The following is a 72,089-nucleotide window of genomic DNA, read 5'->3' as shown; positions in this document are numbered from 1 at the left end:
TTCAATTCCTAAAATGCTTGGCGCTGAAAAATTAAAGCCAGAAATACAGGATAGTAAAGCAATGCCTATAGAAAAGTATGGACTGCATACTATTTCAATTGGCTATTTTATCGATAAAGATCGTGCAGCAATATGGCGCGGACCTATGATTACAAAAGCACTTTATAGTCTGCTAATGGGAACAAAATGGTCCGATATAGAGTATTTGATAATTGATACACCACCTGGAACTGGCGATGTGCATTTAAGTCTTATGGAAAATTTTAACTTAACTGGGGCGATAATAGTTTCAACTCCACAGGAGCTCTCTTTAATCGATGCTCGCAAAATTTATGATATGTTTACAAAGCTCAGCGTACCGGTTATTGGCATTGTAGAAAATATGAGTTATTTCATTCAAAGCGGCTCAAAAATATACATATTTGGAAAAGACGGTGCAAAAAAAATGTCTGAGGAGCTGGGCATCAAACTTCTAGGCAGAGTTCCTCTAGATCCACAAATATGCCATGCTTCTGATTGCGGAAATCCTTTAATGTTAAGTGAGGATTTGGCAGAGATTTATGAAGACATTGCTCAAAGTATAGTTAAACAATAGAATAAGCGTGAGAAACATGCGAATCAAAGTCCTCTTTTGTTAGTTACAAAATAGACTGCTTGCATAACCATTATTTACATGAAAAATTAGCAGCTTTTGTCATTCCAGCGCGTGACGCTGGAATCCAGAAAAAAAGAAGAATGGATCCCAGTGGGCTTTGTTGCATCGCTAGCTATGATGGATTAAAGATAAAAAAGGTGGAGAATATCAGTAGCTTATTATTCTGGTATTTATAACAAGAACGGTCAGTGAATACCTAAATTTGAGTAAAAGAAATTTCACTACCACTCACTAATCTGGCTAAAATTCAAGAATTTCAATGCTTTAGCTATTTTCAATAGAATTAAATTTATTAATATAAATAACAAATTACTATTCTTAAATTTGATCAGATTGATTGCAAAAAAACAAGATTTTCAATAAGTTGCTTATAATCCTAATTATAGTTAGCCTTTCATAAGTAGCGATGCAACAAAGCCATCCCAGTGTCAAGCACTGGGATGACACCTTTATGTTTGAGGCAAAACCGGCCATAGCATTTAACACACTGCCTTCGCAAAATGTTCGTACAGTTGTTCGTTACGTGCTGGAATGACAAGGTGGAGTGTCTTTAGATGTCATCCAAGTAGCTGACACTGGGATCTAAAAAATTTAATTTATATATAAAGTTTGTTTAAACTATTTTCAAAACAGATAAAATATAATTTTACAATTAGCGTAAATAAAATGAATTATGATGTAATCATTTCAGGTGGTGGGTTACTTGGTCTTATTACTGCCATTGGCCTCAGTTGTGACTCTGTGTCTGTAGCTGTGATTGAAAAAAATAGTCTACCACGTGTAGTAGATGATAATCGAGCATTTGCTATTTCTCAAGGCTCGAAAAAAATATTGGAAAAGTTAGGGATTTGGCAGTTTGTGGAAAGTGAAGCTGAGCCAATACTTGATATATGCATATTAGATGCGGTTACTGTGCATTACAATCATAAAATGGTTAGCGAAGAGCCAATGGGTTATGTTATCAACAATGCTACTATATGGAATGCAATCAACAATAATTTTCTAAATAAACTGAATATATACTCTCCACATTCCTATAAAACAATTGTTTGTGATTCAGGATATGTGGAAGTGATTCTTGATAATAACCAGGAATTAATATCATCGCTACTTATCTGTGCTGAAGGCAAAAACTCTAAATTACCAGAGTTATTTTCTATACCGACAGTGAAATTTGACTATAAACAAAGTAGCATAGTATTTAATGTAAAGCATGAACTGCATCACCAAAACTTAGCTGTGGAGCGTTTTTTCCCTGGCGGTCCATTTGCAATTCTACCGATGAAGGGTGGCTATACTTCTTCGATAGTTTGGACAGAAAAATCTGAAATTTCAAAAATGCTAATGGATCTGTCTGAAGAAGAATTTATTATAGAGCTTAAAAAAAGATTTGGTTCTTATTTAGGAGAGATAAAATTAGAGGGTGAAAGAAAACTTTATCCTTTAAGTTTTGCTTTCGCAAAAAAGTTATATAAGGGTAGAGTTTTGCTTATCGGCGATGCAGCACATTCAATTCATCCAGTTGCAGGTCAAGGGCTTAATCTTGGAATTAGAGATGTAGAAAGTGTTATAAAGCACGTAGTTGCTGCAAAAGCGGCTGGTACTGATGTTGGCAGTAGTTATTTATTAAAGAAAATTTCACGTAACAGATACTTTGATAATTTTACAATGGCGCTTGCAACTGATGGATTAAATAGGATGCTTTCCAACAGAATATTTTGCGCTAAAGCACTAAGAAATCTTGGCTTGATTGCAGTTGAAAATTCAAATTTCCTCAAAAAACGCTTTATTCGGCATGCTATGGGATTTATATAAATCACTATTTTATAGTTAATGCAAGTCAGGTTTCCCACGTCATACCGCCGCGGTATCTTGGCCGCTAACACGTAGCGGGATGACGAATGTATCTGTTTAGCAGTTGTGTTAAAAGTCAATAGAAAAATTGATGTAGCTGTGGATAAGTACTTTTATCTGTATAAACGTGCTTATCCACAGCTATACTGGCTCTTAGATAGAAACAGACAGAGAGTTATATTCCTCAGTAAAAACCCTGTCATCTCTGACTAAAGAGTTAGCAAGAATAAGCAATTTCCTCATGGCAGCAGTGGAAGCAATTTTATATGGCTTTTTATATTGACTATATAATCTAGTAAAGAAAGGTTTGATATAGGAATTAGGGGGGGAGGGGGGGATGTATGGTCCCAGAGTGTGATGGTATGATAAAATATGAGAAAACAATACCATCAAAGGAGGAATTATGGGACAAATATTACATGGGTGCGCCAAAACAACAGAGACAATTCGTAGAGCAATACAAAATAGTAAAGAGAGCATAGCAAAACTCTCCAGGTACTATAACCTTAATCCAAAAACTATCATTAAATGGAGAAAACGGTCTTTTGCCAAAGACGCTGATATGGGTCCGAAGCATGCAAGATCAACTGTTTTAACTTTAGAAGAGGAGGCTGTAATTGTTGCATTTCGTAAGCATACTCTATTGCCATTAGATGATTGTCTCTACGCTTTGCAAACCTCAATCCCACACTTGACTCGCTCTAGTCTACATCGTTGCTTACAGAGGCACAGCATTAGCAGACTACCAGATGTTGATGGCGAAGTTAAACCAAAAAAGAAATTCAAACAATATCCTATAGGCTATTTCCATATTGATATTGCAGAAGTCAGAACAGAAGAAGGAAAGTTATATTTGTTTGTTGCAATAGATAGAACATCCAAATTTACGTATGTTGAGTTGCATAAAAGTGCTACAAAACCTATAGCTGCTGAGTTTCTACGTAATTTGATTAAAATTTTACCATATAAAATCCACACTATTTTGACAGATAACAGTGTACAATTTACCAACCAAAAACGCCATAAATACGCTTTTCAACATATATTTGATAGAGCTTGTGAAGAAAATGACATTGAACACCGTCTAACAAAAGTTAGCCATCCTTGGACAAATGGGCAAGTTGAGCGTATGAACAAAACTTTAAAGAATGCCACTGTTAAGAAGTATTACTATCAGTCTCACCAGCAACTCAAAGAGCATCTTTATGACTTTGTTATGGCCTACAATTATGCTAAAAGACTCAAAACTCTTAAGGGTCTTACACCTTTTGAGTTTATATCTTTACAGTGGACAAAATCTCCTGAATTGTTCATACTAAATCCACACCATCACACTCTGGGACCATACACTCCCTGTGTTTCGTAATATTATACAATCAAATTGATAAAAGCTGTATTATCTCCTTGCAGCATTAAGTGTATATTTTTTGCTATTTTTTCCACTAAGGGAGTAACATTATCAAAATTTGAAAATTTTGATAACACATAATCTGCTAAGCTTCTTTGATCTTCAGGTCTACCCACTCCAAATCTCAAGCGCCAATAATCGTTGCCAATAAAACTATCTATGGATTTAAGTCCATTATGTCCAGCAGAGCTACCACCTTTCTTTACTTTTATTCTTCCAAGTTCCAAATCAGCGTCATCGTGTATGACAACGATATTATCTAGCGATAATTTGTAAAAGTTTCGTATTTTTGCAACAGGGATGCCTGAATTATTCATAAATGAATAAGGCTTTATTAACATGATTTTATTATCATTAATCATGCCAGAGGTTATCAGATAATCGGCTTTTTTAGAGAACAACTGAAAACCCCAATATTTGCAGATTGCATCAACGGTGATGAAGCCGATATTATGATGAGTTAACTCATATTGACTACCAGGGTTACCAAGCCCAACTATCAGGTGCACTATTCCTCTGTTTCTGCTTGAGGTTCTTCAACGTCACTATCGGCAGCAGAAATTGTAACAATGGTAAAATTTTCTTCTTCATGAGCTACAAACTTAACACCTTCTGGTAATTTTACATCATTGATATGTATAGATTGGCCAATCATTTTACCGGATAAATCAACTTCAATAACCTGAGGTATTTTATCAGGAGAGCATTTAACAGCAATAGAACGACACAAAACATTAAGCACTCCACCTAATTTGATTCCTGGAGCTTTACTTTCATTCACAAATGATAGAGGTATGTCTATTTTAATTTCACTGCCTTTATCAACAAACTGAAAATCAACATGTTGCACAGTATCCTTTACTACATGCAATTGGATATCGCGAACAAGAGCATATTCCTTTTTGCCCGAAATATTCAGCTCTATCAAATGTGCAGAAAGAGAACCTGATTTATATTGCTTCGTGAATTCCTTTGCAGACAATGTCAAATTTACATTATCATGGCCCTTTCCATATATTATTCCAGGGATGTTTCCTTTCTTCCTTAGAGAATGCATCGCTTTTGTTTTTGTTATATCACGTAACTCTGCATTAATTGTTACTATTTCCTGTTGCGTCATCGATTACTCCTATTCAGCTAATCCTTTTAATATAATTTAATAATAATATAACATAAAAATATTTATTTCAAACTTCATTCTTTCATACTAATTGTTTGTGAAAGGATTTATTTAGATATATATTTAAACTTATTTAACAAGAACTATGGGCATTGACGATAAAGTAATTTTTAGGATTTATAAACCAACAAGAACTGCAACACAATCTGGTTTAGGTAATACAAATTTCTGGCACCTAAAAATTGAATCTGGCTCTTACTACATTGAACCTTTGATGGGGTGGGTTGGCTCAAAAGATCCAAAAAAACAGATTGTATTAAAGTTTGATTCTCTTGAAAAAGCAGTATTCTACGCAAAAAAACGCAACGTTAAATACATAATTGAAATGCCAAAAAATGTTAAGAGGCTGCCAAAATCTTACGCAAGCAATTTCATACTAAAGTAAGTTGCACAACAAATGGTGTTATGCAAGTAGCTGACACTGCTCTCCTTTGTCATCCCAGTGCCCAGACACTGGGATCCAGGAATTTTATTAAGTTGGTAAGCATAAAAATAGCTGTTTTACGTTAAAATACAATGTTTTGATGATTATGGAAAGGCTGGATCCCAGTGTCAAGCACTGGGATGACACCATTTGTTGTAAACTCACTTTTACTCTATGGTCTTGCCGCTATCCTGAACGGATACAAAGTAAGTTTTATTGTGATGTGCTCATCTGTAAAAAATAAGACTTAATCTCACTGTTGATCATGGATTTTAAGTTGTGCTAGCACACTGCGGCCATTTAGAGAGTCAAGATTTTTAACCTGGCTAGCCAGTATTAAAGAGTTATTTTTCAGGTATTTCTTTACAAGGCTTGCAAGTCTTTTTGGATTATTCAAATAGCTCCATTCTGCTTGTAAAACTTTTATATCACTTTGTACTAAATTAATTTCACTTTTTATTTTTATTAGCTCTCTATTTAACGACTGAACATGTAATTTTACCTTAAATAGTCCTACAATGCTAAGAAAAAACATAACTATTGAGATGATGCAGAAAGTTCTCACGACAACCTCTGTATAGCTCTTAGTTTTGCTGAGCGTGAACGCGGATTTGCACTTACTTCTTCTATACTTGCTTCGATCACTTTTTTATTTAGCAGAGAGAATGTCTTGCAATCAGTAGCACATAAATCTTTAAAAAAAGTTTTGACTATACGATCTTCTAAGGAATGAAAGGTGACGACAATTAATTTGCCATTCTCACTTAAAATCTCAGATGCAGCTTTAATACCCTTTTCAAGTTCTCCCAGCTCATCGTTTACCCATATTCTGATTGCCTGAAATGTTCTGGTTGCAGGATCAATTTTGCTTTTTCCACGAAATACCACGGAACGTACAATATCCGCAAGCTCAAATGTAGTTTTGATAGTTTTCTTCTTCCGTGCATTTACTATTGCTCTTGCGATTTTGCGAGAATGACGTTCGCCTCCGTAGTTATATATAGTATTTGCGATTTCTTCTTCGCGTAAAGCGTTAACAAACGTTGAAGCGTTTATATAAGAAGAGTTATCCATACTCATATCGAGTGGACCATCATGTAAAAATGAGAACCCTCTATCCCCGTTATCAAGCTGCATAGATGAAACTCCGATGTCAAAAACTATTCCATCGATACCTTCAATATTGTTGCTATCTAATAAATTTTTAATATTACTAAACTTCTCAATGAATAGTTTTATTCTATCTGGATATCTAACGCTTAAATCATCATAAAACTTAGTTACCGTTTCATCTCTATCAATTGCATATACTTTGCAATCAGCTGACTCCAATATTGCTTTGCTATACCCTCCAGCTCCAAATGTGGCGTCCACGTATATGCCACCATCCTGCGGTGATAGTAGTGATAGCATCTCTTTTAACAAAACTGGAGTGTGTGTCATATCAAAAAATTTAAGTACAGTTGGTGTAGATATCCTACTCTACTCTACTCTTCACATCAATTTTATTTATGTACATAGATTTTCTTGCCAAAATATGGTATCTTATCGGAATATATGAGCAATAATATTAAAATCAAGGTTTAATATTGTTAATATAATATTCACATAACGTTCACATTTTTTTTTATATATAAGGTCAAACAGGCTATAGGGAAATTATGCAGCAAATAACAAAAGTAATATTTTCAAGTTTGATTTGTAACACTTTATTGTGGTATGACCACATGCTTTTTGGCCACTTAATAAACATAATAGGTGGTGTGTTTTTTCCATCGGATGATCAACTAACCAGCGTATTGAAGGCTTTTGGAGTGTTTGCAGTGGGTTTCTTAATGAGACCAGTCGGTGCTGCTATATTTGGTCACATTGGTGATAAACATGGCAGAAGAGTTGCCTTATTGCTCTCGATTATATTAATGACTTTATCAACCGTATTAATTGCTTTTGTTCCAGGTTATCAAAGCATTGGAATACTAGCGTCAATGCTGGTAGTGTGTTTAAGATTATTGCAGGGTATATCTCTTGGAGGAGAAGCAGGAAATGCGCCATTTTTAATAGAACATGCTCCTAAAAACAAAAAAGGATTTTTTGGCAGCATTGAAGTATTAAGCGCAATTTTTGGTTCAGTATTAAGCTTGATAGCGGTACTCATATGCAAAAAAGTATCTGATTTTGAATCTTGGGGGTGGAGATTACCTTTCATTTTCAGTTTAGCAATGGGATTAATCAGCATATATATGAGATATATACTTGATGAAAGCCCAGAGTATAAAAGACAAAAAAATCCGTCTAAATTGCCATTAAAAGAGTTATTAAACAATTACAAAAAGCCTGTTCTAATATCAATAGGTATTGACTTGGTTGAAAATGCGTCTCTCTATATATATTTGGTCTTTTTCAATGTGCTTACGAATAAAATATTAACAGTAAATACTCATTTTAATCATATAGTGGAAATACTGAGTCAAATTGCACTTGGAGGATTGACAATATTGTTTGCAATACTTTCTGATAAGGTAGGAAGAGAAAAAGTTATGAAGTTTGCATTTATAGCTTTTGTAATAGTGAGTTATCCAGTTTTTTCAATGTTATGTAGTGGCAATTACTTGCTGGCACACATTCTTTTTATAATTCCAATAGCTGCATCGCTTGGTCCTGTCAGTGCACTTATGTGCGAATTATTTCCAACAAAGGTTCGGTACAGTGGATTTGGTTTATCAAGAAATATAGCTGCTGGATTTTTTGGCGGCCTTGCACCATTTATATGCACAACAATTATCAAGGTTACAGGACAAGAGACTTCAGCTAGTTTTTACATGATTTTCTGTGCATTAATTGGGCTAGTTGCTATATCGCAAATTAAGGGTGAGCTTTCTTCAAAATCACCTAAAGTAAACCAAGTATAATTGCAGTATAGCAGAATTTAAAAAAATCTAATTATAAGGTGGGAAATGCCAATTCTTAGGTGATAATGTGAATATTTCAGCACCATCTTTTGTTACTCCAATCGTATGCTCAAATTGAGCAGAAAGTGAAAGATCGCGTGTTGTTACTGTCCAGTCATCGAGTTTACTGAGCAGAGTCTCATGTTTTCCAGCATTAATCATTGGCTCTATTGTAAAAAACATACCTTCCTTCAAGACGAGATTTTCATCTTGATCATAGAAATGCACTACATTTGGTGGAGCATGAAAGACTTTTCCTATACCATGTCCGCAGTAGCTGCGTACGATAGAATATCCAAAATCTCTAATATATTTCTCTATAGCAAGCCCTATTTCATTTAACTTATTGCCGGGCTTAACTTGTTTGATTGCTTCCATCAATGCATGATAAGTAGCGTCACACAAGCGTTTTGCTTTTATTGATGGCTTGCCAACCCAAAACATGCGACTTGTATCACCATGCCAGCCATTTAAAATCACCGTGACATCAATATTTAAAATATCTCCATCTTTAAGTGGTTTATTATCGGGAACACCATGGCACACAACTGCATTTTTTGAAGTGCAAATCGATTTTGGATACCCCCTATAGTTTAGTGGTGCTGGAATTGCACCTGCATTAATTATAAAATCATGACATAGATCATTTAACTCATTAGTTGTCACCCCTACCTTTACGTACGGTGCAATGAAATCAAGAGTTTTAGCAGCAAGCCTGCCAGCCTTGCGCATAAATTCAAAATCTTCTTGTGAGTGTATAGTTATGTTCATATTTTCCATGTCTTATTGTAATTGGTACGCTTACTCGCAAGTACATAAACATAATAATTTTACATATTATAAAAATAAGTCCTATGGATCCTAGTGTCAAGTCATTTGTATGAAAGGTGGTAAAACAGAAATCTAGACTGTAACTTTTGATTTAACCCAATTATACAATTTACTCATTTTACCATCCTGACCTAAAATACCAGAATTATTTTTGTAAAAAGTGTCAACTATTAGCTTTATAGAGCCTATAGCAGCAGAAAATACAGGATTTTTATCATATTCGCCATCAAGGCCACTGAGAGATTCAGGGGACCCAATTCGAACTTGTTTATTGAATATATAGCCTGCAATTTCCTTCATGCTTGTAAGTTGACTAGTTCCACCTGTGATCACTACTTTATTAATTGGATCTTTCTGCTCTTGAAATTGCTCTCTTACCATTTCAAGTATTTCTTCAACTCTTGGTCTTATGATGTTAATAAGCTCAGATTTGAATACTTGAGTAGGTTCATCATTTTCACTATTTTGGACTGTAATATATTCGTTCTCATCTATTGAAGTTACGATAGTGCTACCATACAGTATTTTTATATACTCTGCACGTTCTATGCTTGTGCATAGCCCGTAAGCAATATCTCGAGTGATATGAACGCCACCAATTGGAACGCTGCTTGCATACACAAGTTTCCCTCTTTTGAAAATTCCAATTGCAGTGCACCCACCGCCTATATCAACAATAGCAGTCCCGAGCTCTTTTTCATCTCCACTCAGACAGGCAAGACCTGCAGAATATGCAGAAGCAATACAACCTGCCATATTTAATCCACCATTATTGGTAATACAGTTTTCAATATTGGTAAGCGCTGGACGCGAAGCAGTGACAACATTAACATCAGCAGATAGTCTTTTTCCGTACAATCCACCAACTTCTTTTATGTCAGTCATGTCATCTAAGTGATATTTCAGTGGTATATTGTGAATGATAACATTTTCTTCAATATATTTCTCAAACGTCTGAAAAACTACGCGTTTTATATCCCGGTCAGAAATTTCATGATTAGCTGCAATAATTTCATTATGTACATTGAAAGATGAGATGCTACATCCAGCAATGTTCACATATATCTGGTCTATGGTTTCTTCTGACACTTGCTCAGCTAAACCTATAGTTGATGAGATGGAGTAATTTGCGTGTTTTACATTAGTTATTGATCCACCGTTTACACCTTCTGCAATCTTATAACCCGTTCCTGTTACTTTATAGCTGAAGTTGCCATTTATCTTAACGATTAGACAAATAATCTTTGTTGTACCTATGTCTAAAACAGCAAAAACATTTCTCTTTGGTTTTGCTATTACTGCAGAGTACATTAGTTAACCTTATTACGCAATTTCATTTAAATTGTAGCTTTCTTTAATAATTTATATTTCTATTATAGATATAGCAACATTTTAATATACACTAAATTCTGGACAAAAGGAAAAGCAAAACATAGAATTATAATTTTTATGTCCATATTACCAATTGTAATTGCCCCTGATGAAAGACTAATCACACGTGCCAGTGAAGTAACAGATATAAACGATAAAATTAAAGAATTAGTAAACGACATGTTCGAAACTATGTACGATGCAGAAGGTCTTGGCCTTGCTGCAGTGCAAGTTGGAGTGTTAAAGAGAATTTTTGTTGTGGATGTTCAGCTAGAAACAATTGAAAATGAGCCAGCAGGATATGGCTCAACTGGCAAATTTTACATGATTAATCCTGAGATTACAGAATTATCCGATGAACAAGTAATTCTCAAGGAAGGATGCCTTTCAATTCCAGAGCAAAGTCATGAAATTAAGCGTCCAAAGTATCTAACTGTGAAATATAAAGACTTAGATAATGAAGAACAAACACTAAAAGCTAGTGGTTGGCTTGCAAGGTGTATTCAGCATGAATTAGATCACTTAAACGGCATATTATATATTAGACATCTATCTAAATTAAAGTATGATATGGCGATAACAAAAGCACAGAAGATTAAAAAGCAACATGAGCAATGAAGACCTAGAATTATTAAAATTTTACCATGAAGTGGGCGTTGATTGCACACTAATGGAGGGTGAAGAGGAAAAAAAGTTGGAGAGCAAAGAACCCTCTGTTATCCAAACTGGGACCCAGAAGAAAGATGCAGATACGCGCTGGGGTGACACTAAAGATGGAAAAGACATGTTTCCAAGTGATTGGATAATTGAAGCAAGGAAACTTGCAGGTAAATGTGGTAGTGTGGATGAATTAAGAAGTGCAGTAAAGTCATTTGAAGGTTGTGAGATAAAAAAAACTGCAACTAATACTGTCTTTTCCGATGGTAATCCAAACGCAAAAATTATGCTCGTTGGTGAAGCTCCAGGGGCAAATGAAGACCTTCAAGGCATACCATTTTGTGGTGCAAGTGGAATGTTGCTCGATAAAATGTTAAATGCAATCAATCTTGATCGCACCAAAGTTTATATAAGCAATACCGTATTTTGGCGCCCACCTGGCAATAGAAAGCCAACCGACCTAGAGCTTGATATGTGCAGACCATTTGTTGAGAAGCATATTGCACTAGTTTCACCGCAAATTTTAATTTTGGTCGGGGGAATCGCATGTTATAGCCTTCTTGACAGCACAAAAACTATATCGAATTTGCGTGGTAGATTTCATACGTACACTAACCAATATTTGTCCAATTCAATCACCACAGCCGCTATATTTCATCCAGCTTACCTACTTCGCCAACCGGCACAAAAACGTTTAGCCTGGGAGGATTCGAAGAAGATTAGGGAGTATCTTGATAACACCAATAACTGTACGAATACTTAACACCACTGGTGTCGGAAAGTAGCCTGCAGAAACGAAAAAACTTGCTTGACAAACTCCGCCAGCGCCCTTATCATGAAACTGAAGCTATTGTATTTGCTTTCGCCAATCTGCAGATTAAAAGGTAAGGATTACTTAATGTATCGGCGTCTTATGTTCAATTTTTTGCAGTATATAGATACTGTATGTCTTTACAAAACTTCATCTACATCTAGATTTTTATCTAAATAAGCTGAACGCGCTTATAAAGCGTTACAAGACATCAAAAAATGCCAATACTCGACAGAGATAGTAAAAGACTAGCTAACTCGGGGATTCTTTGTCTTTTTTTCTGCTTAGTAAACTTCTTAAACATTTGCAGCGTAAGTTAGTTGCAATTAAAAGCAGCTTAATCTTGCTTGTCAAGCGTTTAAAACATAAAAAACGCCAATATTTTAAAGCGGATAATAACCCCAGGGCTTCTTTTGCCTTTTTTTTCGTTTGGTAAATTTCTTAATGTTTATAGCTAAACGACAATCGTCATCCCGCTGCTTGTTAGCGGGATCTATGCTTTGAGATACCGCGAATAAATCGCGGTATGACGTAGAGCTCGCGTTAGCTACACTTTTATGCTTACCAACTCAGTATCCAATCAAAACCTGGATTTCAGTGTCAAGCACTGAAATAACACCGAAAGGGCTACTGCTGTCTTGGATGGAAACCAGTGTCAGCTACTTGAATCTGCCACGCAAATTGCCTGCAAATTGCAATGTTCGTACAGCTGTGCGTCATGCGCTGGAATGGCATCAAGGGGTAACTTTTTATTTAAACAATGATTGTAAAATGATTATAATAAGAGATCTATTGAAATTTTAAAGTTATTAAATATTGACGCTATATACTTAAGTGTTAAAATAGAATGAAAAGTTTTTAGGAGTTTATATGGCAGCAGGTGGGAAAGCAAAGACAGCTAGTAAAAATAACCCTACTCAGCGTAAGAAAGCTGAGCAAAAAATGTATAAAGATAAACCGGTAAAACCTGTTAGATATATAGATCGTGATTCGCGCATGAATTATATGTCTGCTCAATATGACAACGGCAATCTGGTTGAAGATGAGGTAAGCGGCAATCCTATAAAGTGGGAAGCTGTATAATAGTTGTGGTTAAAGTTACTATTAATTCTAAGGAATGTGAAGTAGAGCATGGGCTCACTATAATTCAAGCTTGTGAAGTCGTGGGCGTTGAAATTCCACGTTTTTGTTATCATGAGCGTTTAGCAATTGCTGGTAATTGCAGAATGTGTTTGGTTGAAGTGGAGGGTGGACCTCCAAAACCAGTAGCCTCTTGTGCAATGCCAGTTGCAGAAGGGATGGTTATTCACACTGATACCCCTAAGGTTAAAAAAGCACGTGAAGGTGTGCTTGAGTTTTTGCTAATTAACCACCCGCTTGATTGCCCAATTTGCGATCAAGGTGGTGAATGCGATTTGCAAGATATCACGATGGCTTATGGGAAAGGAACCAGCAGACTTGATGAGCATAAGAGGGCTGTGCCAAAAAAACACTTCGGACCACTGATTGAGACTGCGATGAATCGATGCATTCATTGCACTCGGTGTGTTAGATTTTTGTCTGATGTTGCAGGTACAAATGAACTTGGAGGAATCGGAAGGGGAGAAAATGTAGAGATTAGCACTTACATAAAAAGGCATATTAGTTCTGAATTATCTGGAAATATCATAGATCTCTGCCCGGTAGGGGCTTTAACTTCAAAGCCTTACTCCTTTACAGCGCGTCCATGGGAGCTATCACATTGTGAGACTATAGATGTGCTAGATGCTGTGGGTAGCGCAATTAGAGTTGATTATCGTGGCCCGGAGGTTATGAGGATATTACCAAGGCTGAGCGAAGAGGTAAATGAAGAATGGATATCAGATAAAACCCGCTTTGCCTATGATGGACTAAAAGTTCAGCGTCTTGATCAACCTTATATAAAAAAAGATGGTAAATTAGCCCCAGTTGATTGGAATGAGGCATTAACTGTTGCTGCAAAGAAATTAAAGAATACAAAATCAAATAAAATAGCTGCAATTGCAGGTGATTTAGCAGATTGTGAGTCTATGCTTCTACTTAAAGAAATGATGCAGAAGCTCGGCTCGGGGAATATAGACTGTAGGCAAGATGGTGCAAAGCTTATACCAAGTAATCGTGGATCGTATGTGTTCAATACCACTATTGAAGGTATAGAAAATGCAGATTTATGTCTGCTTATAAATACAAATCCAAGGATAGAAGCACCGATCATTAACGTAAGATTGAGAAAGAGATATTTACAGGGCAACTTTCCTGTTGCAAGTGTTGGTCCTAACATTGAATATTTGTATCATGTTGAGAAATTGGGCGATAATCCTGATATTTTGAGTGAAATAGCAAATGGAAATCATAAGTTCTGTGAGCTGCTGGTAGCTGCTCAAAACCCTATGCTGATTATCGGTCAAGATGCGTTGATAAGAGATGATTCTGAATCAGTTCTAATTCTAGCTGGCAAAATTGCAGAAAAATTTAACATGGTCAGAGATGACTGGAATGGCTTTAATGTGCTGCATAAAGCTGCAGCAAGAGTTGGTGGGCTAGATATTGGGTTTGTTCCTGAAAAAGGCGAAAGGGATATTAATCAAATATTGGAACATGCAGAAAGTGGTGAAACAGAAGTGGTTTATCTTCTTGGTGCAGATGAAATTGATACATCAAAATTAGAAAATACATTTGTAATTTATCAAGGTCATCACGGTGATAAGGGTGCACATGTGGCAGATGTTATCTTGCCTGGTGCTGCATATACAGAAAAATATGCAACTTATGTAAACACTGAAGGTCGAGTGCAAAGAACAAATTTAGCTGTATTTCCTCCAGGTGAAGCAAAGGAGGATTGGTTAATTATTAAAAATCTCTCGCAATATTTGGATCTCTCCTTACCATATGATAGTTTATTTGACGTGAGAAAAAAATTAGATACTATCGGTCCACAGTTTAGAAATGCTGATCAAGTGATAAAAAACACATGGGTGCCAATTAGCAATGGTAAAATAAATTTAAGTGATACACCTTTTACTTTAAAGGAGTGTAATTTTTATATGACGGATTCAATAAGTCGCGCTTCAAAAATAATGGCGGATTGTACTAAAGCTTTTTATGAACACGCTAGTTAATATTTTATTTATTTTAGTACCGCTACTACTTTCAGTTGCATATTTGACATACTTTGAGCGTAAGGTCCTTGCTGCAATTCAACTAAGGCACGGCCCGAGTGTAGTTGGACCTTTTGGGCTATTGCAGCCATTTGCAGATGCTATTAAGCTACTGATTAAAGAGCCGATAATACCATTTAGAGCGAGCACCATACTGTTCATTATGGCTCCAATGCTTACCTTTATCTTGGCATTAATTGCCTGGGCAGTTATACCGTTTGGTGCTGAAGTAATTGTAGAAAATGGCCAGCAAGTAGTTATTCCTAAGGTTATAGCAAATATTAATGTTGGAGTGCTTTATGTGCTAGCTATATCGTCGCTGGGAGTATACGGCGTGATTATTGCAGGCTGGTCAAGCAATTCTAATTATGCATTTCTTGGTGCTATACGGTCGGCTGCTCAGATGATTTCGTATGAAGTTTCAATAGGCTTAATAGTTGCTACAGTCGTTATTACCACTGGAACATTAAATCTTGGAGAGATGGTGGTAGCGAAACACAATATGCCATTTTGGGTTGATTTACTACTAATGCCTATAGGAATAATATTTTTTATTTCTTTGCTTGCAGAAACTAATCGTCACCCGTTTGATTTACCAGAAGCTGAAGCAGAGCTTGTCTCTGGATATAACGTTGAATATTCATCCATGCCTTTTGCCCTCTTTTTTCTTGGAGAATATGCAAATATGATTCTAGCAAGTGCTATGATGACGATATTCTTTCTAGGAGGATGGTATCCTCCGTTAGAACTTGGTTTGCTTTATAAAATTCCAGGTTTAATTTGGTTCGTTTTGAAGATAATTATACTTTTATTCGTATTTATTTGGATTAGAGCAACAATACCTCGTTATCGATATGATCAGCTAATGCGCCTTGGTTGGAAAGTATTTCTACCAATATCAGTGTTTTGGGTGATACTCATTTCAGGGGTGTTGCTCTTTACTGGGAATTTGCCTGGATCCAATGTTTAATTTCCCAAATACAAGATTAAGACGCAGGCGCTCGAGCAAATGGGTTCGCAATTTAACAAGTGAAAATAGTTTATCAGTAAATGATCTGGTTCTTCCTCTGTTTGTTCATGACAGAGAAGAAACAACTGAACCAATTTCTGGCTTACCAGATGTAAAGTGTTATTCAATAGATGGATTAGTGTCTATAGTTAAGGAAGCTAAAGATTTAGGAATTAATGCTGTTGCAATTTTTCCTGTAGTTGATAGTAAACTAAAATCTGAAAACGCTGAGGAAGCATATAATTCTGACAACTTAATCTGCAGAGCAATTTGTGCTGTAAAATTAAAGGTACCTGAAATTGGTATTATTGCAGACATTGCATTGGATCCATACACTATTCATGGCCATGACGGCATTTTAAAAGATAATCAGATGGATGTAGAAAACGATGAAACTATATCAGTACTGTGTAAGCAAGCACTTGCTTTAGCGAAGGCAGGATGTGATATAGTTGCTCCTTCTGATATGATGGATGGTAGAATAGGAAGAATCAGAAAATCATTAGATGATAACAACTTTCAAGACGTATTAATATTATCTTATGCAGTGAAATACTGCTCTAGCTTCTATGCTCCATTCAGGCAAGTCGTTGGTTCATGTGGGCTATCACATTCTATAGACAAAAGTGGTTATCAAATGGATTATAAAAATGCGCGCGAAGCAATGTGCGAAATTGAAATGGATATAAATGAAGGTGCAGACTTTATTATGATTAAACCAGGTATGCCATATTTAGATATTATCAAAACAGCAAGTGATAAGTTTAATTTTCCGATTTTTGCTTACCAAGTAAGCGGTGAGTACGCAATGATAAAAGCTGCTGCAAATAATAGCTGGCTGGATTATGACAAGGTGATTTATGAATCTTTGATTGGTTTCAAACGTGCGGGTGCAAGTGCAATATTCACTTACGCTGCACTTGATATTGCAAAAAATTTAAGTGCATAAGCCCTATAAAATTATTAAATTTTTGGCGCACGTTCTTCTACTGTTGCTGCATATTACCTAAAATCTTCCAATACATGTTTTAAGTTATTGATAAGTCCGTTACAATACAGTATTATAAATAATATAAACCAAGTGTTACTTAGAACATGGGGATTTTTTTTAAATTTTTGGGAAAGATGCTAGGTAAGGTTTTTCCTGCCAAAACAGTAAGCTCTCTTTTAGGAATAGGATATTTACCAAGTTGGCAGAACTATTGGTCTTCTTTTTTAATATTATTTATTGTCGATGTTATATTAATTCTTACATATGGAGGCGAATACTTACTATATAAAATGCCAGGCTCAGGAATAGTTGTAGCTGCTGTTTTTACAAAATTGGCAATAGTTATGTTAGTAATGCAATTAATTGGAATATTTATTTTTCATGCTCAAGACCCTTCAGCAAACAGTGGTGAAGAAATAGTAATACAAATAGCGTCAGGGCAAGTACTGACTGTAGCACTTTCAATGCCAGCAATAATGTCAATTTATTATGCTGTAAGTAAACTCTATGGGAATATATGTAAGCAGATGTTTCAATGCCCATTTTGGTTTAATGATTTTATGCACTTTTTCTTTTTTCTTATGATACCTTACGTATTTTTTAATGTCGTAGAAGTGATAAAACCATGGCCAATAAGTTCAATACAGCTCAGCTATAATAATGCAATGTCAATTACATTTGAGGGGATTTTTCACACATTTTATGCGGTGATTTTACTGTATTTAACAGCATTTATATTCTGCGATTTAACTATGCATGATGCAATTGTCCTAAATAAAAGCATAATTCAGTATGTGAGGGAAAGTTCAGCAGTCTTAGGTGATTATTTACATGATACTGTTAAAAAAATAGGTATTGAATAGTACTTATTTATTTATATATTTAGTATAAAAAGTGTGCAATTTGTGTGAACTTACAAAGTATAATAAAAGAGTTACAAGATTTTTGGGCTAGTGAAGGATGTGTTATACTTCACTCATACACATCTGAAGTTGGTGCTGGCACATTACATCCTGCAACAATTATGTCTGCAATTGATACAAAACCGACAAAAATTGCATATCTACAACCAGTAATTAGGCCAGCAGATGGGCGCTATAGTGATAATCCTAATCGCTTGTATCAACATCACCAATATCAAGTTATAATAAAGCCATCTGGTAATAATTTACAAGACGTCTATTTAGATAGCTTAAAAGTTCTTGGCATATCTACAGAAAAATGTGATATTAAGTTTGTTGAAGATGATTGGGAAAACCCAAGTGTTGGTGCATCAGGACTTGGATGGGAAGTTACATGCAATGGAATGGAAGTAACACAGCTTACTTATATACAGCAAGTTGGAGGGATTGACTGCAAGATGATTCCTGGTGAGGTGGCATATGGGTTGGAACGTTTAGCAATGTGCATACAAGGTGTAGATAATGTTTACGATATAATTTGGAACGATAACGGTGTAACTTACGGAGATATTTTTAAACAAAGAGAATATGAATTTTCTTATCTAGCGTTAGATTATTATGATACTAAAGTGGTACAGCAGCAATTTGAAGATACGGAAAAATTATGTAAGTTCCTTATTGAAAAGGAGCTACCAATGGCAGCTTATGACCAATGTATTAAAACTAGTCACCTACTTAATCTGCTTGATGCAAGAGGTGTGCTTGGTGTGAATGAACGTACAGCTTATATTGGTAGAGTTAGAGAGCTGACAAAAAAATGTTGTGAATTGTACATGAGTAAATAGCGTATGTCGTTGCAGTTGTTATTTGAGTGCCTTTCAGAAGAAATACCACCGAGAATGCAGAATTCAGCTACAGTTCAAGTTAAGAGCTGTATTGCCAATGTTTTTAACAAAAATAATGTAAAATTTACATCAATGGAGGTTTTTATAACGGCACGTCGCATTACCCTATTTGTCGACAACATAAATGCTTTGGAGCTAAAGGATTCCAATAACGAAGTTAAGGGACCAAACATTAACGCACCAAAAAGTGCTATCGAAGGTTTTTTAAGAAAATATCAGAAAAATGAAGAAGATTTGCTCGTTCGAAAAGTAAATAATGAGGATTTTTACTTCATTAAAAGAGAAAGCTGCTCATTTAACATCAGAGAATTCCTCAAAAATCAACTGGAGGAAATGCTCAAAAACTTTTCTTGGTTGAAGAGCATGAGATGGGGCGAAGGAAAAGAAAGGTGGGTTAGGCCAATCAAAAACATTTTATGCATTTTAAATGACGAAATAATACCTGTGTCTTTTGCAGGGATCACAGCATCTAACACAACATATGGCCATCGATTTCTCTCAAGTGGTACAGCGTTAACTGTTAAAGCACCTAAAGACTATTTTGAATTGCTAGAAAAAAACAGTGTAATTCTCCAAATGGACAAAAGAAAGCAATTTATACTAGATCAGATTAATAAATTCACAAAAGAGCAGAATTACAACTTGAGAAAAATGATTATTTACTAAATGAATTGACAGGGCTTATAGAGTGGCCAATCGTACTGTTTGGTGAAGTGAATCAAGAAAAGTCATTTGGATTACCGAAGGAAGTAATACTTAGTATAGTTAATACACAACAAAAATACCTTGCTTTAAGTAATGGAAAGAGAATTTCACACTTTGTCACTGTTGTCAACGTCAACAATGGTGAAGTTGTTAAAGGACACGAAAGAATATTAGAAGCACGTCTTGCTGATGCCCAATTTTTAATATCTCAAGATAAAAAGGAAAATCTAGATTATTATGTCAAAAAATTAGGTTCGATATTATTTCATGCTTCACTTGGCAGCGTGGGGGAAAAGGTGAAGCGTATTACGGCTCTGTCAAAGTATATAGCTATATTTATTCCACATGCTTCGCTGATAAAAGTTGAACGCGCTGCATATTTGGCAAAAGCTGATTTGGCAACATCGATAGTAAGAGAGTTTCCAGAATTACAAGGAGTAATGGGTGGATATTATGCTTCTTATTTTCAAGAAGATAGAGAAATAGTGGAAGCTATAACTGAGCATTATAAGCCAATCGGGCCAGAGCAAGAGTGTCCTAAATCTCCTTCTGCAATTGCTGTGTCAATTGCAGACAAAGTGGATAGCTTAGTTGGTTTAATTGCAGCAGGTGAGAAAATCTCTGGTTCGTATGATCAGTTTGGTTTGCGGAGAATGACAATTGGTATCATTAGGACAATACTTGAAAATAATTTGCATATTCCAATTAGGCTAATGATAGATAAGTCAGTATCTTTATATTCAAGGCTTCTATTTAATAAAAATACAACATCAGTTGATAAGCCAAATAGAAAACAAATTTCAGAACTAGTATTTAGATTCTGCTTAGAAAGATTCAAGGTTATTTTAAAAAATAGAGATATAAGGCAAGATATTGTAGATTCAATACTATATAAAATCGGTATTAATGATCTGCTGACAGCAGAAAAGCAAACTGTTATATTGGATCGTTATCTTAGTATGCCAGAAGGTGAACAGATTCTAAGCACTTACAAAAGAGTCAGTAACATGATGAGCAAAGTAAGAAAAAGTGATGGCACTACTTATAGTGCATCTTACGGTAAGAGGTTTTTGATTGAAAATGAAGAAATTGCGCTATCAAATTGTGCTATAACTGCTTGCAAAAACATAAAACAAGCAATAAAAAATAACCACTTTAATGCAGCGCTTGATGAACTTGCTGGTTTTGCTCCGTTTATCAATCAGTTTATGGACAGTGTAAAGATTAACTGTGATTCTGATAAGCTGAGAAGAAACAGATTATCTTTGCTTGAAAATGTAGTTTCCATCTTTCATTTAGTAGCAGATTTTAACCTCATACAGGTTAAGCAATGGATAAATGCTCAGGCAATATAAAGAACAAATTAAATCATCTCCACAGTCCTGTGGCGTGTATAAGATGGTTGGAGATAAGAATAAAGTTTTATATGTTGGAAAAGCAAAAAACTTAAAGTCAAGGTTATCTGACTACCTTCAATTCGAAAATCTTTCTGAACGAATTAGAGTTATGCTCTCACAAGTTATTAAGGTTGAAATATTCATCACTGAGAATGAAATCGAAGCACTGCTTCTTGAAGCACAGCTAATAAAATCATTGAAACCACTTTATAATATTGTGCTCAAGGATGGAAAATTTTATCCTTATATAACAATTTCCAAGCACGATTATCCAAGAATAGCAAAATATAGAGGCAAATTTAAGAAGAATGAGTTTCATTATTATGGTCCCTTTACATCTGCCGCTGCTGTTAAGCAAACTATATTATCATTGCAAAAAGCTTTTCTCCTAAGAGTATGTTCAGATCAATACTTTTCCTCAACAAAAAGACCATGTATTGAATATCAAATTAAGCGCTGCTCAGCACCATGCGTAGATAAAATCACAAAAGACGACTACTGCCAATCAGTAAAACAGGCACGAAATACATTGCTTGGAAGAAATAAGGAAGTGAAAGAACAGTTACTTTTCACAATGAGAAAGTGCAGCAGTGAAGAAAACTATGAGCTTGCTGCTATATATAGAGATCGGGTAAAGTTTCTTGAGCAAATTCAAATACAGCACACGGATTTTTCTTTTGAAAAAGATGCAGATTTCTTCAGTATTGTACGTGAAGAGGATCTAGCATGTATTAGTGTGTTATCGTTTAGAAATAAAGACAACTACGGCAGCACTCCTTACTTTGCCGAGAACTGTGGTGATCACTCAAATGATGAAATTTTATCCACCTTTTTGGTCAATTTTTATAATTCAGCTAACATACCTCCAATACAAATTTACGTTCCAGATTCTATTGTGGATAAGGAAATTATAGAACAAGCACTATATAAGGTTGCTCAAAAGCCAGTAAAAGTTCTGCATGCAAAGAATAAAAAAGAGCGTGATTTATTGAAATTTGTTTATGATAACTCTCAGCATAGCTTAGAGCAGAAGCTTATCGATTATAGAAATAACCTAGAAAAGCTTGAAGAGCTTAGCAAAATCTTCTTGTTACCAAACATTCCAAAGCGTATTGAGGTTTATGACAATAGCCATATATTTGGAAACCAACAAATTGGTGTAATGGTTGTTGCAGGGCAGGAGGGTTTTTTAAAAAGTGAGTACAGAAAATTTACTATAAAGGAAAAATTTTCAGGCGATGACTATAAAATGATGAGGGAAGTGCTAACCAGACGTTTCTCCGGCAATATAAAAGGCATAATACCTGATTTTTTACTGATTGATGGTGGACCAGGACATGTTTCCATAGTACAGAATGTACTGGAAGTATTGAATATAAACGTTCCTTTTGCTTGTATGGCAAAAGGTCCTGATCGTAACGCAGGAAATGAAAGATTTTATATGCTGGGCAGGGAAGAATTCAGTCTGGCAAATGATAGCAAAGTCATGCTTTACTTACAATCGCTGCGTAATGAAGCCCACCGTTTTGCGATAACTTCACATAGAAAAAAACGCGATAAACAGTTTATAGTTTCACAATTAAGCAAAATACCCGGCATTGGCAACAAAAGAAAAAAAGCGTTGATGTCTTATTTTGGTTCAGTGAAAAATATAAGTAAAGCTTCTCTGGCTGAAATTCAAAACATACCTGGAATTAGTAAAGGTTTAGCAGAAGTTATTCTTAAACACGTAAATTATAAGAGAGGAGTACTGGAATGACACAAAACCCGTTTTATTATTAGGGAATTTATATCTTAAAACCGCAAAAAAAGGTGTGCGTATTTGTGAAAAAAAATCTCCATAAAATTTGTGAAGCAATGTGGTGGGACTAGTGCGATTCGAACGCACGACCTTCGGATTAGGAGTCCAACGCTCTATCCTGCTGAGCTATAGTCCCGTGTTTCCTACCATTCATGTAAAGTTATAGCAAAAAATCCTTTCTTTTCTAGATTTCTTGCATAACCAATTTATGACGACAAAAAACATTTCTGTACTTCTTGAGTATAATGCTATTATATTTAATAACATGGTTTAAGTAAGATTAATGCTAGTTAACAATATTGGTTATTTCTATAACAATCAAAACGACTTTGCTTTAAGCAATATAAACATTAAAGTAAAGAAAGGAAATGTTGCATGTTTATTGGGGCATTCTGGCTGTGGCAAGTCAACAATTTTGAAATTAATTGCGGGGATAGAAAATCCAAAATCTGGAACTATTTTTATAAATGATAGGTTAGTTGCAAGTAATAAGGCATCAGTCGCTATAGAACATAGAAATATCGGATTGATTTTTCAGCATTCTGCATTATTTCCTCATAAAACAGTAGTAGAAAATATAACCTTTGCTATCCGCAGCTCTTCCAAGAGAGAAAAGCACCTAATTGCATTGGAAATCTTGAAGTTACTCAATATAGAAAAATATGAAAATATGTACCCTAACGCCTTATCTGGAGGACAGCAACAATTAGTTGCAATAGCAAGAGTGATGGCACAAAACCCTGATGTTGTGTTGTTAGATGAACCATTTTCTAATTTAGATATACTGCTCAAGTGCCGAATAAGACAACATATATTGTCCCTTTTTAGAAGTAAAAATATCCCTGTGCTAATGGTAACTCATGACCCGCAAGAAGCATTGAAAGTTGCAGATTTTATCTACGTAATGAAAAATGGTAAAATTATTCAATCAGGAGTTTCTAGCGATATATACCATAAGCCTAAAGATGATACGCTAGCAAAGTTTTTTAGTGAGCTCTCTTCTACTCTACAGTTAAGCGAAAAGTTTCCACTTATTCGCTGCAAGAAAATAATCTAGTTTGGGATTGTTATAAAATAATTAAAAAACCTTGATTTATAATTAAATAAAGGTGATATAATCTATGTGTTACTTGACTTCAGTCAAGTTTTAATATTTAAAGGTCAATATTTTAAATGGAGGTGAAAATGAGTTTAGGACCATGGCAATTGTTTCTAGTCTTAATAATAATTTTAGTTCTGTTTGGTGCAGGCAGATTACCGCAAGTTATGGGTGATTTAGGAAAAGGCATCAAAAACCTTAAACAGGAGCTTAAGGACTCAGAAAAATTATCGTCTAATGAACCAGATCGTTAGCGTCCTCATACTTCGTGACATGCACCTTAGTGCATGTCATCTGTTTAAAAACTTAGTCAGGTTAAAGAATGAAAGAGATGAAGTGTTGGTATGAAATAAATAACAAATATTGAAATACAGCAACAACTATGTTAGCTTAAGAGGAATATTTTATTAAAGGATAATTGTGCAAAAAAGTGAGAAACTAACTAAAGATAAAAAACTAGCTTCTGATATTCTAAAAGAGGTTGCAGATACCAATAACAATGATAGCAATAAAGTAACTTTGTTTGACATTAAAACAGCTTTGCATGAGCGCGGTTTTGGTATTTTAATAATCATCTTCTCCTTGCCGCTATCGGTGCCTATACCGGTTCCACCTGGTTATACAACTATTCTTTCTATACCTTTAATCTTATTCTCACTGCAGCTTCTATTTGGATTTGATTCTCCTTGGATGCCCAGTTGGCTAGAAAGAAGATCTTTTCAGCGTTCAACACTAGCTCTTGTGGTAGAGAAAACTTCCCCTGTATTAGAAAAAATAGAAAAATTCATGAAGCCAAGACTGTCTTTCATTTTCTATGGGCCTGGTGAGAAGATTCTGGCTTTTATGATGTTGCTTTGTGCAATAATAATAGCTCTTCCATTACCTTTTACTCACTTCCTTCCTGCAATTGGCACAACTCTTATTTCACTTGGCATTATGAGTAAAGACGGGTTTCTATCCATATTGGGAGTTTTAGTGTCATTGTGTGCGTTGTTGCTTACTCTTATTGTAATACTCAAAGGACCACAACTTATAACCGGAGCACTTTCTCTTCTTAAAAGCTTTACAACACTTTAACAAAAGAACGAAGTACTAGCGCGAAATGAATAATGCATATTGAAATAAAACAATAATTGTGTTAAGAATTATTTTTATCAAGGGTTTTTCGTGTCAAAAAATGATAAGTTGACTAAAAGTGATAAATTAGCTTCTGATATTCTAAAAGAAGTTGCAGATACCAATAACAATGATAGCGATAAAGTAACTTTGTTTGACATTAAAACAGCTTTGCATGAGCGTGGTTTTGGTATTTTAATAATCATCTTCTCCTTGCCGCTATCGGTGCCTATACCGGTTCCACCTGGTTATACAACTATTCTTTCTATACCTTTAATCTTATTCTCACTGCAGCTTCTATTTGGATTTGATTCTCCTTGGATGCCCAGTTGGCTAGAAAGAAAATCTTTTCAGCGTTCAACACTAGCTCTTGTGGTGGAAAAAACTTCTCCAGCATTAAAAAAAATAGAAAAGTTCATGAGACCAAGAATGTCTTTTATTTTCTATGGGCCCGGTGAAAAAATTTTAGCTTTTATAATGCTGCTTTGTGCGTTATCAATAGCTCTTCCACTACCTCTTACTAACTTCATTCCTGCAATTGGTACGACTCTTATTTCGCTTGGTATCATGAGTAAAGATGGGTTTCTATCCATATTGGGAGTTCTAATATCATTGTGTGGGTTATTGCTTACTCTTGTTGTAGTAGTCAAAGGGCCACAACTTATAATTGGGGCATTTTCTTTTCTCAAAAGCTTTGTATATGGTTAGGCTTTACAACACCTTAACAAAAAAAAAGGAACTTTTTATACCAATCGATAAAGATCATGTGAAAATGTATGTTTGCGGACCAACAGTATATGACACAGCACATATAGGCAATGCACGATCTGTTGTTGTGTATGATGTGTTATTTCAGCTACTTAAGTTTTGTTATGGCAAAGTTACCTATGTGCGTAACATAACCGACATTGATGATAAGATAATTAATGCAGCAAGTGAGAAAAATAGCAACATAGAAAGTATAACCACATATTACATTAAAGCTTTTCATGATGATATGGAAAGCATAAATTGTAAAAAACCAACATACGAACCAAAAGCAACGGAAAACGTAGATTATATTATAAAATTAATTGAACATTTACTGCAATCAGGCCACGCTTACGAATCTGACAAACACGTGTATTTTAATATAGAATCTTACCATGAATATGGTGCTTTATCAGGAAAAAAAACTGATGAATTGGTTCCAGGTAGCAGAGTTGAAGTTAATGAAAATAAAAAGCACCCTGGAGATTTTGTGCTGTGGAAGCCTGCAAATGATATTGACTACAAACTTTCAAGTTATTGGAATAGCCCATGGGGAGAGGGCAGGCCTGGATGGCATATAGAATGCTCAGCAATGTCATATGCTTACCTTGGCAAAGATTTTGATATTCATGGTGGCGGCATAGATTTACAATTTCCTCACCATGAAAATGAAATTGCACAGAGTAAGTCTGCATTTGCTGGATCAATGTTTGCAAAATACTGGATGCATAACGGTTTTCTTACAGTAAATGAAGAGAAAATGAGCAAGTCCTTATTTAATATAGTCAAAGTAAGGGATTTGCTAGATAGTGGAATAAAGGGTGAAGTAATACGCTATGCACTGCTCAAAACTCACTACAGAAAACCACTTGATTGGACAGAAAACGTTATTTCTGATGCACAGGAAACCTTAAATAAATTTTATCGATTATCACGTGGTTTAGATACAATAAATATTGATGAAAGTAATGCAGAGATTTCTAAAGATTTTATAGACGCTTTAAAAAACGACTTAAACATTCCTGAAGCTCTAGCTATATTACATGAAATGGCTGCAAAAATCAACAAAATGAGTAATGAAAGTAAAAAGCTTAAATTAACTGAGAGTTTTGTTAAGAGTGCCAGATTTATTGGTCTTCTTGAGTCAAGCTATCAAGAGTGGTTTACTGCTGGTGTGAGTCATCAAGAAATAGAAAGATTGATAGATTTAAGAAGAGCAGCAAAACAAAATAAAGATTATAATACTGCAGACAAAATAAGGGACCAGTTGAAACAAATAGGGGTTACAATTTCTGATAATGAAGATGGTACAACAACCTGGTAAACTCATATGGAAAACTACTTCCTGTTATTCACAGATAGTCTAGTATCATCATTAGTCTTACCCATACATCAAGGTTTTGTGTTCAATACCATGCTTTATTTCAGGTCGTATTACACTCCACTACTTATGTTATTTTTTGGAGTACTAGGATCAAGCCTTGGTGGAATAGTTAACTGGTACTTAGGTAGAATAACAATCTCTATACGAAAATCATACCGCAAACTAGAGAACGAGCATAAAACACCAAAAATCGTAAGAAATCTACTGATTTGTGCAGTTGCATCACTTTCATGGGTGCCAGCACTTGGAAGTGTGATTCAAATTTTATCAGGTTATTTCAAGTTAAACCTTTATATCCTTGCCCCTTTAATCATTCTATCTAATTTCTTCTATTTGTTATATCTAATACTTACTTTTGGCGTATAACAGCTATAGTACTACAGCCATTAAAGCCCACTTCTGTCATCCTATGCCCTGATAGAAGCGGAGCTATAAATTAAATGCAAAATTTCAATAGTCACGGGATGCACCATGAGCTAAAAGCAACTCCACAAGTTCTTGGCAGTTATCAACTGCACAGTCCAGTGCTGTATTCCCCAAATTATTTCTAGCGTTAACGTCTGCATTGTGTTTTAGTAGCGTCTTCGTTATATCAACCTTTCTCCTAATAACAGCTAAGTGTAGTGCAGTGTTGCCATCTTTATCCTTAGCATTAATACCAGCACCTTCTTGAATAAGGCATTCTGCAATATTGTAGCTTCCAGATAAAGCAGAGTAGTGTAACAGAGTTTTACTATTTCTATCTCTAGCATTAACATTAGCACCTTTATTGATTAGAGACTCCACTATTCTTAAGTCTCCACTGAAAGTAGCCCTATAGACAGCACGGTGTAATGCTGTTTCGCCATATTCATTCTCAGCATTAACATTAGCACCTTTTTCAATTAGGCACTTCACTACATTTAACTTTCCATTCTCAGCAGCAAAAAATAATGGGGTTCTGTAGTGTTCGTCCCTAGCATCAACATAAGCATCCTCATTAATTAGGTATTCCACTATACCTAATTCCCCAACGTCAGCAGCTAAATGTAATGGAGTCATACCATAATTGTCTTTAGCGTCAATATTAGCATAACTTTTGATTAGATATTCCACCATATCCAGATCTCCATTTATAGCAGCAATGTGTAATGGAGTCCTGCCATCTTCGCCTTTAGCATTAATGTTATTATTTGTAACAACCAGGTATTTTACTATATCCAATTCTCCAGCGTAAACAGCTGAATGCAATGGAATATTATCATATTTATCTTTAGTATTAGTGCTAGCACCTTTATTGACTAGACATTTCATTACACCCAAATTTCCACTCTGAGCAGCAATATGCAACAAAGTTTGACCGTGATTGTCCTTAACATTAACAGTTTTTACAAATTCACCAGGGTAATGTTTTTCTATATGTGTTACTATTGCACTAATTGCTTTACAATCACCACTTTCAGCAAGCAAGTGCAAAGGGGTGCTTTTCCTTATAAACAGTGTTCCTCCATATACATAAGATGAGTTAAAGTAAAAGTTATCAATCAACTTACCGTATATACTTGTGTATCCCCATACAGATGCAATATGACTCATACCACCTTGTGTTAAACCACCAATGTTTACCAATTCCAAAGCTTTCCTTAGAACTTCTTCTTCTCGGCCCTCCTTTTGTAATTTTAATCTAGTTATTCTCTGCACTACTCTGTGAATACTTGCCACTTTCTCTTTCAAGTCAATCATTGAATATCGATCAAGTAGCTCAACAGCACCCCGCAGTTTGTCTTCATCATTTGCTATTAATTTTAAAAAGATTTCTTCTATACGAATCTTGTCAGGAGCAAGATAAGCCATTATCTCCAGAATATTCAACGTTTCACAGCCGTATTCTTTTTGTATATGTGTCATCGTAATGGTACAAGTTATTGAAACTGCTTCAGCATAACAATCTTCATCTTTACAAACTCCTTCTTTACGTGATTTTCCTGTGTACCGTTGACACTCCTTTAAGTAATCACTTATCTCAAATCTTCCATAACCTCTCAACTTTGATTCTTTATTTTTGTTGCGAATGTACACTACCACTTGCTTTAAAGCCAAGGGCAAATACTGCAGCTTTTCCATTAGCTCTTTTATTTCCTTATCCTGTAAAGGGTCATCTATATTTAAGGACTTCTTAATAAATCCCAAAGCCTCCGTTTTATTGAATATATCTAACTTTATTACTTCTATATCTCCTCTTGCTTCCCACTTATTATCACGAGAAGTAATTAAAACATAAGGTTTTTTATAGTCAGGATATAAAGACAGTGGTAAAAATTTACTGATGTCTTTATATTCTCTTGCATTATCGAAAATAAAAAGACTTTTTACATCTTTAAAATATCTATATACACTCTTAATAATAGATCTGATTCCCTTTTCTTGTTCAGTATCTTCATCTGTAATAAAAATTTTCGAACCTTCAGGTAACCTTCTATTTAACTCCTTAGCTAATCCTTTAAACGATTCTTCAAGATCCTTTTGTGTTCCTGCATTTACCCATACAAGATTACCATCATAATGCTCTTTATATTCACAAGCATATTTTCTGGCTAACTCACTCTCCCCTACTCCTTCAGAACCGCCAATAACAACAATCCGCGATATTGCCATTGGTTTGTCAGTGCTTTTATGCAGCCTATCATATATTTCTTGCAATTCATTTTTTCTTCCAACAAACATTTCAACCGGATGTTTTATATTAAACTGAATAGGTTTCCCTACCCGCTTGTTATCCTGTGTCGTTACAGCCACATATATTTTATGTAGTGTTTTACTATCCTTATGTTGTTGTTCTATTACTTTATCAATTCTTTCATTCTTTTCTTTTACTCCTTGTTCTATCTTACCTAAAGTACTAGCCCACAGCTCAACTTCTCGAAAAAGTTCTTCTCCTTCTTTGTACGAAAGAGGACGCGCTTTTATATCTTTTACCCAGTCTGATATTTTTTTTAGAAGATCATTACAAAAGATTTGATTGTTACCAATATAGTCAAACTTTTTGTTCAACCTACTACTCAACTTACCTAGCAATAATTCTCTTAGCTGAGCTTCATGGGGTAAATTAACCACAAACACCGATTCATTTAAAAAGTCTTCTATCTCTTTATTGCTAACTTCCTTGCCTATCTCACGCTTTATAAAATCCATATTTTGCTTCAAGTATTGAGCAGCACTACCATCTGAATCACTAATTCTATATCTTGCACTATCACCTATATCCAGAAACTCATCTTTTGTGTCTATCCTTACAAATGAAAGTTTTTTTCCTTTATTTTCTCCACTTAACATTGCTCTTAGGTTTCTTACTTTATGTTGTATTGAATATGGTGAATCAAAATCCATATTCGTAGCGACAAAAAAATGCTTTATTCCATCACTAAACTTTTCACTATTTTTGATTTTTAAATAGGCAGGAAAAAGTTTTAAAATACTAAACTTACCACTTTTTGTTAATAAGCTACTTACACTGATTTTTTCAGTTCCATCTTGGTTGTGCTTAACTTGTGTAAACTCATGTACTATACCTTTATTTTGCTCATGCCGGACAACAATATCATCAAAACCTTGAGCTGACTCTAACTCTGTGTCTATGGAGAAAGAACATTCTTTACCCATCTTAGACATTAGAGATATTACGATCAATAACTCTTGAAAGGTAATACCATGGTAAATGCGTTTGACCCCCCAAGTAGAATCATCTTCTAGATACATTACCCCTGTTTTTATCCTAATCTCTCACTCAAAATTGAATTCACGACATCAGGGCTGGCTTTTCCCTTGGTGAGTTTCATGACTTCGCCGACAAAGAATCCGTATAATCTTGTTTTACCGCTTTTGTATTCTTGAACTTTATCTTGGTTGCTATTGATGATTTTATCTATTACCTCTGAAATTTGACATTTGTCAGTTATTTGCTTGAGATCCTGCTCTTCTATAATAAGGGATGCAGGCTTTCCAGTTTCAAACATAATATCAAAAACTTGTTTACCAAGTTTAGCAGAGATTGTTCCATCAACGATAAAATCTAAGAGTTCTGACAAAGCATTTGCTTTGATTGGGGAGCTCACAATATCAATATTTGCTTTATTTAAACGACCGAAAAGCTCTACAGTTAACCAGGTGACCGCGAGCTTTGAATCATGTTTTTTTATCAATTCCTCAAAGTAATCAGCAATCGCCTTATCGGAAGTAATGACGTTTGCATCGTATTCATTGATACCTAATTCCTCAATGTATCGGAGCTTTTTTTGATCTGGCAACTCGGGCAAAGATGATTGGATTAAATCAATTTTCTCCTGGCTTACCTCAACAGGTAATAAATCAGGCTCAGGGAAGTATCTATAATCGCTTGCATCCTCTTTGCTTCTCATCACTTTTGTTTTTCCCGAAGCAACGTCAAACAATAAGGTATCTTGACTTATTTCTTCTCCACTTTCTAAAATTTCAATTTGTCTTTGTATTTCATAGTCTATAGCTTGCACAATATGACGTATCGAGTTCAGATTTTTTATCTCACAACGAGTGCCAAATGTATTACTGCCTTTTAGGCGGACAGAAACATTTGCATCACAACGAAGTGATCCCTTTTCCATATCACCATCACACGAACCAGTGTAACGCAAAATCTGCCTCAATTTTTTCATGCATTCTGCAGCTTCCGCAGATGAACGGAGATCTGGTTCTGAAACAATTTCGATTAAAGCAACCCCTGCACGATTTAAATCTACATAAGTTTTGCTTTCCTCATGAACGCTCTTTCCTGCATCTTGCTCTAAATGAATTCTCGCAATTCTTATTTCTTTTTCATTGTCGTTGATAAATACTCTACCGTTTTTAACTATTGGCTCAAAAAACTGAGTTATCTGGTAACCTTGCGGTAAATCAGGATAAAAATAATTTTTCCGATCAAAGTAAGAATACTTATTAATTTCTGCAGAAAGTGCAAGACCAGTGCGTATTGCTTGCTCTATGCAGTAATAATTTAGTATTGGCAGCGTACCTGGCATTGCCGCATCAACTAGAGAAACTTGAGTGTTATGCTCAGCACCAAATTCCGTTGATGAGCTAGAAAATAGCTTCGTATTAGAAGAAACTTGAGCGTGTACCTCAAGCCCAATTACCGCTTCCCAATCCTCTTTCGTCATGTATTTTATTTAAATGATAATCTTAATATTCTGCAAAATTAGCACAAAAAGTCAAAACAAAACTCATGTTAGCTAAGTGGTATGCAGATTGTTTTACCCATAGAAACGGGTTAAATGCAAAAGATTACTTGACAAGCTTCGCCAGCCCTCTTATCATAAAATTGAAGCTATTTATTTATCTTCTCTGTACAGATTAAATGACAAAAAAACTCACGTATCTGGCGTCTCATGTTTAATTTTTTGCACTATGTGCACCTTATGTCTTTATAAAACTTCTACCTACATAAGCTGAAACGCGCTTATAAAGCGTTTAAAACATAAAAAAACGCCAACTTAAAAAATGGATAGTGAATAACTAGCTACCCTAGGGTTTCTTTTGCCTTTTTTTCTGTTTAGTAAATTTCTTAACGTTTATAATTTAGATTAGTTGCGGTTTAAAAGCAATTGAATCGCGGTTATTAAGTGTTTAGAATAAAAAAACGCCATACTTGAAAGTATAATGTAAGTAATTAGCCAACCACGAGGCTTCTTTTGCCGTATCCGTTCAGGAGAGTGGTTTAAGAAACAATAGATAGGAGATTTTGGAAAGGATTGAGACCCCTTTGTTTCCAAGTTAAGTATAATGAAATTATCCGCTCAAGGAATGTATTTCCCCGCTTTGATTGTGTAAAATATGAGTTTTTGCGATAAACGACATAATGCCGAATTTGCCGTTCAGCGTGGTTATTTGTCAGCGGAATATTTTCTGGGTCATCTAAAAATTTCCACATCATTCTTTCAGATCTCAGAACATTTTTTGCAACTCGAGAGGCTCCAATTGCTTCAGGTAAACGAGATATCTCCTTCAAGTAATACTTTGTACGTTTTCTTAATTTTCTGGCACGTCTGACAAACCTCAAAACATCTATCTCACTTTTTAGTAAAGCTTTTTTTAGTGCAAATAATTCAGTGGCCACGTTTCTCAAGTAACAACCCAGAACTTTAACTTCAATATTCCAACTATGTGCTAATCTTTCAAAATCTCTTGATAAATGTGCCCAACAGATTTGCCTGTTTTTATCGGCAAAATAATTGTATGCTGCATACCTGTCAGTTATTACCAAGCTATTGCGATTGCAGAATTTACTATTTTGTAAAACTTTCATTCCTCTTGACTCTGTAAATTTTACAAAACTTGCCGTATTGCTTGCAAACATCCAACACCAAGCGAGTTTACCTTTGTTATAATGGCTCGTTTCATCAATATGTAGAACTTTACTCCTACTTATCTCTTGTTCGATCTGCTCATACATTTTTTTGCATTTTGAAGCAACTCTATGTTCACTATTTGATATGCTACTGACGCTTATGTTCAAATTGAAGATATCATTTACGACACTCGCTATTTCGCGTTTTGAATTTTTGTAGAATCCGCTGAACGCTGCAATTATTGACTTAACCCTTGGACCAAATGTATCTGGCGTAACACCTTCCGGTAACTTGCTACTTCTTCTCTTTCCGCATCTCCGACAACGGCCATGTTCTAACTGATATTCCACTACATATGGCTTGATTTCTGGAAGATCAACTTTCTGATGAATATATGGTTTTTCACATATTGCAATTTCTCCTCCGCATTCGCAAGTATTAGGCAACTCTATCTTTACTACTTTATCTGCATCCATGTTGGCGCGAAAACTTCCTTTATGACCAACCTGACCGCCAATATTCCTTTCGCTTTTCGGCTTATTCTTTTTTATTTTATACAACTCTTTGGAACTTGGTATTGATGAATTTTTTGAGCTTAAACCGAGTCTTTCTCTTAACTCAGCATTTTCTATCTTTAAAGCCTTATTTTCTGCTTTTAAACTTTCATTCTCTTTTTCCAATCTTTCTATTTTTGCTTCTAACCTTTCTATTTTTTGCTGTAAATTTTTGCAAAGTTCTAAAAGGTTTACCATATTATTTCACTTTTGCTCTATGATTATCTTTTTAGATCACCTTGTCTACCTTATTCTGCCACTCCGCTGAACGGATACCTTTTGCCTTTTTTTTCGTTTGGTAAATTTCTTAATGTTTGTAGCTAAACGATAACCGTCATCCCGCTACTTGTTAGCGGCCGAGATACCGCGAATGAATCGCGGTATGACGTAGGATTGCTGTCATTCCAGTGCCAAGCACTGGGATCCAGCCTTTATTATTTGGTTGAAATTAAGTCTTCTGGATCCCAGTGTCAGCTACTTGGATGACACCATTCTTTTTCCTGGATTCCAGTGTCTGGGCACTGGAATGACATCCTCCCTTGTGGAGATTGCTCTCAAATCACAATGTTCGTACAGCTATGCAAACACAAAGGTGTCATTCCAGCGCGTGACGCTGGAATCCAGTTGAGCTATTTCAACAAAAATACTGCATTTTGAGATGAACGTCTATTCTCACCAGACTTATTTACAAGTATAACAATTAAAGTTTGGATTCCAGTGTCAAGCACTGGAATGACATCATAGGGGCACTGCCCTTTTGGATAGAAACCAGTGTCAGCTACTTAGATGATACCTTGTATCTTGAAAAAAGCATCTAGTGTTTTTAAGCTTAAGCATTAGGTGGAGAAGGGAAGAACTCTGGAAGATTCCTTGTATCTTGAAAAAAGCATCTAGTGTTTTTAAGCTTAAGCATTAGGTGGAGAAGGGAAGAACTCTGGAAGATTCCTTAGATATAAAATCTGTAGAAAAGAAAAGAGTTCCCTTCTCAAAAGTAGAGGCTGGACGGTATCGTAGAAAGGCCTAAATGGTTCTAATTCTGTATTCACAAGGTAAGCCTTACTTTTCATTTTTAATAGTAGTATATGGAGTTATATATGATCAACAACTTTTTAGGTATAGATGTTTCAAAAGAACGCTTTGATGTTTCTCTCTCATTCATAAGTAAAAAAGGAAAGCGTGAAACTAGGAAAAGGAAATTTAAAAATGATGATACTGGGTTTCAAGGTCTACTGAACTTTCTACAAAAACATAACGTAGAAGAAGTAAAAGCTTGCATGGAATCCACTGGTTGTTATAGCGAAGCTTTGGCTGAGTTCCTCCACAACGCTGGATATTTCGTTAGTGTTGTAAACCCAGCTTGCATAAGATTTTATGCAAAAAGTAAGCTTACACGACAAAAGAATGACCAGACTGATGCAGAGATTATTGCAGATTATTGTCAAAGACAGGAACCTTCTCGTTGGACACCACCTTCTCCTGAAAAGAAAAAATTAAAACATCTTTATCGTTGCTCAAATGCGTTAAAGGATGAGTTAACATTAGCAAATAATCATTTAGAAAAGAAAGAGAGACTGCCTAAAGAAGTTGCAAATGCTTGGGAAGACCTTGCAATGAACATAGAGCAAAAAATAGAAACAATAAAAAACTCCATACGCGAACTATTAAAACAACACAAAGAATTGTTGGAAGATTTTCAACTCCTATTAACTATTCCAGGAATAGGAGAGGAAACAGCAATAGCTATTTTAGCTGAAATTCCTGGTATAAAAGCCTTTATAAATGCTAGGCAATTGGCAGCATATGCTGGAACTATACCACAAAATATAACATCAGGCTCATCCGTACATGCCAAGCCCAGATTAAGTAAAACCGGTTCACGAACATTACGTAAAGCAATGTACTTTCCTGCTATAGCAGCTAAAAAGCATAATCCTATCATTATGGCTTCTTGCGAAAGATTAAAAGAGAAAGGCAAGCATGCTATGGCCATAGTTGGTGCTGCAATGCGTAAGTTACTTCATATAGTTTTTGGTGTTTTAAGTTCAAAAAAGGCCTTTGATCCAGATCATATCAAGAACTATAGGGCTAAAAGGTTAACTGAAGGTTTAGTACTTTAAAATCAAAAAATGCTTCTAATTCATCTTATGTAAAATGGCATCTTACACAAATTTATTGAATGTTGTTGGTTAGTGGATATGTTGATAAGTAAATTTCTGCTGTTTTATATGTAACTAATTTACTTATCAACATATCCACTAACTATAATCTGTATACTGCTACACAGTTGGAAGTATTTTTTGATTTTATTATGCAATTTGGAGAATTTTTATGACTTTTTTGTTGACTAACAAGACGGTATCTTTTTTCTACTTAGTTTGGGTTATGCAAGAAGTCTATTGCATTCCTGAGCAATTTGATTCATTATTCTTTTTGTAAAAAATTTTCTTAACTTTCTCTCCACTTTTTTGGTAAGGTCACTTTAAAGGAAGTCTAATAGATGCTACATAGAAATCCAGATGAGTTTCTAAAGTCTATTCCAAAAGATAAGCGCATAATGTGCCTTGACATGGGAGAAAAGCAAATAGGCATAGCATTTAGCGATAAAACACAGCTCATAGCCACAGCTCATAGCATATATCACAGAAAAAATATGAGCAAAGATTTAGGTTATCTGCATAGAATATTCAAAGAAAATGAAGCTGGATCAATGGTAATAGGAATACCATTAAACATAGACGAGCAAGAAACTAAATGGTGTAAAACCATAATCCAATTTGCAAATAAAATAATAAAAAAATATAAAGTAAATACATACTTACAAGACGAGAGCTTATCAACATCTATCGCAACTCATACACTAAAAATTACTGGAATATCAATCACAAAATCGAAAAAAATAGATGATAAAATCTCCGCATGTATTATTTTGCAACGAACGTTAGACAAGATAAATACAATCAAATAGTTTTTCCAGATCTGGAAATCTTCAAACTGAATCCCATATAAAAGTTACTCAACAAAACAAGAACCTTTCGTATAAGCATGACAAATTGCTACAGCAAGAGCATCAGCAGCATGGTGACATTTTATATTCAAATTTTTAACTATCTGCTTCACCATAAATATAATCTGATCCTTATCAGCATGGCCATTTCCGGTAATGCTTTTTTTTACATAGTTTGCATCATATTCATTCATAGTTAGCTTTGTTATTTTTAACGCTAAAATTACAACCCCTCTTGCATATCCTAAAGTTAGTGAAGATTTAGGATTTTTATTAACAAAAATTTTCTCCACCGCAGCTTCATTCGGAGAGTATAGGGAAATTACTTTCTTTAATTGTTCAAAAATTATATGTAGGCGTTCACCTGTACCCAATTTACCATCAGTTGATATGGTACCGCCGCCCAAAAATTCAATATTATTTTTTTCGTTCAGGCTGATAATGGCCCACCCAGTCTTGCTTATTCCTGGATCTAGACCTATTATTTTAACCACTTAATAAACGCTTAACCAATAGACAAACAAAAATAAAAATATCCAGACTACATCTACAAAGTGCCAATACCAGGAGGCAAACTCAAAGCACAAATGGTCCTGAAGTGTAAATTGGCCTTTCCGTGCTCTAAATAAACACACTGATAAAAATATTATTCCTATTATAACGTGTGCGCAGTGAAAACCGGTAATCATATAAAAATTGGATGTATAAATAAGCTTTTCTCCTGTTTCTTGTAGAGAAAAACTCGCTTCATGATACTCTATTGCTTGCACTATTATAAAAAACACTCCAAGCAATATAGTTATGGACAGCATTTTAATCATGCTCTTTTTATCATTTTTAAGTAAAGAGTGATTTGCCCAAGTAATTGTTGTACCAGAAAGCAATAATATTAATGTATTCATGAATGGTAGTGACCACGGATCAGGTGGCAAAATTCCCTCAGGGGGCCATTCAACTTTTTTTGCAGGAGAAAACGCCTCAAATAAAAAAACTGGATCAAGCCAGGCTTTAAAGAATGAACAAAAGAACACTATAAAAAATACGACCTCCGAGAGAATAAACAAGTACATTGCAAATTTGAGTCCATGTTTTACAATGGCAGTGTGACATTTGTCATAAATGGCCTCCCTTATTACATCTCTCCACCAATAAAACAGCACCCCTGATACTGCGGAGATTCCCAAAACTAAACAAAACATTCCGACAATTTGTTTATGAAGCGCGCCAACTAATCCAAGTGCAAGAATAAGAATTGCTGCTGATACAGCAATTGGCCAAGGGCTTGGATCCACTAAATGAAAATCATGTTCTTTACTTTTCATAGCATTTTAAAAAATACTTATTAAGGATACAAATTAGCTTAAAATTGTCAATGTTCCTTAGGAAATTGATTGAATCTTGAAAAATTATATGCACCGTTCAAAAAATCTAACACAAATTGTGCAGTTATTCTAAACAACTCAAGCATTCTGCTCTTTTCGTTTTCTCTTGCTCTGCTGCAATATCCATCAACAATATTTTCCAAAATAATGCATCCAGACTTTACTGAATCACTGTAACAAAAATTAAACCAATCCCTATATCTATTATTTTTCTTGAATCTATTTTTCATGCTATCAACGACAGTCTCGTATATAAACATGCAAGAATACAAAACCGTCATAGCCTCATAGGTATTACTATACGAGATGGATAAAAGAAAATTAGTGAAATTAAAACACTCAAGAGATTTCTTTCCACGATTTATACCGTATATAGCAAAGCAATAGTCATGTAGCACTTTACTAGCAGTCACTGCTCTTTGGGCTACTTCAGCAAGCAAGATAATACTACTAAAATCTTCCATTCTGGATGCAGCAATTAAGGTGGCACGAATATAATCACCTAAGAGCAATGCCTCTTGTTGAGTATAGAATTTGAAGTTCTCTATATTTAGGGTGTTATTCACTAACTCAACATTAAAAGGATGCTCAATTATATCCTTTAAAAGATTTGACCCGTAACAGCTCCTAATTATGCCACTGAACACTGTAGTTACCGATAAAAGATCAAGTTAACGTAAATAATCCGCTGCTAATATTCTTTGCTAGATATATTAGAGTAATATGCCTCATCCCAAAACATTATTTCTAATTCCAGCCCTTTCTTAAAAAACTCATACATCCTCTTTTTTTCACAGTCACTAGCTTTTTTATATAGCTTATTTGTAATATCAGTAATCTCATCAATTACAGCATTTACTGTTTCGCTACTATAAATGTTGATCCACTCTTTGTATTTGTTATTTTTAACCCCTTTAGTTGTTATCTCATTTACCATATGGCGTATAACGATTTGGTATATGTTAAAGCAAGAATAAGATGCTACTAAAGCTTCATTAACAGAATTGTGATATGCGGCACTCATGAAAAAGTCAGTAAAGGCAGAACAAGCTCTTGACTTTTTGTGATCATCAGATAGATCACAATCTTCAAAATATTTTTTATACTGTTCTCGAACATAAAATGCTCCTTGTGCCAAATTGATTAAACTACTCATCATTTCAATATCATCAACTCTAGCTGGAACAATTAAAAAAGCACGAGCGCAATCTATACAATACAGAAAATCCTGCTGAAGGTAGAATTTGAATTTTTCATAATCTAATGTATTATTTATCAATTCAACATTAAAAGGGTGTTCTTTTATTTTATCAATAAGATCAGAAAACTCTTTTACAATTACGTTGTACAGTTCTCCTTCTATTTCGTTATACACTTTATAAGCCTCACAATAAAAATTGAATATAAAAATTATTACTAATGTGGTATAATTATTATGAAAAAGCGTGCTATGCTTTAACAATAAGCTAGTATATAAATATGGGGCTGTAAATCAAAAATTTTAGCAATCTAAAGAAATTTTACTATTACCTTCTATATTGAATTCTCTACAAAGATCAGCAGATAAGTCCATGTTTTCCCAAGAAAATCCACCGTCCCTTTCCGACTGTTTACCAAAATGTCCATAACAGGCTGTACGTTTATATATAGGATGATTAAGCGATAAATGCTTGATTATGCCTTTTGTTGATAAATCTATATTATTCTCGATAAACTTTTTAATTACTCCTTCCTCTACCGTATTCGCACCAAATGTATCAATATAGAATGAAGTAGGTTTTGATACACCAATTGCATAAGAAAGCTGCACAAGACAACGTTCAGCCAAACCTGCAAAGACAATATTTTTAGCAAGATATCTTGCCATATAAGCCGCAGATCTATCAACTTTGGTTGCATCTTTTCCGGAAAACGCTCCTCCACCGTGTGGAATATAACCTCCATAAGTATCAACCATAATTTTTCGTCCGGTTAATCCACAATCACTAACCGGTCCACCAATAACAAATCTACCAGTTGGATTGACTAAGAGATTTTCCTCAGGACACATCCATCCTTCAGGTAAAGATGAAACTATGTAAGGGTAAATTATTTCTTTTACTTTTGATTGATCCAAATCCTCAGGGTGCTGTATTGAGACAATAATACTTTCAGCACGTACCGGGAGGTTATTCTCATATGCCAAAGTGATTTGTGACTTTGCATCTGGACCAAGTTTTGCTTCTTTAACTGCGCTCATGATATTTTTCAGAATCGAGTGTGCATAAAAAATGGGTGCCGGCATAAGGTTTTTTGTCTCTGTTGTTGCATAGCCATACATTATGCCCTGATCTCCAGCACCTTGATCCAACCCTATTGCAATGTCATTTGATTGCTCATGTAGCAATATATTTACTTTCACTTTTCTCCAGTGGAATCCATCGTGCTCGTAACCAATATCTTTTATTGTATTCCGTACAATACTTTCAATCCTGCTATTTTTGATGTTAGGCCCAAACACTTCCCCAGCTATAATAACGTTATCTTTGGTGACTAAAGTCTCTATTGCAGCTCGCGCAAAAGGATCAGTGAAAAGGTATTCATCAAGTATTGCATCTGAAATTTGATCTGCTACTTTATCTGGATGACCAGCCGCCACTGATTCACTGGTTACTAAATTTTTATATAAACTCATGTTTTTGCTTATACAATATCAAAACCGCTATAGAAAACACAGTTAGTAACTACTAAATGGTGGGTCTGGGAAGAGTTGAACCTCCGACCTCACGCTTATCAGGCGTGCGCTCTAACCACCTGAGCTACAGACCCATGATTTATTCAAGCTGAAGCTTTCATATTATCTGTAGGCACGATATCAATAAAAGTCTTTTTATTTGCTGATCTTCTAAAGCTGACCCAGCCTTCTATTTTAGCAAAAATCGTATGATCTTTACCTATACCAACATTCTTTCCAGGATGGAATTTTGTGCCTCTTTGGCGTACAATTATGTTACCAGGAATAACCTTCCCATTCTTCTTTATCCCTAACCTACGACCTGCCGAATCTCTACCATTACAGGAACTACCACCTGATTTTTTAGTTGCCATATCTTACCTCTTACTTTTGAAGACTAATTTCATTGATACGAAGAACAGTTATATACTGCCTATGACCAGTTTTCCTACGGTAATTTTTTCTTCTTTTCTTCTTAAAGATTATAATTTTTTCCCCCCTGCACTGCTCCAATACTTCAGCTTTAACAGTAGCATTAGATGAATAAGATAAGCCATTATTTGAAATACAAATCACCTTATTGATTTCCACCTCTTTTTTTTCTTCAGCTTCTAACTTCTCTACCTTTATTATACTACCTTCTTTTACTAAATATTGCTTTCCACCAGTCTCAATTACTGCAAACATGATAAATATAAATTATTGTTATTAACTTTAATCGTAAACGATGTCATATACGCTGTCAATATAAATAAAAAGCATGACTTAACGTTCTTTTTGAGCTACTAAAATACTTCTATCTGTTTTCATCTTTTATCTACCTTTTCTCAGACAGTAGACTTCTTGCATAACCTAAGCAGAAAAAAGGCAAATAGTTATTATAGCTCTAAGTTTACCGACACCGTCATGCAAGTAGCCCCTTCTCCTGTCATCCGAGTAGCTTGACACTGGGATCTAGAAAAAAGGATGATGTCATTCCAGTCTGGAATCCAGGAAAAAGAATGGTGTCATGAAAGTAGCTGACACTGGTTTCCATCCAAGAGCCAGCGCCCTCTTCTTGTCATCCCAGTGTCAGCTACTTGGATGACAAAAAAAGGAGCACTAGGATGACATCATCCTTTTTTGGGATTCCAGCGTCACGCGCTGGAATGACATCACAGGAGCACTGGGATGGACACCCTACTTAACCGTCATACCGCGATTCATTCGCGGTATCTCTTAACATAGATCCCTTACTTAACCGTCATACCTTAACATAGATCCCGCTAACACGTAGCGGGATACTATCTACACCGTCATACCTCCGCGGTATCTCTAGATCCCGCTGGGATGACGATTGTCGTTTAGCTATAAACATTAAGAAATTTACCAAACGAAAAAAAAGGCAAAAGAAGCCCTGGGGTTATTATCCGCTTTAAAATATTGGCGTTTTTTATGTTTTAAACGCTTGACAAGCGAAATTCAGCTGCTTTTAATTGCAACTAACCTACGCTGCAAATGTTTAAGAAATTTACTAAGCAGAAAAAAAGACAAAGGACCCCTGAGTTAGCTAGTCTTTTACTATCTCTGTCGAGTATTGGCATTTTTTGATGTCTTGTAACGCTTTATAAGCGCGTTCAGCTTATTTAGATAAAAATCTAGATGTAGATGAAGTTTTGTAAAGACATACAGTATCTATATACTGCAAAAAATTGAACATAAGACGCCGATACATTAAGTAATCCTTACCTTTTAATCTGCAGATTGGCGAAAGCAAATACAATAGCTTCACTGTTATGATAAGGGGGCTGGCGGAGTTTGTCAAGGAAGTTTTTTTGTTTCTATTCCCAATAAAAGTTTGTTATATGGTTATGCAAGAAGTCTAATATTAAAAATGACACAACAACATAATTAAATTAGACTACTTTATTCTCTTAGTTACTTGCTTTTCTCTTGCTATTGCAAGGCTTTTTTCTGGTACATCCTCAACTATAACACTACCTGCTGCAATTACAGATTCATCATGAATATTAAGCGGCGCAATTAGTGAGCTATTGGCGCCAACAAAGCAATTGCTCCCTATATTCGTTTCATGTTTATTTTTCCCATCATAATTACAAACAATAGTGCCTGCTCCTATATTACTCTCCTGCCCTACTTTAGCATTTCCTATATAACTTAAGTGTTTTATTCTAGTGTTTTGACCAACTTCACTTGTTTTCACTTCCACAAAATTTCCTATTTTTGCCTTATTACCAATTGTTGTGTTTCCGCGTATTCTGGTAAATGGACCGACCTCAGCATTACTTTTAATTAAGCAATTTTCTAAATGCGAAAATGGCAGTATTTTCGCACCAGACTCTATTTTCACTCCAGTACCGAAAAAAACATATGGGTAAATAACTGAATCTCTGGCAATTTGCGTATCAAGAGAAAAGAAAACAGTCTCTGGCGCAACAAGTGTTACTCCGGCGTCGGTAAAAATTTTTCTTTTATTTTCTTGAAAGTAAAATTCAGCTTTTATAAGGTCATTTCTGTTATTTATTCCCGTTGCTTCTTCTCCACCCGTAATAACGTAACCGACATTTAAATTACTCTTCACTGCAATGGAAACTATATCGGTCAAATAATATTCATGAGTTGAGCTATTGCACTCTATTTTCTCCACCAATTCACGTAAATTCTTTGCATATGCAACCATTATTCCAGCATTGACAAGAAACTCTTCATGATTATTTTTATCACTCTTTGCTTCTACGATTTCTCTTAAGGAACCATTCTCAATGATTAACCTACCATATTCTTTATTGCTTGCCCTAAAACCTAGGCAAACTAGAGCCTTGCCTTCTAAATAACTAATCATTTTAGTTATTGTGCTGCTTTTTATGAGCGGAGTATCTCCATACTGCACAACAACTATGTTCGAATCTGGCAATTCTTTCAGGTTTCTCATCGCAGTTTTGACTGCATCCCCCGTGCCGAGTGTTGATTCTTGTGTAATTAACTGTATATCCTCAAAGCACTTTAGTCTTTCAATTAAAGGCTGATCAACTACAACAGCAATATTTTCAGGATTTAACTGTTTTGCATTGTAAATGACATGCTGAAGCATGGAAAAATTGCCTATTTTGTGTAGGACCTTAGGCAAATCTGAATTCATCCGCCTGCCATGCCCTGCAGCAAGTATAACGAACGTATGAGTTTTACTTATCACTTATCTTAAAGATGAAAAATGAAAACCGTAATGATCAAGCCAGCTGATTTTGTTATCGTAAAAGCTTCTTAGGTCGCTGATTTGATATTTTAGCATCGCAAGCCTTTCTATACCAATGCCAAACGCAAAACCGTTGTATTTAGTATGGTCTATTCCAACATTTTGAAAGACATTTGGATGCACCATACCACATCCAAGCACTTCTATCCATTTACTACCTTTATAACTTATGTCCACTTCCGCAGAGGGTTCAGTAAAAGGAAAAAAACTATTACGAAAACGTATCTTCAGCCCTTTATCTCCAAAAAACTTATTAAGGAAGTGATGAATAGTAAATTTTAACTGGCCCATATTGACGTTTTCATCGACATATAACCCTTCTATCTGGTGAAACATAGGAGTATGAGTTGCATCAAAGTCATTTCTGTATACCCTACCAGGGGCTACTATTTTAATTGGGAATTTTTTTGTTTTTTCCATGGTTCTAATCTGTACAGATGAAGTGTGAGTGCGCAGTACCATTCTTTTATCGTTTCTTTTATTCTTTAAGTAGAAGGTATCTTGCTCCTCTCGCGCAGGATGATGACTTGGAGTATTCAGTGCATCAAATACATGAAATTCATCTTCAATATCAGGGCCATCAACTGCTTTAAAACCCATATGTGCAAAAATAAGCTTTACTTCATTTATAACTTTACTGAGTGGATGGACCTTGCCAATTTTTTCTGGCCTCGCAGGCAACGTGATATCAACTGCCTCGTTCTGCAATTTAAAGTTAACTTCTTCGGCTTTTAGTATATTCTCCTTATTCATTATAAGCTGATCTAGCTTATTACGTAAAACGTTGATAACTTCGCCTAAATTGCGCTTTTTTCCTGCGTCTTCTATCTCTTTTAAGTTGTCAAAATAAGCTTTAATTACACCCTTTTTTCCCAAATATGATAGCCTAACTTTTTCTAAATCTTGTAAAGAAGAAGCATTCTCAATTTCGGAAACTGCTTTATCTTCAAGTGAAAGTATGTCATCATGCAAAGGAGGGAAATGTGTAGGCTCATATTTATTTTCCTATCCAATGTGACCCCAAGGTATTTGTATTTGTTAGCCTGAGGTATGATCTGTCCATTGAGGAGGAGTTTCGTCTGGTTGGTTTGGGTCATATTTTGTCCAGAAAAGAAGGAGACGTGGGCGCATTTTTTAACATTGAAGGTCATGCGCCATTTGTTTGCCCATTCGGAGATGACGTTGAGGTATGCTTGCAGATGCTTTGCGTGTTCCTTTGGCTGTTTGTGTGACATAAGTACCGCTGTATCGTCTGCATATGTGGCTAGAAGGAGCTTGGTCGGGGTAAGAGTACAGTTCCTGGATATAATGGGAACTGCATCTGGGAGTGGCATGTCAGAGGTATAGATCGAGTATAGGATTGGGCCGAGGATGCTCCCGTGGGGCACTCCAGCACTGATGGAACCAAGCCTGGATCTGATTCCACCAGTTCCTTTCACCTTGAAAGTCCTGTTTTGGAGGTAGCTGGTGAGGACTTTGTGTAGTTGTTTAGGGACAATCTTGGAAAGTTTTTGGAGAAGTCCCTCATGCCAAACCCTATCGAAAGCCTGCGAGAAGTCCAAAAAGATGGCCGAGCAGTGTTCCTTTTCTTCAAATGCTCTCAGGATGTGTTGCGTGACCCTCAACACTTGCTGTTCCGAACTGTGTTCTGGGTGTGTGTTCTGGATGTTCTGGTATGGCTTCCGCAAAGTTCTTACACTTGAAAAGCTTGGAGAGAAGGAGGCGCTCAAACAGCTTTCCAAAGCCAGAGAGCAGACTTATGGGTCTGTAGGAGTCCGGGCAATGAGTTGGCTTCCCCGTCTTATGGATCATGGTGATGACAGCTAGTTTCCATTGATGGGGGAAATGGCCGAGTCTTAGAACAGAGTTGTAAATATGCAATAGGTAGAGGACTGCCTTCTTTGGTAGTAATTTGATAAGGGCGTTTTGGATTTGGTCTTCGCCAGGGCTCTTCGCGGTCGCCAGAGCAGCAATCTGTGTTTGGAGCTCCTCCAGCCTGAAGAAAATCGGGGCCGAGGGGGGAGAAGGTGAGTGTGCATAGAAATCATTAAGATCATTTATTATAGCAATTCTTTCCTGTTCCAGAGTGGTCATTTTGGGGGAGAACCTATCCTCCAGGTATTTGACGAAGGCGTCCGCCTTTTCTTTAGAGGAACGGGTCCATATGTGGTCGGAGGAAGCTGGCGAGTGTCCAGAGGACCTGGACTGTACTGGGATCTTGAGAGGATGGTCAGATTGGGGTTGACTTTTGATGTGCCTGGTAATTTTCCAAATCTTGGCCATGTTGTATCTATCTTCAGGGTCAAGATTGAGGAGCATGCGGTTTACCTGGGCTTGTTTTAGTCTTTTAATTGCTTTTTTAAACTTATTTCTTATTCTGGAAAACTTTGCTTTATTTTCAGGTGAGGGATCCTCTTTCATTTTGGAGAAACATGCTTGCAATAGCTGGAAAAGGATGCTGGCTGGTTTATCAAGCTTAGTCATGTGACGAGAGGGATGTGTGGTCGAATATCGGGAGGCGTTGTTTGCGATGGGAGTGGCGTGTAAAGCAGCGTTCTCAATGTTTTTAAGTAAAATGCCAACGCAGTCATCAATATCCTCCCCACTGTTTATTTCAGTGTTTAAAAGAATGTATTTTTCCAGATGGTCCCTGAAGGCTTTGATTCTGTGAGATCCTCGTGGGAGGGGAGGAGGTCTTGGCGCAGCCTGTTCGACATCTGGACTGATTAAAGGAGTTTTGCCCAGTGCCGCATTGATGATGAGTGGGACATGGTCAGAGGATAATTCGGATACCGATGAGATGGAGATGTGGGTAGGGAGGAAACCCGAATACACGGCAAAATCTATTGCCGAGGGATTTGCCTTTTTGTTAAAGGGATAACAAGTGGCCTCTCCTGTAGCAAGTATGTTATATCTGTTTTTTGCTTGTACTGCTTCCGCTAACAATTTCCCTCTGTTGCAGCTACGAGCGTTTCCCCACATCTGGTTTTTTGCATTCCAGTCCCCCGCAATGATGAACCTCAGTGATTGTGGATTACATAGTTGGTCTATCCCTTTGAGGAGGCGAGGAAAATCGTCGTTTTGTCATTTCACAGATGGTGGGCAATAGATGGAGGCAAGTATGACATTTTGTACGGCAATTGGGCAGATTTGTACCGCTTCTTCCTTTCTAGGTACAAGGACCGAATGGGCAAGGTCGCTACGAATTATTGTCGCAGCATCCCCTCTGCGCTGCGACACTGGATTCAAGGCAGTGTAAACCTTGTATCCGGGGATATGAAAGGTCCCTGTCCTAACTTCGCTGACGAGCAGCACGTCAACATCTCGTCCACTTAAGAACGATGAGAGCTCGTCAATTTTGTTTTGGATGCCCCCAGCGTTCCAGGAGACAATCTTTAAAGTCTTAGGAGCTTTAAACATAGAGGCAGTCATTGGCGTCAAGGGTATTTTCTAGAATCGAGGCCATTTCGATTGTCTGAATGGAGCAGGATAAGTTAGAGATAGGATAGGCTAGAGAGTTATTGTTCGGTGAGACCTCAGTTATGTCAAACATATTAGTGATTTTAATAAACAGAGTTGACAATTTATTTATTTTTTTCTCAATTGTAGCCACTTTTCAAGCAGCTTGGACTGGGCAGCCTCGTGGGTGAGTGCCAGTTTCTCCAGCAGCTTGTGCCAGTGCAGCTGGGATTTTACACTGGATTGGCGCGAGTTGTTGAGAGCTGCGCCAGTCCGTTTTTGCATCAAACTCTCCTGAGGAGTTGGCCATCCCTGCCCTCGAAGCCGTTGGGAGCGCTCCTTTCCCTCTTGCTCCAGTTGGAGCCTCTCCTGAAAGCGAGCCAGATGCGCCTCTGCCGGATTTGGTCGCTTCTGTTGCCTAAATGGGTTGTAGTTGCTGCGCTGTTCCGAGGGATATTGCCGTTGCTGGTTTGGCCTTCGGTCCGAATTTGTTTGAGCCATCCTTGACCTGTGGTAGGGGGATTTTTGCTGATGGGGACAATGGGAGGGGCCATCGCTGTAGGAGTTTTATTGTTGTTGTTCTTGTTGCTGGTGTTTCCATTAATTGGGGCCCCTTCCCTGGCCCCGTTTCCCTTTACCCTATTGGCCTCGGCTCTAGCTTCCACACGTTCCATGTAGAGCCGTTGGCAGGAGAGGAGTCAGGAAAAGACAGGAGTCTTTTCAGGCTTGTAATGGAAGGGGGAGGAAACCTCCATCAGTGCAGGACCCTGAGGATTATGATTGGGCATGGTGTGGACCGTAGCTTTAACATTAAAAACCACGGGGCCCATGTCTGCCGAGCTGGACTCGCTGGCTCTAAGCAGAGTTGGTTTTTTAGGGGCTAGTTTGCTTGATTCAGTCTTTGAACTTTGCAAGTTTGGCGGATCTGGTGGGGGATAAATAATCGGGCTCCTGCTGCAAAATCTGGCTGTATGTGGTTTTGGGGCATTGGGGGGAGGGGGGTTTGCATCGCTATCGTTAAGTTGTGAGAAAAAGTTTCTCAACAACTCATCAGATAGGATTTTTTTAGGGGATTTGTTGTTTTTTGTTGTGTTGTTGTTTGGATGGGCCAGCTGGTCCAACTTGGGCGCAACATGTTCAAACTCCCGGTTGGCTCGCTTGATGTCGTTGGTTAACGTAGTTGGAGAGGAAGACAACAGCCGTTTATTGTTTTTGTTTGTGGCTGTGTTTGAACCAACAGGTGGCTCACGATCAGCTGAAGGGCTTGTTGTTATTTTGGGCAAGGCGGAAGCCTTGGTTGCTTGGATTTCAATGTTCGCGCCAATTTCAGGACCCGTAGTCAGGGAAAAGGAAAGTAGGACATGGTGTGTGTGTGACTGTGAGTGTGCTTGGGTGCATTGTTTCGCGCCAATTTCAGTCCCCATAGGCAAGGGAGAAGAAAGTGGTGCAGTATGTGTGTGTGACTTTGGGTGTGTTTGGGTGCGTTGCTTCGCACCAATTTCAGTCCCCATAGGCAAGGGAGAAGAAAGTGGTGGAGTATGTGTGTGTGACTGTGGGTGAGTTTGGGTGCATTGCTTCGCGCCAATTTCAATCCCTATAGGCAAGGGAGAAGAAAGTGGTGCAGTATGTGTGTGTGACTGTGTTTGTGTGAGTGTATGGGGGTGTGTGCTTATTGGAACTGTTGTCTTATTACTTTTATCTCCTGCATTTGGCGGGCTCTTCGCCTTGGAAGAGGGGTCATAGAGAGAAAGTGGATCTGACTGTGAGTGTGTGTGTGTATGGGTTTTTTTATTGGGAATTATTTTTGGCGGGCTCTTCGCCTTGGAAGAGGGGTCAACGGGGGGAGTCCTTGAATTAGCGTCACACACAATCACGCAGGAATCATCACCATAAGGCCTGCAGATCATGGCCATCTCAAAGAAGTCCAACGAAGTAAATGGCTCGATGTTGTCCAGGTTGAAATTGTCCATCTCCTTTTGTATTTCTGTCCATGTGTCCTCCATATCTCCTTTTTAAGTCTCCTTTTAATTAATAAGTCACTTCAATTTGTTTTATTTTTTTTATATAATTTATGTTTTGTTTTATTGTTTTTTGTTTAAAGGAATTTTAAAAATTTAACAAATAACTTGGCGTTTTATATTTTATTTTACTTTAAACAAATTCAAAAAAGGAAAGATTTGGCGGGCTGGTTTAAAGCCAGTCCGCACTGCTCCAGGGCCCAAGTGGTTGTGTTCAACAGGGAAGAGAAAAGTCTCCCGGAGTATTACCCAAAGGGCAACGTTTGTTCCGGGAGACTTTCCATGAAATTGGTGGGCTCCTGGAGAGAGCACTTTCTCCTGTTGTTGTTTTTGGGGTCGTCGGGCCTCAATTCGTCCCATGGTCGTCTTGGCACTTGGTATTTCCTTTGTTCCTGGTATTTTTCTTCACTTCCTCCAGGTGGCAACTCCTACTCCCAGGCGGGACCGGTTGGCAGCTCTTAATTCTGGTCATTTGCCCCAGGTGGCAACTCCGACCACCAGGCGGTGCAGGTTGGCAGCACTCATCGCAGAAATGGGTAAATATAGGAAGAAATTTAAAAGTTTGTAAGTTTTTGCATTTCAGGGAGACATTTAGGACAGCACATTGAGGGACGGCATTGTGGGACAGAGGATTTTGCCGGTTGGCATGTTCAAGGGCGTCGTCTTTCTGGTGCATCGGGTCGTGTCGTCTTTGAGGGTAAGTTTTGTTTTGGTTTCTTCTTTTTATTAGTATTCCAATTGTCAGTGTTTTTTCTTAAGCTAATCAGGTACGTTTGCAGGTGAATCCAGTGGAAGTCGTCAAGTGGATATGGGTTATCACAGGTGAGTATCACAGATAGTTAATTAGTCAGCAGTCAGCGTCGTTAATAAGAAATTTTTTGATGAAAATCATGGAATGCTGTATTTAAGAAGAAGACGTAGGATTATGTAAACAATGAGGACTTCAAGACAAGATTCAAAACAGATATTTAGGACGACATTAAGAGGCAGGTACGCAGATGATCCTGGATCAGGTGCCATCCTTGGAAGTGCAATAGCTTCTCAGGCATCAATTCCCTTAAGTGGGGATATTTGGAGCGTATTAATTTCAATTTTCCTTTATCATTTCAGTTCCTCAGTGTCGGCAGCGTGGGATGGCAATTTCCAGGTAAATATTTGCAAGTGTTTTCCCATGATCCATGGTCTTGTTTCAATTTGCCCTTTATTCCTGCAGGTTTTGCATGTTGGTGAAGGGTCATCGAAGAGGTAAGTAGGCTAAATTTTGATTGGTTTTAGCGGCGTCAGAAATAAATTTATTTTTCTCTTTTCTTTCCAGGAACAATGTCCAGCAAGAATGGGCGCTCATGGCTAGGATCATTTGGAGCAAAAGAAGCAGGAGGAAGGTCATCATTGGACAGGAGCTTTGAAGGAGGAGATATAATAAGATGAGTTCCAATAGCACTTTGATGTAGAACCCCTTGTAAGATATTTGTATCTTCTTTTCTCGTTTCAGGTTGCCGACGCTCTAGGTCATGGAAAATCGTCTAGTTTAATAGTGGATGGCCGAGCGAACTGTGGGTGGCCGATTCCAGTAATATCCCATTTTGTGGCCAGAGGAGAGAAGGCACAGGTGAGTATGATGTCCTGAGACTGGCAGTCAGACAAATTTGTAATATGTATTCCTCAAGCAGGAGCAGTAGCTGTGCGATCTTGTTTCTGTGTCGAGCGACAGTTGACTGGCAAAACAGTAAAAATTCTCATCGACACGGCGGCAAAAAATTACGTGAAGCCCGTAAAGGAGCTAAGAAACGTAATGCCGGTCGAGACCCCTTTCACTGTGAGCTCTATTCACGGCTCCAGTGACGTCAAAAACAAGTGCATAATGCGCATCTTTGGACTAGACGTCCCATTTTTCCTCACTGGATACACTGAGCACGTTCGATTCTATAATAGGCTTCGATTCGCTAACGCGAACAGGAGTAGCATTGGACCTAGGCAACAGCGTAATAAAATACGCAAACTTCACTGAAAAGCTCAAATTTTTTTACTGTCAGAATGTCAATTTCACAAAAATCGATTATATAGTGGTGCCAAGTTCGGCCAAAGCCGAATTAAAAAGAAATATTCTGAAAAGAATTAAGGTGTTTTCGACCTCTAACGAGGCGCTCACCTTTAACGAGGCGCTCATCTTTAACGAGGCGCTCACCTTTAACGAGGCGCTCACCTTTAACACTTCGGTCATCGCTACTATTCGCTACTGTCTACTCCAGGTTATACCCTTATCCTGTGGGGGCAACGGACTTTGTAAACAAAGGACGGACAAAAAATGGACTGATGATAATGGTATCAAGAAGAAGCGATTAGTAATCTACTTCAGGAAGCTGAACGAGCGATCGCCGATCGCTACCCCATGCCAAGCATACCCATGATTCTAGCATACTTGGGGAAAGCTAAATTCTTTACCACCCTAGACTTAAGGTCAGGGTACCATAAAATTTACCTGGCTGAAAAGGACCGAGAGAAGACCTCGTTCTTAGTTAATGGTGGGAAATACGAATTTTGCCGACTACCCTTCGGTCTAAAGAACGCAGGGAATATTTTCCAAAGAGCCATCGACGATGTGCTGCGGGAAGAAATCGGCAAAATATGCCACGTCTACATTGACGTCGTTATTATCTTTTCCGAAAATGTAACGGATCATGTCAAGCACTTTGACACAGTGCTTGGGCGCCTACTCGATGCCAACATGAGGGTGGCACGGGAAAAAACAAAGTTAGTTAAAGGGAGCGTTGAATTTTTAGGATTTATTGTCACCGGAGGAGGGACAAAAACAGACCCAGAAAAAGTCAGAGTAATAAAAGAGTTCCTCAAAGGGGAAAACGGGACGGTCCGCAAGAATATGTCAAAAAAGTAGCTGTCAGGTTTGATGAAACCCAGCGAAATGCATTCGATCACCTTCGTAACATTTCGGCATCGAAAGATGTCATATTGACATACCCTGATTTCAAATTACCGTTTGACTTAACCACCGACGCCTCAGCGAGTGGATTAGGCGCGGTACTGTCCCAGAATAAAAGCCCTATTACCATGATTTCACGCATTCTAACGGACTGCGAACTGAACTACGCCACCAACGAAAGATAATTATTGGCGATAGTCTGGGCAATAGGCAAACTCCAAAACTGCCTATACGGTAACAAGGAGGTATGGATATTTACAGACCACCAGCCTCTTATATATGCGGTATCCGACAAAAACACCAACGCTAAGATTAAGCGATGGGAAGCGTTTATTGATTAGAACAACGGGAAAGTGTTTTTCACACCCGGGAAGCAAAACTTGGTAGCTGACGCGCTATCGAGGCAACCCCTGAATAACCTAGAGGCTGATGCCTATTCCGATGCGGCCACGGTGCATAGTGAGCGTTCGCTCTCATACACCATAGAAACTACAGACAAACCTCTTAACTGCTTTAGAAACCAAATCATTTTGGAAGAAGCAAGCCCACCGCTTCGTCGGGATTTCATAATCTTCGGAAATAAAACCCGCCTATCATTAATTTTTATAATAAGGACTCGTTTGTTGAATCTGTTAAGGAAATCATTAACGCCAACGTTGTGAACGCGATTTACTGTGATTTCCTTACACTAGCTCATATCCAACATGCCTTGAGGCAGGAATTTCCTGCGAGAAAGTTTTGGCATTGTGAAAACTTCGTCAGCGACATCACCAACGCTAACGAACAGCTTGAAATCGCTAACACCGAGCACAATCGTGATCATAGGGCTGCAAAGCAGAGAATGCAAAGCAAATTCTACGGGATTACTACTTGCCGAACATATCTAAATTAGCTAGCGAAGTGGTCGCAAATTGCAAGGCCTGCAATAAAGCTAACTTCGACCACCATCCCAAGAAGCAGGAATTAGGAACTACACCTATCCCGTCATATGTTGGGGAAATGTTGCATATCGACATTTTTTTAACCGACAAAAAAAATCTTCTTAACCTGCATTGACAAATTTTCCAAATTCGCTATCATACAGCCCTTGGTTTCTAGGGCAATAATAGATGTACGAGCACCTATCCTTCAATTGGTAAATTTCTACCCTAACACCAAGACCATATAATACGATAATGAGGCCTCCTTTAATTCCGAAACAATCACATCATTGCTGAAAAACCAATACAGCATCGATGTCGCCAATGCCCCACCGCTACATAGTAGCTCCAATGTACTCAGTACAGTACTCTCAGTACCCTGGCGGAAATTGGCAGATGCCTCAAAATTGATTAAAAAAAAAATCGAGGATACTGTGGAACTAATAGGATCCCCGAAGATTTGGTTCGCCGCGGGAGTCGCCGTTAGCCTCACACTATGCGACTTTATCATGCTCCAACAACACTGCAGGCGCAAACGAGAGGCATCCCAGTTACTAAGGTCCATCGACGAATTGGCTATCACCGAGAACGGCGTCTAATTTAAGGGGGGAGTAGTTAACAACCAACTCCCAGCGTAGACTGAGCAGGCCAATTCTTATCCCCTTCATTAATATTAATCATTATTAATGTTATAAATTTTTATTATTAATCATTATTTATTATTACTATTATTAACACACTCTTGTATGGTCCACCTTAAATTGGTTCCAGCCTAATGGGCCCGAGAGCTTAGCCAGCTATGGCTTTATGTGCTGTGGCTTAGTCTCATTGGCTGACAGCGATCGTATGACTTCTGCAAAATGTGCAAGGTCAGCGGTCTGCCACGGGCATCCGGCCAAGCATTAGCTTTTGTTAATTCTAAAGTTTCAGTTTTAATTTGGATTTGAAATAAAGAGCTCTAGCTCGATTATAAAACTCCGGCTTCAGCCGTTACATTTATTCTACTTATTGAATTTGGTTATCGTGCCTTAAGGGCCGTAACAACGGAGATAAGTATCCCCCACCGTAAACTTCGGAAGAAGGGAGGAAGTCGAAGCTATCATCCGACTCTCCAGTGCACAGTGGTTGGGCTTGTATGGAGCCGCGGCCATAAATACTTTCCGTTGAGATATTAATGTGAAATTTTTTTCAAATGCTCAAAAAGTTATGCCAATTCCAATCGTTCAGTTATATGGCAGCTATAGGATATAGTCGGCCGATCCTTATGAAATCCAGCAATTTAGATTCAAAAATGGAATCTGTACCAAATCCCATCCTTCTAACTTAAAAAACAAAAAAGTTATGCCAATTCCGATCGTTCTATGACAGATATAGGATATAGTCGGCCGATGTACAAAAGATATGTATATACGATGTACATAAGATATTTTGGCCAAATATAACATGTGTGGAAAGTCCCAACCCTCTAACTTAAAAAACACCAAAGTTATTGCATTTCCGATCAATCGATCATCGATGGCAGCTTAGGGAAATAGTCGACCGATCCCCGTTCCGTACTGCCTGGAAACAAAAGAAGGATGTGTGCAAAGTTTCAACTCAATAGCTTTAAAACAGAGAGACTAGTTTGCGTAGAGACATACAGACGGACAGACGGTCAGACGGACAGACGGACAAGCTTATATCGACTCAGGAGGTGATCCTGATCAAGAATATATATACTTTATAGGGTCGGAGATGTCTCCTTCACTGCGTTGCACACTTTTGACCAAAATTATAATACCCTCTGCAAGGGTATAAAAATTGGATACATCGGAAGACTGTATCCTATAGCTCTCATAGCACCGTAGTAAGTATGGCAGTAGTATTGTATGGCAACGGTTTCAAAATTTCATTATTAGGCATCCAATTTATTTGTATTTTAATTATTTAGAGTATAAAAATGTAGAGGAGTTATCCCACAAGCTTTTCAAAATATAATGAAATGAGGTTCTAAAGTTCCTTTTATGATATGTATATAAGAATAAATGTATTTAAATCATTAAAAATAAAATTTAATTGAATGCTAATTGGAGTGAAATAAATATTAACAAATATCTTCTAATAAATCAAATGTGCTGGGAAAATGAGCTTCGCGAATTTGACCTTGAATATAGTAAGACAGCTTGAGCATATTAATGAGTATATATGTACACATTGGCAAAATTCGGCAGCTGAACTTAACATTTTTATTACCTGAAAACATTGGCAAATGCACTGATATCATACATAAATGGAGAATCGGGGGGCAACATATCTAAAAGTCACATAATATACACAAAATGTATAATTTATTAAAAACACATAACGAACAAAATATTTATCAAATCAATTTCACAATAAGTAATTCGTAAGTAAATACCTTCAACTTTAAAATTTATTTTAAATAATAAAATTCGGACCTCTCCAACGAACGTTTGAACACTTTGAAATCCAATGATGTTTTGACGAAGAGTTAACTTAATGCCGCTGCGCTGCAAAACTGAACACGTGTACAAGCTTTGCATTCTATTTTTAGAAAGTCCCTTTAGATTTCCAGAAAAATCTGGTTTGCCATTGAAAGACTTGGACATTGTGTAGACAGTTCCTTAACTTTTCGCAAAATTTTCTGTTCTGCGGATTTTTTGAATTATGGCCTATAAGCGCAACCACTGTGCAGTGGCTGCCAACCTTGGTGGTCACCACTACCCAACCCTTTGGGAGCTATTGCGACGAGGGCCACCAACGACAGCAACCTACAGCCGCCCCCCGCCACAGATATTCAACCAGCCGGAGGCACAGCCAGCCGGCCCAGAAAACTAAATAATTTATATGTCCAATCTATATTATGGCTATAGTGACGAATTTTCATGAGATGAACCTGAACTCTGGTCCTGGGGCGTTAAATGCGAAAATTCGTTCCCAATAAATTTTGAAAGCAGCAGTAAAGACGCCAAAACACCACATGTATCGGGCAGTTGGTACCGCAGTTCTTAACTTCGAGAAGTTGAGTACATTCTTGTGCCACATAGCCTCAATTGTTAATTCAAGACCTCTTTTATCGATTTCAGAAAATCCTGCTGACCTGGAAATTTTCTCAGGCTCATTTTCTTAACTTTTCATCCTTTAATTTTTATTGAACCAGAACTTATTGCCCTTAGTTTTAACCGCCTGTATGGTTGGCAGAGATTCTCTTTCTTGCAAAAAATTTTCTATGCGCGATAAAAGGAGAAATAAATTACGCTGTGGCAGCAGTATTCCAAATGGCGTTTCCCTCCCTTGCGTCCAATAAACGATTAATAAAACAAGAAAGGAAAGCTAACTTCGGGCGGAGCCGAAGTTTATATACCCTTGCAGTTGAGTTGCAGTCCGCTAGGTGGCGCCACGCATCTTATATTATTAGATATATAGCGGATCGTATATAGTTCACCGATCCTTAAGAAATTTGGCATATCGAATTATTTTGCCCAAAGAGGAACCCCCATGAAACTCTCATCCTTCGAACTTAAAAAACACCAAAGTTATGGCATTTCCGATCAATCAGTTATATGGCAGCTATAGGATATAGTTGGCCGATCCCGGCCGTTCCGACTTATGTACTGCCTGCAACAGAAAGAAGGGTGTGTGCAAAGTTTCAACTCGATAGCTTTAAAACTGAGAGACTAGTTTGCGTAGAAACAGAGAGACGGACAGACGGACGTGCTCATATCGACTCAGGAGGTGATCCTGATCAAGAATATATATACTTTATAGGGTCGGAGATGTCTCCTTCACTGCGTTGCACACTTTTGACCAAAATTATAATAAGTTTGAAGGTGTATCTATTATTTTAAAAATGTTATAAATAACATCTTTACTAGACTTCTGCATGAATGCACTCATTTGTGGCAGAACAGATCTTTTCAGTAATGTAGTGTTTTCAAAAACACTGCACTCATTCTTTACTGTACAGTATACTCTATAGGTCACAATAAGAAAGCACAACATTTTCAGTGTACTCACTTCGAGTGAGTTCATTATATGGTTGCACTCTTCGTAGGGAGTACTATATTTTTCCTTTTTTAAACACGCTGTACAGCTTGATTGTTGACTGTGAACAACTGTACAGATGAGTGCAGTAATTTTTAATAAGTGGATAAACATGGATTCTAAGGAGAACTCACAAGAACTCACATTGCACTCTCGTGCAATGAACTCACAAGTTTGATAATTTAAATGTAGATACTTTAATAACATAAAATAATTATTATAATTAGTTTAAATTTAAATATAAATAATTTCAAAATTTTTTATTTTATAATAAATACATTTAAAACGAAAAAACAAATCAATTTTTTAATCGGAAATACATACACATGAGAACTATACATATATGTGTGTATGTACCAGTCATGAAGTTTCACTCACTGTACAGTAAGTCAACTGCACACCAAAACATTGTACAGTGCGTTGACTACTGCACACCAATTTTGCTGTCCTCATTAACAGCTGTACAACTATGGAATGAGTGAGACTACTGTCAATCAAAACAGACAATACTACCCTATTCACTCACACCCAAATATACTGTGCACAAAAAAAAGTGTACCCACTTTTAGAATAAGTGATTCATTTGTCGTTTTGGATGCATTCATGCAGTAGTCTAATCTGTACATCCGTAGAGCGTTATGCTGCTTGTAGCTTCCAATTTGGAATCGCGGAAGTAACGGTAGGTCCCTTAGTCGGAGTCAAATTCTTATTAAAGGCTTGACTTATGTATTCCTGGATTGTCTTTTGGCCGCTATAAGTTAGCCGCTTGCTGAGACCAGGGGAGGTGGGCATGATAAGAAGTTGAGGTCTGGATACGGATGACTGGCCTCGGATGTGTGTTGAATGTGTTTCGGTTCAATGTGTTGGTGGTTCTGACAGATGCAGCATGCTGAAAATGTTAATTACCGCTGGTATTACCGCTGGCTGTAGTTCGCTCTCGACTGTCTTTATTGTAGAGAAAATAATCTTTTATCACTGTGGACGGAAGTCCACGAGGTGATGACCTGCATGCCTAGGCGTGCGCGAGGAAACTCTATATGATGTTTAGCTAAACTTAGGTTTTATAGAAAGCTGCATGTAGCTAGGTCAGATATTCCCGGGTTCGACTCGGATTTTAGCCTGTGATTGCTAGTTAAGTTTACCTTCGTTCTGGATTATACATTGGCCGGACTATTCACAGTTGCTGGGGCGTCTTTTGTTGCTGAGGTATGTCTTGGCGTTGGAAGGTTAGGTCTTAGCATTAGGCAAAACAGTCTTAATAAAATCAATAAATTAATATGTATTGTTATGTATTTACGAATTAGATGTGGGATTTTGGAAAATTTGCAAGTTACCAAAAACATTAAAAAAATATATTTGCTAATTATAGGTGATAATAACTTTGGCAATTGGCGAGGAAGTATATGAGTTCGAACACAGATTTCTTCATTGGGGCAATATATTAATTTAAAAAACCAACAAAAAACGTATTTTGTACAAATTTAACGGCAAGAATTTTGCTGTTTGTTCAAAAGGAGTAATCGTTACACTTATTGACTACACCTTATCAAGAGTTACTATAGATAAATGTTGCCATTTTAATGATCTCTCAACTGATGCTGAACTTTTTACTGCAACTGGTGACTACCAATATGACATTTACAGGATGATGCGAAAAAAACTGGGGTGAGTAAATATTTGACACTGAACGTCGTGGCCAGGCCCGATGAGAGGGGGGGTCAGCCGGGTAATTTTCCCGGGGCCAAAATTGACAAAGAAATATATGAATGTTTAATTAGAATGAATAAATATTGAAAACTAGCAGTACCCTGCCACGTTTCGCTGTGGCATATTGTTGTTGCACGCATAAAAAATAAGTCAAACAAAAAAGAATAATTTTCAAATTAATTAAATTCTGTAATACTTGTGGGTATACAATATTCTTTGTTTCTCCTCCTTAATCATTCATTATTATTTCTGTATTTTAGTACATAGGTTGCTCTTCACTTAAGCACCTTGTGATACACGACATTTTTTGTTTTATTATCAGGCGCAAAAACAAACAACGCAGATGGTCTTCCGACCCGTGAACATGCCACGTATAATTGACCATGGGAAAAACATGAATGTTCTAGATTTAAACCACAAACTTTTAAGGATTGGCCTTGTGATTTGTTGATTGTCATGGCAAATGCAAGACGTATCGGAAATTGAAGTCTTTTAAATTCAAACGGCATATCGGTTGGGATCATCGGGATCCTCGGAATGAGAACTTCCTCACCTTTGAATTTTCCTATCATTATCGTAGCGTAAATTACATTGTTCATCAATTTACTAACCACCAAACGCGTACCGTTGCACAGTTTTGGTTGGTTTATGTTTCGAAGCATGATTACTACGGAGCCAACCTTTAGGCGTAAATTGTGCGGTGGTAAGCCAGGCACGTCCAAAGAGTTTAAAAATTCAATTGGATAGTTGGTGGCTTCATCTTCATTTGTGACGCAGTCAATAGATTTGAATGAATGCATTGTTCCAATGATCTTATTTTGAATTATGTAGTTCAGGTCATCTACATCTTTATTCTTAGCCGCTAAAATTGCTCGCTCACTCAACCATTCATTATTTTTGTAGTTAGAAATAATATTTGGAAATACGTCCTTGTATCTACAAAATAAAAACCAGATTCTTTAACTACATTCTATGTAAGTACAAAAATAAATACCTTAAATGTCGGATTAAAACCTCCTTCTTCGATAATGTCTGCCCCAAATGACGTCATTTGGAAACAACTATTGTATTTTCGAGTATTTGCAAGAAAGTGGCGTGATTCTTGTGTTTCGCCGCAAAGCAATGAATACAATGGCTCTTGTGGCGGAGTCAACACTGGCAATTTCACTTTACCATTAACGCAGCATAATCCAGGCGTTTCTCCGGAAAACTTTAATGCACCACAATACTCGCAAACAACGTCCATTTGCCCAATGCAAACGCTAGGATGCAAGCTGTAATCATTGCTGCAATCGTATCGAAACGCAGCTCGATTCAAATCAGCTAAATATCTGCGTCGCAAATTGAAATCTATTTGAGAAGCACGAAGTCGAGCCATACTATTGCGGCGCTGTTCACGTGCAATTTCTCGTTCTTCTTCAGTCCTTTCATATGCAATATTTTGTATTGTTCTTGCATTACGGCTTTGTCGGGAAAGATTCGACCGTCTTGGTCGCGGCATTATTAATTAAACTTCACTTCACTTCAATCCACTTGTTAATTATTTATTTAATAGAAATAGTTTTAATATTGATTTCAGCGCAACACAATCTTTTTGGTTCGTTGTTAAATTTGAGAGCCTGACTATGAATTTGACTTCGTTTGTAACTGACATTTTGACATTTGACATTTTCTTCTTAGCTGTCTGCCTAAATAAAAAAGTATGGGCCAGGGAGGAAAGGGAGGAACGCTGTCGAACGGGACAAAAAGTATCCTATGTCCTTCTCCTGGCTCTAAGCTACCTCCCTACCAATTTTCACTCAAATCTGTTCTTCCGTTCTTGATTTATAAGTTGTGTAACATAAAACACGATGTTCTTTTATATATATAGATGATATTGGTTGATCTCACTAACAAGTCATTTTATATTAACAAAACTAATTTACAAACGTCATTTATATAGCGAAACGAAAAGGGGCCCATGAGGAATCCATGCCCCGGGGCCCGACATGGCTCTCGACGGCCCTGGTCGTGGCTACTAATTTCACAGAAACAAAAAATAAAGCTAACTTGAAGCAGAGACGAAGCTGCAGGCAGCGACGTGACGTTACGAGCAAAACGTAAAAATGGTAAATTATTTTATAAGTGTGGATTGTGTTACAATATTTTGTCGATTGCATGTCAGCAGTTTCTTGCTGCCGTTTCAGTTTGTTGTTGGTGTAGTGTTGTGTTCTCTAAGTCTTAATGATGCGAAAAAAGGTATTGTAAGCAATAACCTAAAATCTTCTTTATTATGTAGGTATTCTTGTTTCTCTGTTTTTGTTGTTTGTATTTTTGTGTTTTTTTGATTTAATATTAAATGCTTATAAATTACCACTTTATATGCCGCATATGTTTATGGAGAGAACTCTTCTTTCAACCTCTTGCGCACCTGCCCTTACCGTTGTGCACATCTGTACTGTTAAGCGATCCTCGAACATCTTCCATTATCGCATTAAATCGCCATAATCACGTACGCTCTTCGATTCTAACAACAGCGTAGCCTGTAAATTAATTTATTTTTCCGCTTTTACGTATTTTAGCTTCTCGGGAAGTTCATACTGGTCGAAATTTATCTCAAAAAGCTCAAAAAAGCGGTTTTCGACTAGAGCTGAGTGTTGAGAGTTCGACTAGAACTGAGAACCATCGCAATTACTCACATCATTTACGAATGAATCCGCGGACATTTTATTTGATGATTTTTTCACTTCTTTTTTATTGCCACTTTAGGCCAATAATTCTTTCAACTGCTCGATTTTGTGTATTCACACCCTTTTGCTTGTTTCCACTTTGGGTGTATCCTCGGCCTATTTTCGACTTATATACCTTTAACCAATGAATGTCCCTCCGCATTTAGCAGAATTGCCATGTTTAGCAGGGGTGTATATTAGGGTGGGTCGATTGAAAAATCGCTTAGGCACATATGATTTTCGGACTCTAGGGATCAAAATAAGAAACTTTGCTCAAGAAACCATACCTCTAAAATGAATTCTGATGTCCCTCGTTTTAACGTGTAGGTACGTGTAGGTAAAATCAGTGAAATGTTTCTAGGAAGTTTCTAGGAAAAAATGTTTTTATTTTGTTTTTGGATCTTTATTTTCTCTTTAACAATTTATTTGATCAGAACATAGGAAAGAAATTAAAAAATTATTGTTTGAAGTCTTCTTTGGATTCAACCTTGGGCAATTTCGCCCGGCTCTCTAATGTCGCCTCCATAACAGCCTCTACATTTTCCGGTATTACTCGTTTGGAAACGCTAGCTAACGGTTGAACGTGTTGTTCCGTTCCTTGTATATGTAATGGAATATTCCGATCAGTAAATGGTGAATCATCTTCATTTAAATATTCTTTCAATGTTTCATACGGAACGATTCGCGTGAATGGTGGTTCAAATACCTTATTTATATCATTCAAATCAATCAGATTCGTGTAATCGAAGCAATGGAAGTTTATATCCGGTTTTTTATATTTTCTAAGTTCCGATGGATCTTCAACATTGTCTCGATATCGTAAAATTTTTTTGATAGCAGTGTCGCGCACCTCTTTCCTATCATCAAACAACATTGATAGCAAGATATTTTCCGAATGTGCAAAATATGAATTATTTTGAATTACAAGATTGACAACAGTGCGTAAATTTGGCTCCAGAAATTGTGCCCAAGTAATGTACTTGAAAAATAATACACTACCGTATACGACAGAGCTGTAATACTTGATATTAAAATACATTGGCACATAAACCTTAATTAAAAATACAACCAGAATTCTTAAATTTTTAAGTGGTTTTTTCATTATCACATATAATCGTAATAATCTAGCGGCCTTAGAGAACCAGCGAGAATGTACAATTTTCCCTGGTTTGATGTTAGCCAGATCCACAGAAACCACGCCATTAGAAATTGCATGTGCCATGTCTTATAAGTACTGCGAATCGGTGGAATATTTGTGCTGTTCTGCAACAGGAGGCATATTTTCCAACGCAATTCTTTCAAAGTCGCTCACCACCTAAAAATATATATGATTTCATACCTTTCATTTCTCACCTTTTTTTCTTTCAAATAGTTTCGCTGAATTTGTCCTTTCGTTCTTCTGGTTACACAGACGGCATGCGGGGGCAGCAGCGGGGGCAAGAGGAACCAGCACGGCGTCGCGCACGGAAGAGGGCGAAAAGAGGAGTCACCGTGGAAAGTAACGGTCCCGGCCGGGCCTCCGCGGCCGCGCTCGAAGGTCATAGGAAGCAGCGGGGGCGGCGGGGAAAGAAGCGGCCGGCGAGTGCGCAGCTGTGTTTAGAAAATGCACAAGACATAGAAATGCATTTGGGATGTCCAGGGGGGGATCGCGGGGCATCGGGACGAAGTCCGATGACCGGCACAAAAATAATGCAGATCGGAGGCCCAAGCGGGGCAATCGGGGGAGGGACCATAAAGAAAGCCCGCCGATAGAAAGACGGCGGGATTAGAGAAAGCTAACGGAGAAAGTGAAGGAGCGGAGGATTAACGGCAGGAAGTAGATTCGCAAGGATTAACGGGCGCCTCTGGCACTATATAAGGAGGGCCCATGGAGCGAATCGAGGCCGAGTCTTCTAGGGAAGCTGGGAGAGTGAGTGAAAGACCCCCCGTGGGTAAGTCTGGAATTCAAGTTGGAAAGCTTCCTTGAAGAGTTAGGAGTATAGGCTGAAGGACCCCCCGTGGGTAAGTCCGACAGTCCTTAGTGCGGGCTATTAAAGCGAGTGAGCGAGGATATACGAGAATAGCTTAAGGACCCCCTGTGGGTAAGTCCGGCGGCGGTACGCGCATCAAATCGAGCAAGGAGTCAGGGGGAAAGGATCAAGGATCCGCGGCAAAGCTGAGGCCCAGGGTAAAAGAGTCGGGTGGAGGGAGTCGGGAGTCGGTGGAGTTACTCCCGGACACGACAGGTATCCTGGTGTAGTGGCGGCAACAACGGATCAGCCTGGCGTACGCCTTGTCTGCTCCTGACCGTTCGATCCAGGTGTGATCCTGTAACGCGAGGGATAGCCAACCCGGGAACTCAAGCCCATTTGTGAAACCAGGCAGGGACACCCCGGGAAGTCAAAAGAATCCTGATCCAGGCGCTGGAGCGTATGCACAGCAAACCACCTGGAGTCAAAGGAGACGCGACGCCCAAACCTCTGGCCTACCATAGATCCTGCGGGGCGTATGCACGCAGGTGTTTGGAGGCGAGTGGCGAACGCGACCGGGGGCGTGTCCTGTAGGGTAGGAAGGCCCTTCGTGCCCTGATCCGGCCGCTAAGCAGCGAGGAGCGTATCCTGCCCGGCGTATGCCTGGGAGGTGAGCCACTCGGTCTGTTAACACGGATTAGGTGCCGGCCACGGCGAAAGGGCGAATCCAGGCGAGCCAAGGGTTCCGAGGTCCACGGCATCCCCAAACGGAGGAACAGCAGCAGTAGAGCAGAGACGACGAGGGAGCAGCGGCAGCAGCATAGCAGCGGCGACGAGGGAGCAGCGGTAGCAGCATAGCAGCGACGACGAGGGAGCAGCGGCAACCGTAGCGCAGCGACGACGAGGGAGCAGCAGCGACGGACAGGTAGCGGCAGCAGAAGACATCAACAACACAGGCCCCGCAACCAGAGTCCGTGAGTCCGAACGAAGGGAACCGAGAGCCGTTTCGGCGCCAGGCACCAAGACCGCACGACCTGCCGGGCGCAAGCTTTGGGAGGGCGTGCGTATTGGCACCAACCCGGAGCGGGGATCGGGGATCGACGGGAGGACGAGCGGTCGGTCGGCTGAGCCAGACAGCCGGTGAGATTCCTTTTATTGCTTTGTAAACTATTTACAATAAAGGGGATTTATTTATAAAGAAGCTTTAACGTGTTATTTCTGGGCTCGGGCAATCACGTCGAACTATAAATTCGGTGGAACGTACCCTCAAACTCTGTGAGCTAGCCGCGGCGTTTGTTGCGAGCAAAACATAGCTAAAACAGTTCGTTACACCTGGCGCCCAACGTGGGGCCCGAACCCACGACCCTGAGATTAAGAGTCTCATGCTCTACCGACTGAGCTAGCCGGGCGGGTGAGTCGTTACACCTGGCGCCCAAACTACGTGATTGCTTTAGAGTCTAGGAGTAACACTGCTTCAAGATGGGGAGGAAAAACTGGATCTACGCGCTTCGCAAAGAAGAGTTGTGCGAAGTGTGCAGAGAGCTCGGTCTCGCAGCGGATGGAACCGTGGAGAGCATGAGGGCACTGGTGGCAAGGTGGGCCGAAGAGAGAAAGGAGGATGAAGTGATGGTGGTCGCGCGGGGATTCGAGGAGAAGTTCGCGCAGAGGACCACGCCGAGGCAGAGAGCGGTGAGCGAATCGGAAAAGCTCATCCAAAGTCTGGCAGTGCCGGAAATGAAGAGCATGAGGAGCATGGAGCCACAAGCGCGGAAGCCAGTCCCGGTACAGGTGGACTATGCGAAGGTGGCGAGGCAAGTCCGAGAGTGGTCGTTCCGTTTCGATGGAACAGGGGATCCTCTCGAATTCGTGGACCGAGTAGCATGGTCTGCCAAAACGTACGGGATGGATATAAACACTATCCCGCGAGCGATGCCCGAGCTACTCCAGGGCAGAGCACAAAAATGGTTCCTGATGAACGACGAGTGGCCCACATGGAAAGAGTTCAGAAGGAGCTTCGAGGCCTTTTTCCTGCCAAAAGGATACTTCGAAAAACTGGCAGACCAGGTAAAGCAGCGGAAGCAACAGCGAGGAGAGCCTTTCAAAGAGTATATGGTAGACCTTCAGGCGCTTATGAAGCCGTTGGGAAAGTCAACAAAGGAGGTCATCGATAGGCTCGTGGAGAACTGCATGCCACGCATGAAAATGTTCATGCGACCCTACGCATGTGCATCACTCGAGGAGGTCATGGGTCTAGCCGAAGAATTCGAGGAGCTGGCTTTGGAAGAGGAGGTCTTCAATAGACAGTCCCCAGCGGTAGACAGAAGATGGCAAAAGGAGGAGTTGCACCATAAACCACCGGAGCAACAGAACCATCCAGGACAAGGGTGGGGGCAGAGATGGCAGCCCGAGGAGCATCGCCAAATGCCACAGCAACAGCAGCCGAGCCAGCAATGGGCAGGCCCAAGGCAACAACCGCCGAACCAACAATGGGCAGCAAACCCAATCCAAAGGCAGCCGAACATACAGCGGGCAGCGACGCCTGGACACGTAGAAAACCCAGCACAGGCGTGCAACAGATGCGGAGGCATGGGCCATTGGGCCAGCGGGTGCAGGAACCCCAGAATGTTGTTCTGCAGGATGTGCGGCGCAGTGGGGGTAAGAAGCACGGAATGCTGCCAAAGAGCGGGAAACGTGCAGCGATCCCAGCCATAGAGAGGAAGGCGGAGATCGCGAGGTGCTGCCTCTCAGAGATAGTTGGAGGATTAACCGGAGACGGTCAGCAATTGGCGGCGGTCATCAAGGTCGGAGGAGCAGAAGTGAGGGCCATGGTGGACACCGGGGCAACGGCTAGCTTCATTTCAGAAAAGCTAGCAGAGGACCCGGGAATCGCCGGAGAACGGAAAGCGACAAGAAGATTAGTGAAGTTGGCCAACGGGAGCCACATAGAAACTCAAATGGTACTCCTAACAACTGTAAGCTTTGGCAACAAGAAAAAGGACTTGAATATGATAGTGTTGCCAGGCATGGGAGACAGCGCGGTGCTTGGATGGGATTTCCTCGCAGAATTCGGCACAACAATCAACTGCGCAGGCCACCAAGTCACGATCCCGAGAAGAGAGAGATGGAGCGGATGCCTGGAGGATAGGCTGTCCATAGCCATAGCGGGACCCTCGGAGGAATGGGAGCGCGAGCGGGACAAAAGGTTCATCGAAGAAGAGCTGGCGGCGTTCAGGAATCAGAAGGGTTGTTCAAACATAACCCAGCATAAAATCACGATGAAGGACGACATCCCAATTAAACAAAGATACTACCCAAAGAACCCCAAAATACAGGGGGAAATCAATGAAAAGGTGGAAGAACTGCTGGAGAAGGGATGCATCGAACCTTCAAACAGCGCCTACAGCTCACCCATTGTCATGGTGAAGAAAAAGACGGGTCAGTGGAGGATGTGCGTAGACTTTCGGCAGATAAACGCAAAGTCAGTGAAGGATGCGTACCCGATGCCAAGGATAAATTTCATTTTGGAGCAATTGAGGGAGGCAAAATTTTTCAGCAGCCTCGACCTGAAGGACGGCTATTGGCAAATCCCACTTGAGGAAGAGAGCCGGAAATACACGGCCTTTACGGTACCAGGGAAAGGTCTGTACCAGTGGAAGGTGATGCCGTTCGGACTACACTCGGCTTCGGCAACTTTTCAAAGGGCTCTAGACCAGGTCATAGGCCCGGACATGGCTCCCCACGCATTCGCGTACCAGGACGATATAATAGTGATCGGGCGCACGAGGGAGGAGCACATGGCAAATTTAAGGGAAGTTTTCCGAAGACTGAAGGCGGCGAACCTAAGGATAAACACAGAGAAGTGCCATTTCTTCAGGGAAGAGCTTTTGTACCTAGGCCACCGGATAACGAGTCACGGAATTGGGATGGATCCGGGAAAAGTCGCAGCGATCACGGAATTGGAACCACCAACGAACGTGAAAGGGGTACGGCAGTTCATAGGAATGGCGTCGTGGTATCGACGGTTCGTTCCCGATTTCGCGGGGGTCGCAAAACCCTTGAACGATCTCCTGCGAAAGGGAACAAAGTGGGAGTGGACGTCGAGACAGCAAGAAGCGTTCGAAAAGTTAAAGTCGCGGTTAGCAGAGGACCCGGTGCTGGCATGCCCCGACTTCACGAAGAAGTTTGTACTGCAAACGGACGCCAGCGATTACGGCGTAGGCGCAGTGCTGACGCAGGACACGGATGAGGGCGAGCGAGTGGTTGCTTACGCCAGCCGAACGCTAATAGGCGCGGAGAAGAACTACTCGGCAACAGAGAAAGAGTGTCTCGCAATAATCTGGGCAATTCGGCAAATGAGGCCATACCTGGAGGGATACCAGTTCGACGTGATAACGGATCACATGGCGCTGAAGTGGTTAAACAACATAGAGAGCCCACTTGGAAGGATCGCGAGATGGGTTTTCGAGCTGCAGCAGTACGACTACGTAATCAGCTATAGGAAAGGCAAGCTGAACGTAGTCGCGGATGCACTTTCCCGCCAGCCGATCGTGGAGAAGCTGAGGAGTGCCACAGCAACGGAAGACGCGGAATGCGTTTGGGTTGACTCGCTGAAGAAGAAACTAAAAGAAAACCCACAGAAGTATCCGGAATACGTCGAGGAGGCTGGCCTGATTTACCGGCATGTTCCACACAGAGCCGGAAGCGAGGAAGTGGCATCGTGGAAATTATGTGTGCCAATGTACATGAGGCAACAGGTGCTGAAGGAGAACCACGACGCACCAACAGCAGGACATTTAGGCGGAAGAAAAACAATTGCGAAGGTAGCAGCAAGGTACTTCTGGCCAGGGATGCAGAGGGACGTGAGGAAATACGTCAGGAAATGCGAGACATGCCTGCGCTATAAACCGAGCCAGATGCAGGCCGCGGGGAAGATGTTAACACAGGTCCCAGAGGAGCCATGGGCGACGGTGTGTGCAGACTTCGTGGGACCGTTGCCGAGGTCCAAGCATGGGAACACCATGCTACTAGTGATGATCGATCGGTTCTCAAAATGGACAGAAATGGTCCCAATGCGGAAAGCCACAACAGAGACGCTGCAGAAGGCAGTTCGTGAAAGGATCATCGCCAGGTACGGGGTGCCAAAGGTAATGGTGACGGACAATGGTGTTCAATTCACCAGCCGGAGCTTCAAAAAATTCCTCGAGGAGCTCGGAGTTCGCCACCAGTTCACTGCACCATACACGCCTCAGGAAAACCCGACGGAAAGGGCAAACCGGACGGTGAAGACGATGATCGCCCAGTTTGCAGGAAAAGACCAAAGGACGTGGGACGAGCACTGGCCAGAATTGATGCTGGCGGTGAACTCGAGCGTGTCGGACTCCACGGGATACTCTCCGTGTTTCATCACCCAAGGCAGAGAGCCAAGAATGCCGAAAGCAATTTTCGACCAGGGGGCATTGGGGACAGGAGAAGCCCAAGCCACTCCCTCAGAAAATGCGGAAAAATTAAAAGAAGTGTTCGAGCTGGTGCGGAGAAACATGGAGCGCGCGGCGCAGGAGCAGGCTCGGCACTACAATCTGAGGAGGCGGGAGTGGAGCCCGAAGATCGGCGACATAGTGTGGGCGAAAGAACACCATCTATCTAAAGCGGCCGAAGGTTTTGCGGCGAAGCTAGCGCCGAGATACGACGGGCCATACGCAGTAACAAATTTCATTTCGCCGGTGATCGCCGTGCTACGTCACGGGATCACAAAGAAGGAGAGGAGAGCCCACATAAGCGAGCTAAAAGCCCAGACGGAGGAATCGGCACCGAAGGCGTAGGATAGAAGTAAAAGGAGAGGGTACGATCACCAATAGAAAAAAAACGCAAAGCACATATACAACCACGGATCTTGGACGGTCCATAAATGCACCGCGAAATCATAGTAGATGAGTGACAAAAGAACCGCAAGAACGGATCTGTACCAGGCGGCGGGCCTATAAAAGGCAGCAGCGGACACGGGCCGGCCTTTTTATACAAGTATAACATGGAAGCTAAGAAGTCATCCCAGCCGTCATCCCACGCCTCGCCAGTCGTCTCGTCAGATGAGAGCGACCTGGAAATCCTCGACTTGCCAGGTTGGGACGTCCGGCGGCTCCAATCGACGAGGAGGGTCCTCCGGGTGATGGTCCGGGGGGCCAATGGAGTCACGGCGATCCCGGTGGGAAAGGCCAGGACGGAGGAGGAGGACCACCGGCCGAGCCTGAACCTACAGGCGATGAGAAGGAGACGGAGGAGGAGCCAGGACCAGCGGAAGGCGGGCGCTACCCTGGCGCTGGCAAGGGCCAGGACTAGGTTGGCGGAGGAGATGGCCCGAGAGGCGACCCACCGGTGGAGAACGGAAGCAGCAGCAGGGCGTGTCGCAATGCTCCAAGGAGCGGCGCGCCAAAGGTGCCGGCAGAACAGGGCCACCCGGCGGGGCCGTTGGGCCAGGAAGGAGGCGCAGGACGCGCGGATAAGGAGGATGACGGGGCCACGGGAATGGCCAAGCCGGAAGTGGCAGCCGGCGAGGCCACCCACCCCGCACCCGCAGGAGCGGAAGGAGGAGGAGACAGAGGAGGAGCCGTGGACGAGAGGTCCATGGGTGTGGCCAGCCCCGAAGGTGAGGCCGGGGCTGGAGAGGCAAGTCTCCTGCCCGGAGAAGAGGCCGCCGAGGCCGGTGCTCCAAAGGGCCGAGTCGACAGGAGATGGAGGAGCGGTGCCCGAGCAGAACTGGCCGCCGGAGCTGAAGAGGAAGGTGGAGGAAGAGGCCCGAAGGAGGAAAGGAAAGCCGGGCAGGTGGAGCACAGTCTGGCAGATTGGGCCAGAAAGTTTCCGGGTGCGCGGCGGCCAGAACGGGATACGCGTCACCCGGAAGCTATAAAATAATAAAAAAAAAAAAAGGAAAACAGAAAATAAAATATATATCACAAAACGAAACACTCAAGAAAAAAAAGGGGGTAAGGGGAAGTCTAAAGGACACAAAAAAGTACATACATATTTAAAAAAAAAAGGAATATACATAAAAAAAAAGAAAAAAAAATGAATTTTCAAAAAAAAATCAAAGGAAAATATATAAGAAAAATATTAAAAAAAAAAGCAGAGAAAAATATATAAGAAAAATATTTAAAAAAAAAGCAAAGAAAAAATATATAAGAAAAATATTTTAAAAAAAAGCAAAGAAAAAAATATATAAGAAAAATATTTAAATAAAAGATGGAAAAAATATTTAAAAAAAAAAATATAAAAAAAAAAGGGAAACATATAAGAGTACATATATATAACTATATATACAAAAAAAAAAAAGAAAAAAAGCGGTACTCGCAACAAAATAGGGATATGGAAGGGGAACGACCCTAAAGTCACCCGAAGAAGGGGGGAAGTGGATAAGGGTATCCACACACAAATATCCACACGCAAAAAAAAAAAAAACAAATCAAAAAAAAACAGAAATTTTGCGAAACAACAACAAACATGAAGCTGGAACCACGAAGCTTCTGTCGTTCCCGAAGAAGGGGGGAAGTGTGAGGAGATTAGATCTCCCACACACCAAGACAGGTGGCAAGAGGGGCAACAGCGGGGGGGTGGACATGCAAGTCAGCACTGCAGCGTCGGACGGGCCAGCGCTGCGGTGTTTAGAGATACGGAAGGAGAGAAAGGTGTCAAGGGAGAAATGCGTCGAGCACAGACGGC

At 38.8% G+C, this 72,089-nt stretch overlaps 1 long non-coding RNA gene and 3 other non-coding genes across 4 annotated transcripts; 1 reads left to right on the top strand and 3 right to left on the bottom strand.

Moving 5' to 3' along the window:
- Positions 1 to 23,087: 23,087 nt before the first annotated feature.
- Positions 23,088 to 23,161, bottom strand: Trnar-ccu. Its single transcript has one exon. It is a non-coding gene; the product is annotated as a tRNA-Arg (tRNA).
- Positions 23,162 to 41,404: 18,243 nt separating this feature from the next.
- Positions 41,405 to 41,478, bottom strand: Trnai-gau. The gene has a single exon. It is a non-coding gene; the product is annotated as a tRNA-Ile (tRNA).
- Positions 41,479 to 47,483: 6,005 nt separating this feature from the next.
- Positions 47,484 to 48,215, top strand: LOC123257866. The gene is made up of 3 exons (XR_006507930.1): positions 47,484 to 47,539; positions 47,599 to 47,755; positions 47,810 to 48,215. It is a non-coding gene; the product is annotated as an uncharacterized LOC123257866 (long non-coding RNA).
- A 17,500-nt stretch (positions 48,216 to 65,715) lies between these two features.
- Trnak-cuu lies at positions 65,716 to 65,788 on the bottom strand. The gene has a single exon. It is a non-coding gene; the product is annotated as a tRNA-Lys (tRNA).
- Positions 65,789 to 72,089: the final 6,301 nt, after the last annotated feature.

The sequence above is a fragment of the Drosophila ananassae genome (assembly GCF_017639315.1).
Source record: "Drosophila ananassae strain 14024-0371.13 chromosome 4 unlocalized genomic scaffold, ASM1763931v2 tig00000073, whole genome shotgun sequence".
Classification (NCBI taxonomy): Eukaryota; Metazoa; Arthropoda; class Insecta; order Diptera; family Drosophilidae; genus Drosophila; species Drosophila ananassae.
Note: the sequence above shows the minus strand (reverse complement) of the source record. Positions and strands in the feature narration are given on the sequence as shown.